Here is a 72089-nt window from a genome sequence, read left to right on the forward strand (position 1 = left end):
AAATCTTAGATCCCGATTTGATTCTTGTGAGTTTCGAAGAGTTGTTCCAATCAAAAGAAAGATCTTTTCCCTCTCCTTCTTGTGACTGAAGCAAATCGTGAGTTGAGCAAGTTTTGAGCTTTTCCCTTTGGATCTTGTTACTCTTGGAGGTTGGAGACTCCTAGGCGGTAGGAGTCTTTCAGAGAGGAATCGACTGTTGTGATTACCCCCGGATAAGTTTGTGAGGGTTTGGAGACCACCCCAAGGTCTACCACTAGTGGTTGAGAAACACCTCTGTGGTGTTGTCTCAAAGGGAGAATAGGGTGAGCCTTCGTGGCATTGGTGTGCCTTAATGGTGACATCCACCTCTCTAATGGTGACGTAGCTTCCCTCCAAGGAAGTGAACATCGGCATACATCCTCATCTCCCAGAGTTGTGGTTATTCCTAACCCTAACTCTCTACTTGTGGTTACTTGTCTCTTAGCACTTACTTATATCATATTGTGATTGCTTACTTACATACTTGTGTTACTTGCATAGCACTTAGTACTACTCTTACAATTGTTAGGCTCACTTTCATATTCCGCATTATTGCCTAAAATTGCTAAGTCATAATTAAAATTTTATAATTGTACCTATTCACCCCCCTCTAGGTCCATCTCGATCCTTTCAATTGGTATCAGAGCCTTGTGCTCTATTCTTGTGGCTTAACCGCCCTAGAGCGAGATGAACCCCGATGGGACTCCCCTTGTTGTAGATTCGAAGGATAAAGGCGGGGCTTCTTCTGAAGTCAAGACCTTTACTTCTGAGGATCTGGAACGGGCCCTTGCTAAGAAAAAGGAGGAGCATGATGCTTCTCTTGAGGCCTTGGTCCAAATGAGGATAGCCACGTTGTCCACGGTGCTTGCACCACTTTCGGGTGGTGTGGCTTCGAGGCCAACTGTGCCTACTCCGTCACTTAGTCAACAACCTCAAGGCAATGAACACTCCAGTGTTCCTTGGCTTTATGCAAGACCCCAAGTTGAGAAACCGAAATATAACCCTCAAGGGAAACCTCCTTTACTTGATGCCACTTCCGATTTTGCCTTGTGGAGAGTTGCTATGCAGGATCATCTTCGATATGGAAATGATGAGATGCTTGAGATCTTGGAGTATGGTTACCATGTGGTTGATCCAAAGAATCCTACACCAAGAGAAATTTATGACAAGAATCTCAATGACACTGCAACCATGTGTATAAGGAGAGGTATGGTTGAAAAGCAAAGGAGACCTTTCATACACATCACAAGTGCCAAGGAACTATGGGAAAGTATTATAAGATCCCAGACCGGTACCTCCACCCTCCGGAGTTCTCAATATGAAATTGCCAAGGGGCAATTGCAAAACTTTTGTATGGAGAAAGGTGAAACTCCCAATCAACTCCTTGAGCATCTCATGACTCTCACCGCGGATATTGAGTCGTGTGAGTGTGACAAGACACAAGATGGATTCAACATGACTAAGCTCCATGCTCTTGCTCCATATCACCATCAAATGTTATGGGACATAAGACAACACCATGCCTTCAAGGAAATGACTACATATGGCATCATATCCACTTTCCAACCATTTGAAGAGTCAAAGGCAAATGCTACAAAACATCTTGCCATGCATGGTACTCCATTGTCAAAGATCAATCTTGCATTGAAGGCTAAGCATGTATGTGAAGATGAACAAAGTGAAGAAGAAGAAGATGATGATGATGATGATGAAGATGGTGATGAGGTTGAATCCAATGAGGGCCCTTCATATGAAGACATGGCTCTCTTTGTCAAGAAGTTTAGCGCGGGAAAATTCAAGGGACGATTTCAAAAGAAGAAAGTAAGAAAATGCTACAACTATGAAGAAACCAACCACTTCTCCAACGAGTGCCCTTATGAGAAGAGAGAAGACAAACCAAGGTTTACCAAGACCTTTCCCAAGAAGAAGTTGCCAAATCCTTTGAACTCCAAGATCAAGAAGACAGATGGGAAAGCAATGGTTGCTCAAGAAGAATCTGATCCGGATGATGTTAGTGGTGTTGCCGGAGTTGCTCAAGATTCTCAAAACACATTGAGGCTAGTCAACAAAAGTGGTGATGTTGTCACCTACAACTACATGAAGGACTAGAAGGGCAACGCTCACAAGTGCCTCATGGCGAAGGCCGTTGTAGAAGATGGAGAGGACCAACACTCTCCTGACAAGGTCAAGGTAACCCCACGATCAAACCCTCCTCTTTTCACTCCTCCTACTCCTAGTGATGAGTATCTTGATGTGGAGGATAGTTATGAGGATGATGATATAAATGATCTTATGCTTGCTAAACTAAATAAGTTCATGTGCTCCCTTAAAGGAAAGAAGCTCACTATGTTTCATATGCTTATGGAGATGGTGAGTAAGCACACCATCTCCATTAAGGAACTCGAGACCCTCGTCACCAGGAAAATGAAAAATATGAAATCCTTGAGCGGAAAGTCCAATATGAGGAAGCACAAAATGATGAAGTATGCTTAAAAATTGGTGCAAACATGGATGTTCACACTAAAGATCTTGCCTCCTTGAAAAAGGCTATTGACTCTTGCGAAGAGTTGATGAATGATAAAAAGAAAGCTTGAGAAGTCAAATGCTTCTCTCTCTAAGGATTGTGAGCTCCTATCCGTGTCCCTCAAGACCAAGGAAGAAGAGCTCACCCTTCTTACAAAGAGTTTTGAGACACTCAAGCTTACTTATCTTGAAACTCTAGCCAAGGCTTACTCTTCTCCTATTATCAATGTTGATGCTTGTACTACTAACTCTAGTAGTGATCTAGCATCTATTCTTGAGGAAAATCGTTTTCTCAAAGCTCAAATCGAGAAAGGGCTCATGACATGTGCTCAAGGGAAAAATAACCTTAATGAGGTATTGAGCCAACACAATGAGGTGTTTGCCAAAGAGGGACTCGGGTTTGACCCGAGCACAAGCAAGAAGAAGACATCCTCTCGAAAGTGCACCACCCCTCTAAAAGAAACTTTTGTACGAGAAGGGCACAAGGAGAAAGGTAAGGTTGTTAGTGGGAAGGCCACAAGGGGCATGCCCACTCCCAACAAGCCAAAAGAGTTCATGCCTCCGTCCTATGTTCTTCGTAAGACTAAGGATGGAGAAGTTTATGCAAAGTTTGTTGGTCCTCGAAATGCATTTCGCTTTTATGCTATTTTGGTCCCTAAGACCCTTGTGACTAACTTGAGAGGTCCCATTGCAAAATGGGTGCCTCTAACCAAGTAATAATTGTGTGTAGGTTGCCTTCTCCGGTGGAGTAAAATGGGTGATTGATAGTGGTGAAGGAAATATGCCCTAGAGGCAATAATAAAGTTATTATTTATTTCCTTATATCATGATAAATGTTTATTATTCATGCTAGAATTGTATTAACCGGAAACATAATACATGTGTGAATACATAGACAAACAGAGTGTCACTAGTATGCCTCTACTTGACTAGCTCGTTAATCGAAGATGGTTATGTTTCGTAACCATGAACAAAAGAGTTGTTATTTGATTAACGGGATCACATCATTAGAAGAATGATGTGATTGACATGACCCATTCCATTAGCTTAGCACCCGATCGTTTAGTATGTTGCTATTGCTTTCTTCATGACTTATACATGTTCCTATGACTATGAGATTATGCAACTCCCGTTTGCCGGAGGAACACTTTGTGTGCTACCAAACGTCACAACGTAACTGGGTGATTATAAAGGAGCTCTACAGGTGTCTCCAAAGGTACATGTTGGGTTGGCGTATTTCGAGATTAGGATTTGTCACTCCGATTGTCGGAGAGGTATCTCTAGGCCCTCTCGGTAATGCACATCACATAAGCCTTGCAAGCATTACAACTAATGAGTTAGTTGCAAGATGATGTATTACGAAACGAGTAAAGAGACTTGCCGGTAATGAGATTGAACTAGGTATTGAGATACCGACGATCGAATCTCGGGCAAGTAACATACCGAAGACAAAGGGAACAACGTATGTTGTTATGCGGTCTGACCGATAAAGATCTTCGTAGAATATGTAGGAGCCAATATGAGCATCCAGGTTCCGCTATTGGTTATTGACCGGAGACGTGTCTCGGTCATGTCTAGATTGTTCTCGAACCCGTAGGGTCCGCACGCTTAAGGTTTCGATGACAGTTATATTATGAGTTTATGAGTTTTAATGTACCGAAGTTAGTTTGGAGTCCCGGATGTGATCACGGACATGACGAGGAGTCTCGAAATGGTCGAGACATAAAGATTGATATATTGGACGGCTATATTTCGGACAGCGGAAGTGTTCCGGGTGATTTCGGAGAAAACCGGAGAGCCGGAGGGTTACCGGAACCCCCCCGGGAGAAGTAATGGGCCATATGGGCCTTAGTGGAGAGAGAGAGGGGCAGCCAAAGGTGGGCCGCGCGCCTCCTCCCCCCTGGTCCGAATTGGACTAGGAGAGGGGGGGGGGCGGCGCCCCCCTTTCCTTCTCCCTCCCCACTTCTTTCCCCCCTCCTAGTAGGAGTCCTAATCCTACTAGGAGGAGGACTCCTCCTTGGCGCGCCATAGGGGCCGGCCGTCCTCCTCCCCTTGATCCTTTATATACAGGGGCAGGGGGCACCTCTTGAACACACAAGTTGATCCACGTGATCATATTCTTAGCCGTGTGCGGTGCCCCCTTCCACCATAATCCTCGATAATATTGTAGCGGTGCTTAGGCGAAGCCCTGCAACGGTAATACATCAAGATCGTCACCACGCCGTCGTGCTGACGGAACTCTTCCCTGACACTTTGCTGGATCGGAGTCCGGGGATCGTCATCGAGCTGAACGTGTGCTAGAACTTGGAGGTGCCGTAGTTTCGGTGCTTGATCGGTCGGGCCGTGAAGACGTACGACTACATCAACCGCGTTGTGCTAACGCTTCCGCTGTCAGTCTACAAGGGTATGTAGATCACACTCTCCCCTCTCGTTGCTATGCATCACCATGATCTTGCGTGTGCGTAGGATTTTTTTTGAAATTACTACGTTCTCCAACAGTGGCATCCGAGCCTAGGTTTTATGTGTTGATGTTATATGCACGAGTAGAACACAAGTGAGTTGTGGGCGATATAAGTCATACTGCTTACCAGCATGTCATACTTTGGTTCGGTGGTATTGTTGGATGAAGCGGCCCGGACCGACATTACGCGTACGCTTACGTGAGACCGGTTCTCCCGACGTGCTTTGCACATAGCTGGCTTGCAGGTGACAGTTTCTCCAACTTTAGTTGAACCGAGTGTGGCTACGCCCGGTCCTTGCGAAGGTTAAAACAGCACCAACTTGACAAACTATCGTTGTGGTTTTGATGCGTAGGTAAGATTGGTTCTTGCTTAAGCCCGTAGCAGCCACGTAAAACTTGCAACAACAAAGTAGAGGACGTCTAACTTGTTTTTGCACGGCATGTTGTGATGTGATATGGTCAAGACATGATGCTAAATTTTATTGTATGAGATGATCATGTTTTGTAACCGAGTTATCGGCAACTGGCAGGAGCCATATGGTTGTCGCTTTATTGTATGCAATGCAATCGCACTGTAATGCTTTACTTTATCACTAAGCGGTAGCGATAGTCGTGGAAGCATAAGATTGGCGAGACGACAACGATGCTACGATGGAGATCAAGGTGTCGCGCCGGTGAAGATGGTGATCATGACAGTGCTTCGAAGATGGAGATCACAAGCACAAGATAATGATGGCCATATCATATCACTTATATTGATTGCATGTGATGTTTATCTTTTATGCATCTTATCTTGCTTTGATTGACGGTAGCATTATAAGATGATCTCTCACTAATTATCAAGAAGTGTTCTCCCTGAGTATGCACCGTTGCGAAAGTTCTTCGTGCTGAGACACCAAGTGATGATCGGGTGTGATAGGCTCTACGTTCAAATACAACGGGTGCAAAACAGTTGCACACGTGGAATACTCAGGTTATACTTGACGAGCCAAGCATATACAGATATGGCCTCGGAACACGGAGACCGAAAGGTCGAGCGTGAATCATATAGTAGATATGATCAACATAGTGATGTTCACCAATGAAACTACTCCATCTCACGTGATGATCGGACATGGTTTAGTTGATTTGGATCACGTGATCACTTAGAGGATTAGAGGGATGTCTATCTAAGGGGAGTTCTTAAGTAATATGATTAATTGAACTTAAATTTATCATGAACTTAGTCATGTTAGTATTTTGCAAATTATGTTGTAAATCAATAGCTCGCGTTGTTGCTTCCCTGAGTTTATTTTGATATGTTCCTAGAGAAAATTGTGTTGAAAGATATTAGTAGCAATGATGCGGATTGGATCCGTGATCTGAGGTTTATCCTCATTGCTGCATAGAAGAATTATGTCCTTGATGCACCGCTAGGTGATAGACCTATTGCAGGAGCAGATGTAGACGTTATGAACATTTGGCTAGCTCAATAGGATGACTACTTGATAGTTTAGTGCACCATGCTTAACGACTTAGAATCGGGACTTCAAAGACGTTTTGAACGTCATGGACCATATGAGATGTTCCAGGAGTTGAAGTTAATATTTCAAGCAAATACCCGAGTTGTGAGATATGAAGTCTCCAACAAGTTCTATAGCTAAAAAGATGGAGGAGAATCGCTCAACTAGTGAGCATGTGCTCAGATTGTCTGGGTACTACAATCGCTTGAATCAAGTGGGAGTTAATCTTCCAGATAAGATATTGATTGATAGAATTCTCTAGTCACCATCACCAAGTTAGTAGAACTTTATGATGAACTATAATATGCAAGGGATAACGGAAACGATTCCCAAGCTCTTCGTGATGCTAAAATCGACGAAGGTAGAAATCAAGAAAAACATCAAGTGTTGATGGTAGACAAGACCACTATTTTTAAGAAAAGGGCAAAAGGAAGAAGGGGAACTTCAAGAAGAACGGCAAGCAAGTTACTGCTCAAGTGAAGAAGCCCAAGTCTGGTCCTAAGCCTGAGACTAAGTGCTTCTACTGTAAAGGGACTGGTCACTGGAAGCGGAACTACCCCAAGTGATTGGCGGATAAGAAGGATGGCAAAGTGAACATAAGTATATTTGATATACATGTTATTGATGTGTGCTTTACTAGTGTTTATAGCAACCCCTCAGTATTTGATACTAGTTCAGTTGCTAAGATTAGTAACTCGAAACGGGAGTTGCATAATAAACAGAGACTAGTTTAGGATGAAGTGACGATGTGTGTTGGAAGTGGTTCCAAGATTGATATGATCATCATCGCACACTCCCTATACTTTCGGGATTAGTGTTGAACCTAAATAAGTGTTATTTGGTGTTTGCGTTGAGCATGAATATGATTTGATCATGTTTATTGCAATATGGTCATTCATTAAAGTCAGAGAATAATTGTTGTTCTGAATAAAACCTTCGATGGTCATACACCCAATGAAAATAGTTCGTTGGATCTCGATCGTAGTGTTACACATATTCATAATATTGAAGCAAAAAAAATGCAAAGTTAAGAATGATAGTGAAACTTATTTGTGGCACTGCCGTTTAGGTCATATTGGTGTAAAACGCATGAAGAAACTCCATACTGATGGGCTTTTGGAATCACTTGATTATGAATCAGTTGATGCTTGCAAACCATGCCTCATGGGCAAGATGACTAAGACTCCGTTCTCCGGAACAATGGAGCGAGCAACTGACTTATTGGAAATAATACATACTGATGTATGCGATCCGATGAGTGTTAAGGCCCGCGCCGGGTATCATTATTTCTGACCTTCACAGATGATTTGAGCAGATATGGGTATATCTACTTGATGAAACATAAGTCTGAAACATTTGAAAAGTTCAAAGGATTTCAGAGTGAAGTGGAAAATCATCGTGACAAGAAAATAAAGTTTCTATATCTAATCGCAGAGACGAATATTTGAGTTACGAGTTTGGTCTTCAATTAAAACAATGTGGAATAATTTCACAAACTCATGCCACCTGGAACACCACAACATAATGGTGTGTCCGAACGCCATAACCGTACTTTATTGGATATAGTGCAATCTATGATGTCTCTTACCGATCTACCACTATCGTTTTGGGGTTATGCATTAGAGATAGCTGCATTCACGTTAAAAAGGGCACCATCTAAATCCGTTGAGACGACTCTATATGAACTGTGGTTTAACAAGAAACCAAAGTTGTCATTTCTTAAAATTTGGGGTTGTAATGCTTATGTGAAAAAGTTTCAACCTGACAAGCTCAAACCCAAATCGGAGAAGTGCGTCTTCATAGGATACCCAAAGGAAAATGTTGGGTACACCTTCTATCACAGATCCGAAGCCAAGATATTCGTTGCTAAGAATGGATCCTTTCAAGAGAAGGAGTTTCTCTCGAAAGAAGTGAGTGGGAGGAAAGTAGAACTTGATGAGGTAACTGTACCTGCTCCCCTATTGGAAAGTAGTTCATCACAGAAATATGTTCCTGTGACTACTACACCAATTAGTGAGGAAGCTAATGATGATGATCATGTAACTTCAGATCAAGTTACTACCGAATCTCGTAGGTAAACCAGAGTGAGATCCACACCAGAGTGGTACGGTAATCCTGTTATGGAAGTCATGTTACTTGACCATGATGAGCCTACGAACTATGAGGAAGCGATGATGAGCCCAGATTCCGCAAAATGGCTTGAGGCCATGAAATCTAAGATATGATCCATGTATGAGAACAAAGTATGGACTTTGATGGATTTGCACGATGATCGGCAAGCCATAGAAAATAAATGGATCTTCAAGAGGAAGACGGATGCTGATAGTAGTGTTACTATATACAAAGCTAGAATTGTCGTAAAAGGTTTTTGACAAGTTCAAGGTGTTGACTACGATGAGAGTTTCTCACTCGTATCTATGCTTAAGTCTGTCCGAATCATGTTAGCAGTTGCCGCATTTTATGAAATCTGGCAAATGGATAAACAAAACTGAATTCCTTAATGGATTTCTTAAAGAAGAGTTGTATATGATGCAACCAGAAGGTTTTGCCAATCCTAAAAGTGTTAACAAAATATGCAAGCTCCAGCGATCCATCTATGGACTGGTGCAAGCATCTCGGAGTTGGAATATATGCTTTGATAAGTTGATCAAAGCATATTGTTTTATACAGACTTGCGGTGAAGCCTGTATTTACAAGAAAGTGAGTGGGAGCACTACAACATTTCTGATAAGTATATGTGAATGACATATTGTTGGTCGGAAATAATGTAGAATTATTCTGCAAAGCATAAAGGAGTGTTTGAAAGGAGTTTTTTTTTCAAAGAAAAACCTCGGTGAAGCTGCTTACATATTGAGCATCAAGATCTATAGAGGTAGATCAAAACGCTTGATAAGTTTTTTTCAACGAATACATACCTTGAAATTTTTTTGAAGTAGTTCAAAATGGAACAGTCAAAGAAAGAATTCTTGCCTGTGTTACAAGGTGTGAAATTGAGTGAGACTCAAAGCCCGACCACGGCAGAAAATAGAAAGAGAATGAAAATCATTCCCTATGCCTTGGCCATAGGTTCTATAAAGTATGCCATGCTGTGTACCAGACCTATTGTATACCCTACACTAATTTTGGCAAGGAAGTACAATAGTGATCTAGGAGTAGATCACTGGACAGCGGTCAAAATTATCCTTAGGGGAATAAGGATATGTTTCTCGATTATGGAGGTGACAAAAGGTTCGTCGTAAAAGGTTACATCGATGCAAGTTTTGACATAGATCTGGATGACTCTAAGTCTCGATCTAGATACATATTGAAAGTGGGAGCAATTAGCTAGAGTAGCTCCGTGCAGAGCATTGTAGACATAGAATTCGCAAAATACTTACGGATCTGTATGTGACAGACCCGTTGACTAAAATTATCTCACAAGCAAAACATGATCACACCTTAGTACTCTTTGGGTGTTAATCACATAAACGATGTGAACTAGATTACTGACTCTAGTAAGCCCTATGGGTATAGGTCACATGACGATGTGAACTATGGGTGTTAATCACATGGTGATGTGAACTATTAGTGTTGAATCACATGGCGATGTGAACTAGATTATTGACTCTAGTGCAAGTGGGAGACTGAAGGAAATATGCCCTAGAGGCAATAATAAAGTTATTATTTATTTCCTTATATCATGATAAATGTTTATTATTCATGCTAGAATTGTATTAACCGGAAACATAATACATGTGTGAATACATAGACAAACAGAGTGTCACTAGTATGCCTCTACTTGACTAGCTCGTTAATCGAAGATGGTTATGTTTCCTAACCATGAACAAAAGAGTTGTTATTTGATTAACGGGATCACATCATTAGAAGAATGATGTGATTGACATGACCCATTCCATTAGCTTAGCACCCGATCGTTTAGTATGTTGCTATTGCTTTCTTCATGACTTATACATGTTCCTATGACTATGAGATTATGCAACTCCCGTTTGCCGGAGGAACACTTTGTGTGCTACCAAACGTCACAACGTAACTGGGTGATTATAAAGGAGCTCTACAGGTGTCTCCAAAGGTACATGTTGGGTTGGCGTATTTCGAGATTAGGATTTGTCACTCCGATTGTCGGAGAGGTATCTCTGGGCCCTCTCGGTAATGCACATCACATAAGCCTTGCAAGCATTACAACTAATGAGTTAGTTGCAAGATGATGTATTACGAAACGAGTAAAGAGACTTGCCGGTAACGAGATTGAACTAGGTATTGAGATACCGACGATCGAATCTCGGGCAAGTAACATACCGATGACAAAGGGAACAACGTATGTTGTTATGCGGTCTGACCGATAAAGATCTTCGTAGAATATGTAGGAGCCAATATGAGCATCCAGGTTCCGCTATTGGTTATTGACCGGAGACGTGTCTCGGTCATGTCTAGATTGTTCTCGAACCCGTAGGGTCCGCACGCTTAAGGTTTCGATGACAGTTATATTATGAGTTTATGAGTTGATGTACCGAAGTTAGTTCGGAGTCCCGGATGTGATCACGGACATGACGAGGAGTCTCGAAATGGTCGAGACATAAAGATTGATATATTGGACGGCTATATTCGGACACCGGAAGTGTTCCGGGTGATTTCGGAGAAAACCGGAGAGCCGGAGGGTTACCGGAACCCCCCCGGGAGAAGTAATGGGCCATATGGGCCTTAGTGGAGAGAGAGGGGCAGCCAAAGGTGGGCCGCGCGCCTCCTCCCCCCTGGTCCGAATTGGACTAGGAGAGGGGGGCGGCGCCCCCCTTTCCTTCTCCCTCCCCACTTCTTTCCCCCCTCCTAGTAGGAGTCCTACTCCTACTAGGAGGAGGACTCCTCCTTGGCGCACCATAGGGGCCGGCCGGCCTCCTCCCCTTGATCCTTTATATACGGGGGCAGGGGGCACCTCTTGAACACACAAGTTGATCCACGTGATCATATTCTTAGCCGTGTGCGGTGCCCCCTTCCACCATAATCCTCGATAATATTGTAGCGGTGCTTAGGCGAAGCCCTGCAATGGTAATACATCAAGATGGTCACCACACCGTCGTGCTGACGGAACTCTTCCCTGACACTTTGCTGGATCGGAGTCCGGGGATCGTCATCGAGCTGAACGTGTGCTAGAACTCGGAGGTGCCGTAGTTTCGGTGCTTGATCGGTCGGGCCGTGAAGACGTACGACTACATCAACCGCGTTGTGCTAACGCTTCCGCTGTCGGTCTACAAGGGTATGTAGATCACACTCTCCCCTCTCGTTGCTATGCATCACCATGATCTTGCGTGTGCGTAGGATTTTTTTTTGAAATTACTACGTTCTCCAACAAGTGGATGTACCAATCATATGACCGGAGATAGCAAATTGTTCTATGATTTCATGGAAGCTATTCCACCTTCTATGAGCATTATGTTTGGTGGAGGATCAAAAGGACAGGTACTCGGTTTGGGTAAGGTGGCTATCAGAAATGACATGTCTCTTGCAAATGTCATGCTTGTCCAATCTCTTAAATATCATTTGCTTTCTGTTCGCCAATTGGCTTCTGTTGGTTATGATACACTATTTGGACTAACGGATGTGAAAGTCTTTAAGAGAGATACTCTCAAAGTGGCCTTTGTTGGAGAGTTGGATGGCAACCTTTACACGGTTGATTTCTCGAAAGAGAGCACATTCCATGCAACCTGTCTAATGGCCAAGGCCGACAAGGGGTGGCTATGGGATCGCCGGCTAGCCCATGTCGGCATGAGAAATATTCAAAATCTCTTAAAGGGAAATCACATCCTTGGACTATCAAATGTCTCTTTTGAGAAAGATCGTGTGTGTAGTGCATGCATAGCCGGGAAGCAACATCAATCAAAGCACCCACCCAAGAATATTGTGTCTACTTCAAGGCCTTTGGAGCTCCTTCATGTGGATCTTTTTGGGCCTCCTTCATGGGATAGTCTTGGTGGGAAAAGGTATGGACTTGTCATTTTGGATGATTACTCAAGATACACATGGGTGTTTTTCCTCAAGTCCAAAGACGAGACGAAGATCACCTTCATTGATTTTGCCAAGCAAGCACAACGCAAGTTTGACAAAGAAATCATGGCAATAAGAAGTGATAATGGTTCCGAGTTCAAGAATTACACCTTGGAAGGATTTCTTAGTGATGAAGGGATTGAACATCAATATTCTGCACCATACACCCCTCAACAAAATGGTGTTGCAGAAAGGAAGAATCGTACACTTGTGGAGATGGCAAGGTCCATGTTGGATGAATACAAGTCTCCACACAGTTTTTGGGCCGAGGCTGTCAACACCGCATGTCATGCATCGAATCGACTCTTCCTCCGCAAAATATTGGAAAAGACTCCATATGAGCTCCTGACCGGGAACAAGCCAAATGTCAAGTACTTTTGTGTATTTGGGTGTAAATGTTTCATCCTCAACAAAAAGGAACGGTTAGGAAAATTTCAATCCAAAACAACTGAGGGTATATTTGTTGGCTATGGATCAAACTCTCACGCCTATAGAGTCTACAACAAATCCAATGGATGTGTTGTAGAAACTTGTGACGTGATGTTTGATGAGTTTAATGGCTCCCATGGGGAGCAAGTTGATCTAAGTGATGTAGGTGAAGAAGATTCGTCTCAAGATATCTTGACCATGGGTGTTGGTGCACTTCTCCTAATGGAACAAGAACCTCATGATGATGAAGAAGAAGATGGCAGCCTCACACATCATCAAACAACTTCAACACCCATACCACCACAAGCCCCTATTACTCAACCAATTCCCATAGTCCAAGTACAAGATGATGATCAAGTTCCTCTTCATGATAATCATCAAGAACAAGATCATCCTCAAGGGCAAGTACAAGAAGGTGCAATCATTGACAATGAACCTCAACAAATGCAAGAAGAAGAAGAAGATTTTCCACCACACATTCATGATCCATATGTTGAGTACGTGGATGATGGACATGAAGGTGAACCTCGCGAAACCTTAACCTCCATCATGCCTTGAGTGGCCGGTCGTGTTGTTGTTGATAAGATCCTCACCGGCATATCGGAAGGTAGAGTTACTTGTAAACAATTGACAAACTTTTGTGCTCACTTCTCTTTTGTGTCTAGTGTTGAGCCTCTCAAGGTACAAGATGCGTTGATAGACAACGATTGGCTCATTGCTTTACAAGAAGAGTTGAATAGTTTTGAGCGCAATCAAGTGTGTTCATTAGTCAAGAGGCCAACTACGGAACACAACGTCATTGGAACAAAGTGGATTTTCAAGAACAAGCAAGATGAGAATGGTGTAATCATCCACAACAAGGCAAGGTTAGTTGCACAAGGGTACTCACAAGTTGAAGGTTTGGACTTTGGTGAGACCTTTGCCCCCATCGCCCGTCTTGAATCCATTCGCATCTTACTTGCTTATGCTGCTTTCAATGGCTTTACATTACATCAAATGGATGTGAAGAGTGCTTTCCTTAACGGCCCTCTACAAGAAGAAGTATATGTATCACAACCACCTGGATTCGTTGACCCCGATCACAAAGACTATGTGTATAAACTTCATAAGGCTTTGTATGGCCTCAAACAAGCACCTCGTGCTTGGTATGATCATCTTAAGAAGTTTTTACCCGATGATGGCTTTGTGAGAGGGGTGATCGATCCCACTCTTTTTACTAAGAGGGACAAAGGTGATTTGATCTTATGCCAAATCTATGTAGATGATATCATTTTTGGTTCTCCTCACATTCATTTATGCAAGAAGTTTGCAGCATCAATGACCAAGAATTTTGAAATGTCACTCAATGCGGATTTGAAGTTCTTCCTCGGATTTCAAATTCAACAATTTCAAGAAGGAATTTTCTTGTCTCAAGCAAAATACCTCAAGGATATCCTAGCAAAATTTGGCATGACTGAGGCTAGCCCATGTAAGACACCCATGCCATCCAAAATTGTACTCACTGAAGACTCAAACGGTATCCCCTTTGACCCATCTAAATACCGCTCTATGATTGGTTCATTGCTTTATCTTTGTGCATCTAGACCATACATCATGTTTAGTGTATGCATGTGTGCTAGATTTCAAGCTTCCCCTAGGGAAAGCCATCATAAGGCGGTTAAGCATATTCTTAGATACCTTGTTCACACCCCAAAGTTGGGTCTATGGTACCCCAAGGATGCTAAGTTTGATCTCATTGGGTACACAGATGCGGATTGGGCTGGAGACAAAGTGGATCGTAAGTTCACCTTCGGTGCATGTCAATTTCTTGGACGCTCCTTGGTAAGTTGGTCCTCGAAGAAGCAAAATTGTGTTGCCCTCTCCACCGCCGAAGCCGAATATATTGCAACCGCCAGTTGTGCAACTCAGTTACTATGGATGAGGCAAACTTTGAAGGATTATGGTATCACCTATAGACATGTGCCTCTTCTATGTGATAATGAAAGTGCCATTAATATTGCTGAGCACTCCAAAGATCATACCCGCACCAAGCACATTGACATTAGGTACCACTTCTTGAGAGATCATGTGGAGAAGGGTGATATTGACATTGCTCATGTTGGCACAGATATGCAACTTGCAGATATTTTCACCAAGCCATTGGATGAAGCAAGGTTTTGTAAACTTAGGCGTGAACTTGGTATCTTGGAGCTTGACAACATTATGTGAAATATAGTACTCATTCATGCATGAACATCCTATCTTGTCTTCATGTAGGCATATATTTAGGGGGAGAACTTCAATCCATGAATCTTCTCTTCCCTATGTAATGCGTAAATAAAACCAACACTCTCAAAGTCACTATGACATGTTTTTGTGTCCATAGTACTTTAACATGATGGAGTAGTAATCTTGAGTCCAACGTTCAAATCTTTGGTATCCCAAGTTATGTATACTCAAACATGGTGGCTTAGGTTTGTGTTCTGTGTTGAATATTGTGTTCATTAGGCTACAACTGATTCTTACACTTCTATATCTATACTCATATACACACATATATATATACATCATCACATCATCACCATTTCAAGATATCAGCACTCTGGCTGGCCGGATCATCCGGATATCCATCCGGACGTCCCGGTAATCCCCCTCGCTATAACTGTATGCCCGGACATCCGGGCTCCTTTCTGGTCATCTGGATCTATCCGGATCATCCGGGGCTACGCCCGGACATCCGGGTGGGTCTTCGCCCTAAGAAGTTAATCTTCGGGTCGTGGGGGAGCAGAGGGTTATTCCTCTGTTCTCCCCCCTCCCATCGACCCCCATCAACTCGCCCCCGCCGCCGACAAATTATGGGCTGCCCCGCCGGACCGACCGGCCATTTGGCCGGATCTCGCCGCCTCGCCTTGCCATCGCCTTGATCCACCCCCTCCTCGCGCCATTTTCCCCCGGGGCCGATTGGTTCTTCAGTATAGTGCCCCTCTGTCCCCAAAAATCTCCATGGTGGTAGAACGTGGACGCGGCGGCCTGCGCTTCAAGTCAACAACCACGGGTCCCTCTCATGCCGGGCGTCGTCATGCATCGACGGACTTCAAGGAAGACGCTCGTCCCCTCAAGAAGGCGTCGGGTCGTGCACGTCTGTCCTATGCCGGGCTGGACGACCCTGACTACGAGGCCGAACTCCACGACGAGGAGCTCGTGCCTGTTCGTTCCACGACTAAGTCCAAGAAGAAACAAGCAGCCGATGCCTCAAGCTCCAAGTCTGCGGCACCATCTGGCCCCGTCTTGTCCATGGCCAATCCCACCAACCGTGGCCGTCGTGTTGTCAACTATCAGTCCATGGACCCCTCTGAGTATACTACTTTACGGAGTGATGCCAATCAATTTGTCGCCCCGGCCAATGCAACCGATCCTCGTTTTCGCACCTTGGTTCAACAAGACATCTATCAATCAGTCATTGCTCATCTAGGTTTTTCTCCTCAGCATTATGTGAACTTGGATTACATTGAGAAGAATCCAACCAAGTTTGAAGGTGTGTTGGAGAAGATTGATGGCATGGGGCTGCTTCATGCTATGTCTCTTCACTGTGATTGGAATGAGGTTGCCATTCGGCAATTCTATGCCATGTGTTTCTTCCATCCGGATCGCTCTATCACTTGGATGACTCACCACTCTCAGTTCACCGTCTCCTTCGAGGCTATTGCTACTGCCTTAGGCATGCCCGGATCTGAGGCCTCTCTTTTCCGGATCCATGAGGTGAACCCCAAGTTTGAGGCCATGCCCATCAGTGCATGTTCTTGCCTCGCCATGCCTACCTCTCAGCTCTCCACGGTGCAGCAAAGCAAGGAGCTTAATGATATCTCCATCTTCCGTCTCAAATACCGATGGCTGTTTCAGTGTATCCTCAACTCCATTGCTCCCAAGAAAGGGGATCGTGGGATGGTTCGGGCCTATAGCATTGACTTGATGTACTACTCGAGGAAGGCTCCCAACCATCCCATTGACATGGCAGATTTCCTATGGCATGAATTCGCATGGCTAGTGGTCTGAAGGTTCGTACACTTCCTCATGCCCCCTTCATTCAGAGACTCATCGACTCGGTTTATCCGTGTTCCATTGTCAAGACTTCCACGCACTCCTTATGGACTCCGCGTGATGAGTCTTCCAGGGGAAGGCCCCTACTCCTCCGCTTACCAAGAGCTCTTCTCGCCACACTAAACCTTTCGTGAAGCCTTTTGACCGCCTGGCTCGCTTTATTGGGAAGTCCCATAAAGCTATATTTGATACCTACAGCTACACTGCTACTCACATTGCTACTGGGGAGGTTCGCCGTATCTCGGAGGAAAATGCACTTAGGGCTCGTCTCCGTGCACGCCCGGGCAGTCCTGTTGAGCCTGATGAGCCCATTCCTGATCGGCTTCCTCTTCCGGAGGTTGACTTTCCTTCTGCCACTGACTTTCTGGGGTTCTTCCTTGCACCTGCTGATCTGAGTGATGATGATGATGATGATGATGAGGATGCTGAGTGATCCTCCTACTTTCTCGGACGTTTTTCCCTTTTTGGTACTTGCTGCCAAGGGGGAGATGTAATTCTTAGGAGTATAAGTGTGAGTCTGCTATGTCTAGTGAGCTCTAGTTATTGGACTCTGTATTATTATTGTAATGATCCTTAGTCATGTGTTATGCTACCTTATATGAGCTTAAGTATGCTATCTCCTGTGGTTATCTTCAGTCGTTGCTATCATTGCCTATGTTAATTGTAATGGTGTATGAATACACTACTATTGCAACATCTTATTCGAATGAGGGTATCCTCACCATATGTGAATGATTTTGTATGTTATCATTTCATTCCTATGCATAATTTAAGGGGAAGATCTCTCTAAAAACACATCCCTGCATATATTAAGGGGGAGCTCTTCCTAAAAGCACATACCAGACGATTCTCCTAAAAATATTTGCATCACATTTCACTTGTTAAGTGCTATATGTAGTTTGTCATCAACTACCAAAAAGGGGGAGATTGAAAGTGCAATCTTGCTCTTAAAGATTATTTTTGATATTGATGATAAATTTACATAAGGGGACTAACCGTGTTTGCTAAGTATATACACAAGTTGTTCGTTCTCTGGTTTTTCTAATGTGCATCATGATCACATCATATGAGATATTACTCAAGCAAATTATCAATGAGGAAAGGAGCAAAAAAAGATGAAGCATTGTGCTCTTTTTATATTTCTTGAGTAATAGGAATCCCGCACTATTAAGAGGGGATCCGAGGTATAGGTTCAAGGCTTGCTCATACTTTGTCTCACAAGAATTTTTCACAAAGGACCAAATAAATCCATAGCAAAACCCCTTAGCCAAAATCTACTACTGTTTCTCTACACAAACTCTTTCCCGGATCATCCGGACGGAGCCCCAGATCATCCGGGCTAAGCCCGTATCGTCCGGACATTACTCCGGATCGTCCAGGTAATGTACGCCCTCCATCAAAGAACCATGATGATTGATGCCGGATCGTCCGGGCTTTGCCCGAATAATCCGGGCTTTGCCCGAATCGTCCGGATCCTGTCCCGGATCATCCGAGTAATCTTGCCCCTATTTTCACAGAACCGTGGTGGATGTAGCCGGATCATCCGGCTAGTTATCCGGATCATCCGGGCTCCTCGCAGCCCTTCTACTTCCACTTACATCCGGGCCCTCAGCCAGATCATCCGGGCCTTTGAGCCAGATCATCCTGATGGTCTTCCAGATCATCCGGGCAGGTCAATCTCTGTCTAAAACGGCTCTAATTTTCTTGTTGTATAAATAGTCCCATACCTCTTCGAGATAAGGTGGACACTTTGAAAGGATCGATATGGTTGACTAGAGGGGGGGTGAATAGGCAACTAACAATTTTTAACTTTTCTTTACTAAATTAAACTTTGCATCAAAGTAGGTTGTCTAGATGTGCAACTAGGTGAGTAACCTATATGATGCAATAACAACAAACAAACAAACAAGTAAGAGAAGTAACACTAAAGAGCTTGCATAAGTAAAGGTAAGAAATAACCAAGAGTGGATCCGGTAAAGACGAGGATGTGTTACCGAAATTCCTTCCTTTTGAGGGGAAGTACGTCTCCGTTAGAGTGGTGTGGAGGCACAATGCTCCCCAAGAAGCCACTAGGGCCACCGTATTCTCCTCACACCCTCACACAATGCGAGATGTTGTGATTCCACTATTGGTGCCCTTGAAGGCGGCGACCGGACCTTTACAAACAAAGTTGGGGCAATCTCCACAACTTAATCGGAGGCTCCCAACAATACCATGAAGCTTCACCACAAAGGACTATGGCTCCGTGGTGACCTCAACCGTCTAGGGTGCTCAAACACTCAAGAGTAACAAGATCCGCTAGGGATAGGTGGGGGAATCGAAAATCTCTTGGTGGAAGTGTAGACCAGGGCCTTCTCAACCACTCCTGAGCAAATCAACAAGTTTGATTGGCTAGAGAGATAGATCGGGCGAAAATGGAGCTTGGAGCATTAATGGAGCTTGAGAGGGAAGAGGTAGGTCAACGGGGAAGAAGGGGACCCCATTTTATAGTGGGGGCAACAATCCAACCGTTGCCCCACTAAACAGCCCCGCAGAGGGCGGTAGTACCGCTTGGGTGGGCGGTAGTACCGCTGAGCCAGCAGTACTGCCGTTCCACCTAGCGGTACTGCCGCGGAAAGGAGAGAAGTAGGGACCTGGACCCAGAGCGGTACTACCGCGGTGGTAAGGGCGGTACTACCGCTGAGAAGCGGTACTACCGCCTCTACTGCCGCAACTAGTGCCGCAAAACCCGACACGAGAAAAAGAGCCCTCGAGTCGAGGCGGTAGGAACCTGGCAAGCCAGTGGTAGTACTGCTGCGGAGTCACCGGTGGTACTACCGCTGTGGAGCGGTACTGCCGCTTGTGACCCCTCAGCGGTACTACCGCTGGGTACCACGGTACTACCGTTGGGACCCAGACAAGACACACAAGTATAGAAAAGATCTCTCCGTCGAAGCGGAAGGGCTCGGAGGGTGAGAAGCGGATGTGTACGTGTTGATTCCACCCAAGCAATACCATAGTGGACCCCCTCTTGATAGTACGGTGCCCTCTATGCAACAAGTCCACCGAAAGAGAAATGAAAGAGCTACACCGTCTTGAATGACACTCCGAGGGGAAGAAATCATCTCGTGCCAAGGATGAATCTCTGAAATGCTCAAAGCATACGATTAGTCCGCAAACATGTTGTCATCAATCACCAAAACCATATCGAGAGAGATATGCCTCAACAATCTCCCCCTTTTTGGTGGATTGATGACAACTAGGGATTTGCACAAAGAAAAGATATAAAAGTAAGGATACTTAGAACTACAAAATATAGACGGGCTCCCCCTGAATGTGTGCACCTAGTTAGTGGAGCCTTTGGAATGCAAGACACACACATTCGGATCAACACTCCCCCTATATTTTATAGTCCAACAATTCTAAGTACAGGATATATGAGAGAAGGGTATAAAACAGGATAAGCATGCAACTCATAAGATACTACAGTACTAAATAGACATAAATAATAAGGTAGCGATAGGGAGCATATGTCTCACACCATATGTCTAGAACTTAGGTCTCACAGGCACCAAACCAAACCAAACAAAGACAACGAGAAAACACAATACGCAAAGACACACTCGCAACACGTCAACAACACAAATCCCGAAACTCTCTCCCCCTTTGGCACCGAAACACCAAAAGGGCAAAGAGCGACGCTACGACTCCAGGTGATGGCAAGCTGAGAATCTCGATCATCACATCTCAGCGTGATCGTCTGCATCTCCGTCGTTGGTCTGAAACTGCTCGGTGTCTGAATCGGTCCAAGGGCAATGCTGGTGAATCCATTCCTCCTCTTCAGTGATCTGTCCCTCAGAACCGCTAACAACGGTTGCACCCAACTGACGCATGAGCTCCTTGTGACGCCCCTGGCCTTCTTCTCCGCCACATGAGTCATGTACTGGCCGTGTGACTCCATGCAGAAGAGCTTCCTCATCTTGTGCTTGAGTTTCTTTACCCAAGAGGGATCTGTCCTAGACGGCTCATAGTCCTCATCGTCAGCATCAGCCTCAGCCTCAGTCTCAGTCTCCATGGCAGCGGCAGCAGTAGATGGCCCCCCGGGTTTAGGCACTGGGGTGCCCCAATTGTCCTTCTTCCGTAGACGCTTTATCTCATGAGAAACCAAGTCTCTAGTTTCCAACATCACTCTGGGATAGACACGTGCCCAGGCCTTCTCAATGAGCCTCATGATGAATGGACCATATATCGGGCACTTGTGCTCAGAAACGGCAGAGAAGTTCAAACCACATCACATGAGAAATGTCCAGGCTCTCTCCAGTGTTTGCTTCCTTCTCATGCTGGCAGAAAAGAAGCATGTCCACGAGATAGGAGTGGACCATATCCAGATTCCCGATGCGAGGGAAGAGAGTCTCACGGAAGACACGATGAAGAATGTCCAGATAGGCAGACAGCTCATAGGTTTCCTTCTTAGTCACTGTGTTAAGCTTCACCGTACAGTAGGGCCAAAGGGCTTGCTTGTGAGTGGATGTAGCATTGCGTGAGGGCGTAAGCCTACTGGAGTCTCAAGCCCGTGATCTTCCACATCAAGTAACTCCATGAAGGCCTTCCACTTGATGGAAAACAACTTGCCATTGGTCATCCAAGTCAGAGTCCTGTCGGCATCAGTTCCAAGATGAACGGTAGCAAAGAATTGAGCCACCAAGTCTGCATCGAAATCCTTGTTGAACTGCATGATCCTGAGAATGTTCAGCTGAGAACACATCTGAAGGGCTTCGCCAAAGTACTCAGGGTCCTTCTCCATGGCATCAGTGTCGATGGAGTGAACATCAACATAGAGATTCTTCTTGGCCTTGATCACATGAAAATAGATGGCAAACTGAAAGCGGTTCCAGAATGGGCGGTTGACCAAAGTGGGATCTTGGTCCGCCTCATAGGGGTTGTGGCGACGCTTTTCCCAAAACTCCATGGCAGTCATCTCAGTCACAGTCTTTCCCTTTGGCTTGTTGGCGGATCTCCTCTACTGCTGAGGTGGTGGAGGAGCACTTGCGGATGCGCCTGCTGGTGGCAGTTGAGTGCTAGAGGAACCACCTGCTGGCTCAGAGGTGCGTTAGCGCTTTGACGTTGCACGCCCGGGGTTGACACGGTGAGCTTGAGGCTCAGGATGTTCATCACCTGGAACCACACACAAGAACACGCAAAACAACCAGAAAGAATGAGCATAAGCCAACAAACACAACAAAAGGATCAAGGTATGGCAGGAACATGATGGAACTTGGCAGACAGCGATAGTACCGTGACATGCACGCGGTAGTACCGCTCCAAAGAGAGCGGTAGTACCGCTCGAGGCGGGGAAACAACAGTTCCCTACTACCGTGGTCCGATCCGGCACTACCGGCCTGCCAAATTCAAAAATATTCCTACCAAACTCTAATCTAGATAGTCTAGTTGCCTTCTCCAACCTACTCAAGCCTAGATTTAGCCAAAAATCTAGAGATGCACCCACCATTGCCCCTAAGACGCAAGATCTGAAAACGAGACAAAAGGAGAGAAGGAACGGGGGCAATATCGGCATCCATGGCAAGAGAATGAGGTGGGGATCGACTCCACCGAAGGAAATGGAGAGGGACGCCCCGGAGACGAAGATCCGCCGGAGCCCTCCCGTGGTGATGCATGGCTGGAGAGAGGAAGAGGAACGAGGGGGCGAAGCAAATGGGTATGGGGGAGAAGAAACCTCCTCCTGCCCCGATATAACCCCCTGGTCCCGTCCCGCAGCGGTAGTACCGCGCTGGGGGGCGGTAGTACCGCTTATGAGTGGTAGTACCGCGCACCACCAACGGTAGTACCGCCTAGCACACCACGGCAACTAAACAACACGACTTAGCTCAAAAAAGAGAGAACAAAAGGCAAGAGGCCAAGACACAACTCTTCAAGAGAGGGCGGTGGCCGAGGCCACCTATATTTGAGTCAAGAGGTATGGTACCGCGAAGATTTTAACCTTGGGCCCATGACCAAAACTCGTCTTTGAAGCACAAGTACCATCAACAATGGCTAATGTGAAAGACTTGATCAATTTAAGCATAATGGGGGGAGGGAGAGTTCATTGAGGGAACAACACTCCCCCTATGTCCATGCCTACATCTAAACTAGACAACAAATTGAGTGTGGTGGGGTGTGCAAGGGTTCAAGTCACATTGCTCGAGTCAATGATATTTAGCTCATGCCTTAACTCGCGAAATCTTGCTTCATCCAAGGGCTTCGTGAAAATATCTGTAAGGTTATCAGGAGTGTTGACATAGTTGAGCTCGATCTCTCCTCGCCTAATGTGATCCCGGATGAAGGGATACCGAATCTCAATATGCTTCGTCTTGAAGTGTTGCACCGGGTTGAGAGAGATCTTGATGGCACTTTCATTGTCACACCAAAGAGGCACTTTGTCACAAATGACAATGTAATTGACGGTGTCCTGGACTAGGGGGTACTCACGACGTCGTCTCCCGATCTATTAGATTGGGCCGAGGCCCCCCATGGCCGTATACTCATGGGCCAGTTCGGACAGCTGCCGCATACAAGGAAGATTCCACAAAGACTTGGCGATCAAGACAAGGACTTCTCTCCGCTGGCGTATTCGGCTAGGACTCTTGTTAACCTAGGCCTCTGGTGCATTATATAAACCAGGGCCAGGCTAGTCGATAGAATATACAACATACAAAACAACAATCATACCATAGGCTAGCTTCTAGGGTTTAGCCTCCCTGATCTCGTGGTAGATCTACTCTTGTACTACCCATATCATCAATATCAATCAAGCAGGACGTAGGGTTTTACCTCCATCAAGAGGGCCCGAACCTGGGTAAAACATCGTGTCCCCTGCCTCCTGTTACCATCCGTCTTAGACGCATAGTTCGGGACCCCCTACCCGAGATCCCCCGGTTTTGACACTGACATTGGTGCTTTCATTGAGAGTTCCGCTGTGTGATCGACAAAAGGATCGATGGCTCGCCTGCAGATCAACTGCGACTTCGGCGTCTTCGTCACCAGTTCGACTGGTCACCTTGGTTCGACCAAGAATTGCGCCCCGTGTTCGGATCACCATGTTTGGACGAGGGCCTTCATCAAACATCAACTCCTATCTCTATCAAGATCACAGAGGAATTATCTATGGAGCTCGGGGGCTCAACGTCAACATTGCCCTCAAGCGACCGTGCTGTTTTTTTGGACAGCGAATTCGTATCTGCCGCCACCACCTCCTCGAGTATCGCTTTGACGATCGCTTTGGTGGAATTGTGCGGAATTGGGTCTATAACAACCGTGAAAAATTTCGTCGAGTTCCGATGGAGGAATCTCTGGCAATCCATGATATACCGGAGCCCTGTCAAATCTGGATGGGAATTTGGATGAGTTTAGGGCGTGGTTTCCAGCTTCTAGCTCGGACGTCCTTTGAAATATCCAACCGTTGATCGGCTGCGGAATTCCTATATCTACCACCTCTCAAAATTTCAGCTCGATCCGACCGTCCAAACTCCGGGAACCTTCCGATTAGTGCATCAGTTTTCGGATCTATTTTCTGCACGAAAACAAATCCGACCCGAATTCATCTTTTTTATGAACGGGATTTCGGACATTCCTTTTGAAGAAAGTTTTGTATGGGGTATTGTGTTTTGTTCCCGAACACACCCCACTAACTTTAAGATCTTTTGAACATGATCTTCAACATCATGCTGGTGTCAAACCAGTCCGGCAATATTACTCCACGGCTGCCGACCTGCGTAGACACGTCGTCACTTTAGCCGAGCTCAACTTCTTCGGATCATCATCTCGGCAAGCCGAATAAGAGTCCGGCATCGCGAAGGATAAATCATCATCAACATCGCCGCCCCACGGATTACACAGAGCGGGCATACCGGCATCGCCGCACGGTCACTTCATCAAGCCGGCATCGACCACGTCACGACCTGCATCGACAGGGCCGCACTATTGCTTCTTCAAGCTGGTGTCCATCACGCCGACCTACTTCAACTCACCGACTGACGTCGAGGTTTCGACATCTCAGCTGGACCGGGGGCTTCGCCATCTCTTCATCAACCTACTCCGGATGCTTCGGCGTCACTAGCCGACCAGCTCCGTCATGTTAGCTGGGCCGAGGGCTTTGCCTCGGCGAGTCAACCTTTACCAGCATTGCCATGCCGTCGTTTTATCGCCCATCAGGCAATGGGTGTGCGGAGCGAGTCCCAATTTTGGGAATCACCTTTCTTCGGATTGCTACAACAAATAAACCAGGTGCTATTAATCCCAGTATTTTTTGCTTGTTTGGGTTCGTTTTTCCCAAGGAATTATTACTCTGGTTTGTCCATGATATGTACACAGGTCTATCAAAAGGTGACCGCATTAACGACGGTCGCGTGGTGGTTCGATCAGTTTCCGTATATAGTCCGGCGAACGCCGCATCCGGAGCTCGGACCGACCTGTGAATTCAGGCTTTGCCACGCCTTTACTACATCACGCCGACGCCCTGCATCGACATTGACTTCGGCGCCAGGCCATATTTCTTCTATTCCTCACTTTGCATAAATTATTTATTGTGCAACATTTATTTTAATTATCATTATTACTATTATCTCCGGTTTGCACTATTTTTTGTGCACAGGAAAATGATCCGGGGACTTCGGCGTCACTCTGCCGGTCTGCATTGACCGTGCTATGTCACCACTTCGGCGTGTCGAGCTCTCCGCTCCGCCACCTCGGGACCGGCTTGGGGGATGGAACCTTGCCCCGCATCAAGCTCGGACCGCGTCATCAATACCGAACACATTAACCAGCTAAGTCGCTTTCATACTCAAAGCTTTTATTTCTAACTTGTGTTCGGTTCGACCAAGAATTATACTTTTTTGGAAAAAAGTTGCTTCTAAAAAATTTCCTTGTCCAAACTTTGTTTGTGACGCATAAATTCAAATACCCCGTTTACTTGGGGGCTTCCTTTATGAAGCTTTTCCTCTTGCATATGATTATACTTGTACGGCTTCGTTCCTTGTTCGTGTATTACGCCACAATATGCACCATATTGACTTAAGCGATTTGCAAGCTAGGTTGCCTCGCTCCTGTGTTTACCCCTACGTTCCCGATTGTTCGGCTAGGGAGTAAGGGAGCACCTCTGCGATTGTCACAATCGGGTCACCCGAGCCGGACCTCAGACTGGGTGAAGCCGAAAGCTAGCGCTCTTATTGTTTTCAATGATGGTCGGCACACAACGGAACTCATGAGTACAAAAAATCTATTGCACAAGTCTCATAATAACAATGAGCACGAAGAAAGGTATCGGTGGGGGTACTATTTTCTTCGAAGATGCTTCTTACACTTTGCAGTAATATAGCATAAGTTCCCTGAGCGCGCTTTGTCTGTTACAGCCTTATGGCCTGATTGCCTGGTTATTGGAAACACCGTCGATATTCTCGACGGATGGAGTACATAACACTTTTCGGTCCTTGACCGAAGAGGGAGAAGCCGACGGTCGGTTAAGACGCGTTTAAAGTTTGGTTGAACATAGATATGATATAAGTACTTCGGTACATGGAATCATTCTTTTACTCAAGTCACTTGGGGGCTCTTAAGTTTATTTGAGCCGTTTTATAATAATTGTTCTTCTTCTTAGTCGTTGCAAAGTTTTATTATTATTTATCACTCCTTTTTTCGACGCGAGTGTGCGGTCACTAGCCGGGGAGCCTAATTTCTCTCTCAAAGCCGCTAGAGTTTAGTTTGCTAAACTGGCCTAATGAGAAGTACTCCGCCCTCGGGATAGGAGGTTGAAGCCGTAGGCTGACCCGCTGAAAGTCTTGAGATAGGATGTATCATGTTAAAGCACGACAGAAGCACTTCTTTTTTCTAAGACCAATTTTCAGATTGGCACCGAACACTTGATCTTATTCGGACGTCATGTTTTTACTGACGTTTCTTGGTTTTCCAAGATTTTTGGCACTTTTAAACTATTTGTGCTTTTCCAGCATTAGTCTCGCAGTGCAACGCCGGACACCTCCTTAGATATTGCTATATATGCATCGGTTTCGAATTGTGTCTTCGGTCAATAGTTGGGTTGCCTGGCTCCTGCACTTGCTTCCTACGTTCCGTTTTGTTTGGCTAGGCGTGCAAAGGGAGAACCACTGCGATTGTGCTTCCAGCTCACATGGTTAAGCACCTCAGTGGAGAAAGCCGAAAATTGACTGTCACAATAAGCGTAAACTGGTCAGCGATCCGATGACTATGTTAAATGACGGGCCGTTCATAACATTGGCCGAAGTGTTTACGGCTTGACCCCGACTGTCGCCAAACACTACCGGGGGCTATTAACTGGCCACCCAAACTAAATCCTCGATATTTTTCTCTTACATTAGAGCTGAGGTTTAATGATCATGCTTAGCATGACAACCCAAAGAAAGGAACCGATAGCGGGACTATTTTCTTTGGAAGACATTTCTTCTGTTAAACAGTAATATAACTCTCTGCGTACCTTTGTTTATAAAACCGTATGGCCAGATTGCCTTGTTTGTTGTAAATCTTTGCCCTCATAAAGGTTTTATAAAGTAGGACAACACTCCTCGGCTACTGGCCGAGGAGGTGGAAACCGATGGTCGGTTAACAAAGTTTTGTACAATGCGGATCTGAGCATTAGTGACGTAAAGTACTTGGATACATAGAGTCATTACACATAATTTGTGATTTTACTATGGATATTGGTCCTTAATTCGGCCACCCGTACCCGCATTAAGGCTCGGGGGCTACTGGGCTCCGGGCTTATTATTTACAAATATTAAAGGGGCACATCGACCCCCTGATCTGGTGTTGCCACCCGACCAGTGTCTCGGGGGCTACTGCATTGCTTGTCCAATGCAGAAAATTTTATGTGCAATATAGTTTCCGAGGAGATTTTGATCCTCAGGTTGGTCAGCCGCACCCAACCTGAGTCTCGAGGACTGATCACGCCGCTTTTAGTGTCCCGAAGTATTCTGCCGAGCTTGGACTTGATCCTCAGGCCGATTTTGCAAATCAACCTGAGTCTCAGCGGCTACTAGGATCAGCGGTCTTATGTCATCCTTCGGGTGCATCTCGGTCTTTAGACCGATACACACCTTGAGGGCTACTGGCTATATATCTCGGCAGAGAATAAATTGCACCAACAAAAAATATTCACAAAAATCGGCCCACATTCGGGGTGGTGCACCACCTCGGAAGCAGTCCGGCATAAAGCTCGAGCGCTAGTGGCTGGCTCCGTAGAGGGCATTTCCGGCGTTAAGCTCGGCTAAACTCCTTCAAACTTTTTTGAACCAAGGTGATATGACACCTCAGATATAGTCCGGCGTTGGAGCTCGGATACATAGTCCGGCGTTGGAGCTCGGATACATTCCGGCGTTAGAGCTGGGAAGCGGTCCGACATTGGTGCTCGGCTGCAAAAGATACCTCGAATACAGTCCGGCGTTAGAGCTCAGACGCAAGAGGACACTGCCTCCCAGGAACAACTTCAAACCCGAGGTGTGGCATAAAAATAATAAGGCATTGATAAAGGACGGAAACTTAAAGGGGCTCCTCGGATACCCGGCGTATAAACTCGTCGAATGCATTTCGGCGATCCTCAAGATTGAAGATGAGAAGATTTGTTGAACCAGTTTTCAAGACCGACGACCGAAGATGAAGAACAGTTCGGAAGAATCGAGGAGCGTCCCTAACTTGAAGACCGGTTCAGGGGGCTACTGACGGTGTCCTGGACTTGGGGTACTCACCACGTCGTCTCCCAATCTATTAGATTGGGCCGAGGCCCCCCATGGCCGTATACTCATGGGCCAGTTCGGACAGCTGCCGCATACAAGGAAGATTCCACAAAGACTTTGCGATCAAGAGAAGGACTTCTCCCCACCGGCGTATTCGGCTAGGACTCTTGTTAACCTAGGCCTCTGGTGCATTATATAAACCAGGGCCAGGCTAGTCGATAGAATATACAACATACAGAACAACAATCATACCATAGGCTAGCTTCTAGGGTTTAGCCTCTCTGATCTCGTGGTAGATCTACTCCTGTACTACCCATATCATCAATATCAATCAAGCAGGACGTAGGGTTTCACCTCCATCAAGAGGGCCCGAACCTTGGTAAAACATCGTGTTCCCTGCCTCCTATTACCATCCGCCTTAGACGCACAGTTCGGGACCCCCTACCCGAGATCCGCCAGTTTTGACACCGACAGTAATCCTTTAAAGTTTGCCTCATCCATAAGAGTTGTGCACAACAACTACTGGCCGCTACATACTCAGCTTCGGTGGACGAGAGAGACACACAACTTTGCTTTTTGGAAGACCAACTTACCAAAGAGCAACCAAGGAATTGGCACCCTCCGGAAGTGGACTTCCTATCCACTTTGTCTCCCGCCCAATCAGAATCTGAATACCCTACAAGCTTGAAGTTTGCTCCTCTTGGGTACCATAAGCCAAAGTTTAGGGTATGAGCCAAATATCGAAAGATTCGTTTGACCGCCACATAGTGACTTTCCTTAGGTGCGGCTTGAAACCATGCACAAATTCCCACACTCAACATGATATCCGGTCTAGATGCACAAAGGTAAAGCAAGGATCCAATCATGGAGCGATATACCTTTTGATCCACCGCTTTACCATTGGGATCAATGTCAAGTTGGCACTTGGTGGGCATTGGAGTGGAAGCCGGCTTGACATCACTTAGCTTGAATCTCTTGAGCATGTCTCAAGTGTATTTGTCTTGGTTGATGAAGGTTCCTTCTCTTCTTTGCTTCACTTCGAACCCTAGAAAGAACTTCAACTCTCCCATGGAAGACATCTCGAACTTTGAGGTCGTGAGAGCGGCAAATTCCTCATTGAAAGCTTTGTTAGGGGAACCAAAGATAATATCATCAACATATAATTGGCACACAAACAACTCCCCTTTGACCTTCTTAGTAAAAAAGAATGGGGTCGATTAGCCCAACTTCAAAACCACGGTCTTGTAACAACTCGGTAAGGTGGTCATAGCACGCACGTGGGGCTTGTTTAAGGCCATAGAGTGCCGTATCGAGTTGGTACACATGATCGGGAAAGTAGGGATCCTCGAACCCGGGGGGTTACTTGACATAAACCAATTCATTAATAGGACCATTAAGAAAAGCACTCTTCACATCCATTTGTTGTAACTTAAAGTTATGATGAGAAGCATATGCAATCAACATGCTAATGGATTCAAGACGTGCAACGGGAGCAAAGGTTTCACCATAGTCGATACCCTCGACTTGGGAGTAGCCTTGTGCTACCAAACGAGCCTTGTTGCGAATGATAATCCCATGGGCATCTTGCTTGTTCTTAAATATCCACTTGGTTCCAATGACATTGTGGTTCCCGGTCGGTCTTGGCACCAATCTCCACACTTTGTTGCACTGGAAATTGTTGAGTTCTTCATGCATGGCATTGAGCCAATCCGGATCTTCGAGCGCCTCATAGACCTTGTGGGGTTCGACACAGGAGACAAACGCGTGATGTTCACAATAGTTTGCTAATTGTCTACGAGTGCTTACCCCCTTTCTTAAGCTTCCAAGCACATTCGTCATGAGATGTTCCTTGGTGGAGAGCTTGGAAGCAACCTTGGCGGCACGACGCTCCAATTCCTCCTCGGGGGTGAGACGAGGAGTGGTCACTTGATCATCTTGAGCGTCGTCTTGAGCTTGTTCTTGTTCTTGAACTTGCTCGGAGGAGAGAACTTGACCTTGGGCATCACTTGGTGTGTCAACACCGTCTTGAGCATGATCTTTCCCTTGGTCTTGTTCTTGAGGATGAGGGCCTTCACGTTGTTCTTCGGAAGCGTGTGGGCCTTGGGTTGGTGATGGCTCCACTTGAGTGGAACATTGTCCTTCTCCTTCGGCCACAAGGGTTTCCTCAATGGGTAGGATAAAACCAACACCCATTCTTCTTATGGCTTGAGGTGGAATTTCATCACCGACATCACAAGTGCCACTTTGCTCCACTTGGGAGCTGTTATTCTCATCAAACTCCACGTTACACGTCTCCTCAATAAGTCCCGTGGATTTATTGAGGACACACTAAGCATGAGAGTTTGTAGCATAACCAACAAATATGCCCTCATAAGCTCTAGCTTCAAATTTAGACAACCGAACACCTTTCTTGAGAATGAAACACTTACACCCGAACACCCGAAAGTACTTGAGGTTGGGCTTGTTACCGGTGAGTATCTCATATGGACTCTTGTTCAAGCCCTTGCGGAGGTAGAGCCGATTGGATGCATGACACACGGTGTTGATGGCTTCGGCCCAAAAGTTGTATGGAGACTTGAACTCCGCCATCATGGTCCTTGCCGCATCCATCAACGTCCGGTTCTTCCTCTCCGCAACACCGTTTTGTTGAGGGGTGTAAGGTGCGTAATATTGATGATTGATCCCCTCATCACTAAGAAACTCATCCAAGGTGTAGTTCTTGAACTCGGTGCCGTTGTCACTTCTTATTGTCAAGATCTTTGCATTGTGTTGACGTTGTGCTTCATTTGCAAAGTCAATGACGGTTTGTTGGGTCTCGCTCTTCCTCTTGAAGAAATACACCCAAGTGTATCTTGAGTAGTCATCCACAATCACCAAGCAATACTTCCTACCCCCAAGACTATCGAAGGATGGAGGCCCAAAGAGATCCAAGTGAAGGAGCTCCAAAGGCCTCTTTGAGTAAATGATAGTCGTGGGAGGGTGCGCCTTCTCATGTAGCTTTCCTTCGATACAAGCACTGCAAGCACGATCTTTAGCAAAACTAACATTCGTTAGTCCATGGACATGGTCCCCCTTGAGAAGACTTTGCAAAGATCTCATATTGACATGGGATAAACGGCGATGCCAAAGCCATCCCACATCAACTTTAGCCATTAGGCATGTCGCGGTCTTAGTGGGTCGCTCCGAGAAGTTAATCACATATAGACCGTTCTCGACATGCCCAACAAAGGCTACTTTAAGAGTCTTTCTCCACAAGAGGGCCACCGTATCAATATCAAAGGAAGTGGCAAAGCCCATGATTGCAAGTCGACGAACGGAAAGTAAATTGTATGCAAGGGACTCAACAAGCATGACCTTCTCGATTGTGAGATCATGAGAGATGACTACCTTGCCAAGTCCCAATACCTTAGAAGATGAGGCGTCACCCCACTCGACATTGGTGGGCATAGATGGAATCTTGTGCACGTCCACCACCAAGTTCTTGCTTCCGGTCATATGATTTGTAGCTCCGCTATCGAGCAACCATGATCCCCCACCGGAAGCAAACACGTACAAGAGATCAATGCTTGGTTTTTGGTACCCATTTTGTAATGGGTCCTCTAATGTTAGTAACAAGGGTCTTTGGAACCCAAATAGACCATTCAATGTACTCATGAGGAGAACCAACAAATTTGGCATAAACATGCCCATCACTAGCACGACATAACACATAAGAAGGATTGAAGTAGTCAGCTTTGATGGAAGGGGTGGCATTTCCCTTTTTGACACCGCCACCCTTCGCATTGTTCTTCTTGTCCTTGGAAGCACTCTCTCCCTCCTTCACAAAGGTTTGCATGAGAGGAGGGCGTTTGGCCTTGTCATTCTTCTTCTTGTTCTTGGACTTGGGCACATACCCAATCCCTTCCTTGGCCACAACTCCCTTTAGGTTGGTCAAGAGGTCGTTGAGGTTCTTCTTGCCTTGTATGCAAGACGCAAGACCTTTCTCAAGTTGCACCTTTAGCTTAGCACTCTCCTCAACAAGATGCACATGCTCACAACACGGGTTAGTAGCATTTGCATTCTCAATTAACATCATACGAGGAAAAGTGGCTCTTTCCTTGGTTAGCTTTACTTGAAGTTGATCATGAGACTCTTTGAGGCTAGCATGAGCACCCTTCAAGACTTTGTGAGCCTTGTCAAGTAGATCAAACTCCTCTTTGAGTCTAGCAAGATCAACCTCAAGTTCGTCCTTCTTGGAGTTTAGCACACGAGAAACAATGAGAACATGATCAAAATCTTTCTTTAACTTAGCATGATCAACGTTGTGTGACTCCTCAAGAGCCAAACGAAGACCATGCTCTTCCTCAAGAGCATTGGAAAGATCCGAGATCTCATCGGCATAGTCACGATTATGCCCTTCTATCATAGAGATGGTATCTTCGTGAGCCTCGATCATGTCATTGGCTTCATCAAGTTGTTCCAAGAGAGCAACAAAGTGCTTCTTGGATTTACCCTTAAGTTTTCCCATAAAGGCCTCAAACTCATTCACCTCCACATTAGCTCCCTCATGTTCATCAATGCTATCCATCAAAGACGAATGATTAATGATGGTAGTTTTCATGTTGGAGGTTACCTTGTTGGTGGCTTTAGCCATGAGGCACTTGGCGGTGATGCTCTCATTGGGTGAGTCGAAGAGAGACACCCGTGGAGTCCTCGCAATGGCAACTGAGGCCATGGCAACCGACTCACCATCTTCATCATCGTCATCATCCTCATTGTTCTCTTCTTGTACCACCAATGCCTTGGGAGGAGTCTTCTTGGTGATGTTGCTCTTGTTGGGGAACGACTTGGGCTTGTCCTTTTGGATGAGCTTGCCACCATTGTCTTCCCTCTTCTCATACGGGCACTCCACAACAAAATGACTCACATTGCCACAATTGTAGCAAGTCCTTACACGTTGCTTGCTCTTCGTTCCACTTGAGTTGTTTTTGTTAAAGTTTGGCCTTGAGTTTTTCTTGCTCCAAAATTGCCTTGAAGCAAGTGCCATGCGTTCATGATACGCATACTTTGTATCTTCGGGGTTGCTCTCCTCTTCTTCCTCTTCTTCTTCTTCAACGCAGACCTTGGCCTTCAATGCAAGGTTGGGCTTTCTTGCCCTTTGAGAATGAAGCACCGCATTGTCGGCGGTCTTGTCCAAATGTTCATGGCCACAAACTCATCCAACACTTCGCTTGAGGTCAAAGTGTGGAAGTCCGGCCTTTGATGAATTACGGAGGACATGGCCTTGTGGTAGGGCATCATTGCCTTGAGGAATTTGCGCTTGATCCAATTGTCATCCGTGTCCTTGCTCCCGTGATCTCGGAGTGAGACCGCGAGTTTGGTTACTCTCCGATAAAGCTCACGAGGTTCTTCATCTTCTTTCATTGCAAACTCATCGGCCTCATCTTGCTCCACTTCATAGTTGGATTGTTGAATGCTTGCGCTTCCCTGGTAGAGTGAGACAACACAAAGCCATGCGTCTTTGGCCAAGGCGAAGGGCCGAAGAAGAGGTAGATCTTCGGGTGGAATTGCATCTTGAATGATGAAGAGAGCATTCTCATTGAATTGATTATCCGCGGCTTCTCGAGGAGTGAAGTTGCTTGGATCATGCGGATGGAAACCTTCTTCAATGATTCTTAGTGTTCACATGATTTAAATGACGTTTAAAGCGGTAAACCCAAGAATCAAAGTCCTTATTTTTCACAATCTTAGGGGGAGGACCGGCATGATTCAAATGAGTGGAAGGAACCGGTCCACCATAAAGAAGTGGTGGTTCCACATGAGCAAAGATGCCGGTGCCATTCTTACCACTAGAAGAAGGAGCCTATTCACTACTAGCTTCCCCCTTATCAGAGGTAGCATCCGTCACCTTGTCGGTGGGATTACCCACTTTCAACAGTGCGGTGGATAGTTTAAGCCCTTCAAGGAATTTAGTAAACATGCTTTCAACCTCGGTCGTCATGGAGGTTTTCAATGTCTCCACGGCCACATTGAACTCCTCACGAGAGATCGAGGTTTCCCCATCGCCCGTAGACGAGATCGGATTCACACCGGAGTGTTCCTCCACACCGTCTACGGTATCAACCATACTCTTCGGACGGTAAAGTCCTTAATAAAGAGACGAGGCTCTGATACCAACTGAAAGGATCAATATGGTTGACTAGAGGGGGGGGGGTGAATAGGCAACTAACAATTTTTAACTTTTCTTTACCAAATTAAACTTTGCATCAAAGTATGTTGTCTAGATGTGCAACTAGGTGAGCAACCTATATGATGCAATAACAACAAACAAACAAGCAAGTAAGAGACGTAACACTAAAGAGCTTGCATAAGTAAAGGTAAGAAATAACCAAGAGTGGATCCGGTGAAGACGAGGATGTGTTACCGAAGTTCCTTCCTTTTGAGGGGAAGTACGTCTCCGTTAGAGTGGTGTGGAGGCACAATGCTCCCCAAGAAGCCACTAGGGCCACCGTATTCTCCTCAGGCCCTCACACAATGCGATATGCCGTGATCCCACTATTGGTGCCCTTGAAGGCGGCGACCGGACCTTTACAAACAAGGTTGGGGAAATCTCCACAACTTAATCAGAGGCTCCCAACAATACCGCGAAGCTTCACCACAATGGACTATGGCTCCGTGGTGACCTCAACCGTCTAGGGTGCTCAAACACCCAAGAGTAACAAGATCCGCTAGGGATAGGTGGGGGAATCAAAAATCTCTTGGTGGAAGTGTAGATCGGGGCCTTCTCAACCAGTCCCGAGCAAATCAACAAGTTTGATTGGCTAGAGAGATAGATCGGGCGAAAATGGAGCTTGGAGCATTAATGGAGCTTGAGAGGGAAGAGGTAGGTCAACGGGGAAGAAGGGGACCCCCTTTTATAGTGGGGGCAACAATCCAACCGTTTCCCCACTAAACAGCCCCGCAGAGGGCGGTACTTCCGCTGAGCCTCCCGGAGTTGCAGTAATTCCTAACCCTAACTCTCTACTTGTGGTTACTTGTCTCTTAGCAATTACTTATATCATATTGCGGTTGCTTACTTACATACTTGTGTTACTTGCATAGCACTTAGTACTAATCTTACAATTGTTAGGCTCACTTTCATATTCCGCATTATTGCCTAAAATTGCTAAGTCATAATTAAAATTTTATAATTGTACCTATTCACCCCCCCTCTAGGTCCATCTCGATCCTTTCAACCTGCCTTTTGAAATTATGTGTGATGCTATTGATTGTGCTAGTACAACTCTAGACAGTGCTCAACGAAATTATGCTACTACTGAAAAAGAATTCTTAGCAGTGGTGTTTGCTTGTGATAAATTCAAATCTTACATTGTTGATTCTAAAGTTATTGTCCACAATGTTCATGCTACTATAAAATATCTTATGGAAAACAAAGATGCTAAACCTAGACTCATTAGGTGGGTTCTCTTGCTACAAGAATTTGATTTGCATATCACTGATAGAAAAGGAGCGGAGAACCCCGTAGTTGAAAACTTGTCTAGGCTTGAAAATATTCTTGATGACCCACAACCTATTGATGATAGTTTTCCTAATGAGCAATTAGCTGCAATAAATGTTTCTAATAGTACACCTTGATATGCTAACTATGCTAATTATATTGTTGTTAAATACATACCCCTAGCTTTACATACCAACAAAAGAAAAAAAATCTTCTATGATTTAAGACACTACTTTTGGGATGACCCACATCTTTATAAAGAAGGAGTAGATGGTATTATTAGACGTTGTGTACCTGAACATGAACAGGGACAAATCCTACGGAAATGTCACTCTGAAGCTTATGGAGGACATCATGCGGAAGACAGCACTGCTCACAAGGTATTGCAATCCGGGTTTTATTGGCCTACTCTCTTCAAGGATGCTCGTAAGTTCGTCTTATCTTGTGATGGATGTCAAAGAATAGGTAATATCGGTAAACGTCAAGAAATGCCTATGAATTATTCACTTCACTACAAAAAAAAGATACATCCGTGACTGATAAGTCTCCAACATATCTATAATTTTTGATTGTTCCATGCTATATTATATTCTGTTTTGGACATTATTGGGCTTTATTATACACTTTTATATTATTTTTGGGACTAACATTTTAACCGGAGGCCCAGCCCAGAATTGCTGTTTTTTTGCCAATTTTAGGGTTTCGCAGAAAAAGAATATCAAACGGAGTCCAAATGGAATGAAACCTTTGGGAACGTGATTTTCGGAATGAACATGATCCAAAGGACTTGGACCCTACGTCAAGACATCAACCAGGAGGCCACAAGGTAGGGGGCGCACTGATGATCCACAAGTATAAGGGATCTATCGTAGTACTTTCGATAAGTAAGAGTGTCGAACCCAACGAGGAGCAGAAGGAAATAATAAGCGGTTTCCAGCAAAGTATTCTCTGCAAGTACTGAAATAAGTGGTAACAGATAGTTTTGTGATAGGATAATTTGTAACGAGCAACAAGTAACAAAAGTAAATAAAGTGCAGCAAGGTGGCCCAATCCTTTTTGTAGCAAAGGACAAGCCTGGACTAACTCTTATATGGTGTAAAGCGCTCCCGAGGACACATGGGAATATCGTCAAGCTAGTTTTCATCACGTTCATATGATTCGCATTCGGTACTCTGATAATTTGGTATGTGGGTGCACCGGTGCTTGGGTACTGTCCTTACTTGGACAAGCATCCCACTTCTGATTAACCTCTATTGCAAGCATCCGCAACTACAACAAAAGTATTAAGGTAAACCTAACCATAGCATGAAACATATGGATCCAAATCAGCCCCTTACGAAGCAACGCATAAACTAGGGTTTAAGCTTCTGTCACTCTAGCAACCCATCATCTACTTATTACTTCCCAATGCCTTCCTCTAGGCCCAAATAATGGTGAAGTGTTATGTAGTCGACGTTCACATAACACCACTAGAGGAGAGACAACATACACCTCATCAAAATATCAAACGAATACCAAATTCACATGACTACTAATAGCAAGACTTCTCCCATGTCCTTAGGAACAAACGTAACTACTCACAAAGCATAATCATGTTCATAATCAGAGGGGTATTAATATGCATATAGGATCTGAACATATGATCTTCTACCAAATAAACCAACTAGCATCAACTACAAGGAGTAATTAACACTACTAGCAACCTACTAGCACCAATCCCGGACTTGAAGACAAGAATTGGATACAAGAGATGAACTAGGGTTTTGAGAGGAGATGGTGCTGATGAAGATGTTGATGGAGATTGCCCTCTCCCAATGAGAGGAGAGTTGGTGATGACGATGGCGATGATTTCCCCCTCCCGGAGGGAAGTTTCCCCGGCATAGCAGCTCTGCCGAAGCCCTAGATTGGTTCCGCCAAGGTTCCGCCTCGTGGCGGCGGAGTTTCGTCCGAGGAGATGGCTTATGATTTTTTTCTCATCGAAAGACTTCATATAGTAGAAGATGGACATCGGAGGGCCACCAGGGGGCCCACGAGGTAGGGGGCGCGCCCGAACCCTCATGGGCAGGGTGTGGCCCCCCTGGTGAACTTCTTGCGCTTAGTATTTTTTATATATTCTGAAAACGTCTTCCATGAAATTTCAGGACTTTTGGAGCTGTGCAGAATAGGTTTCTAATATTTGCTCCTTTTCTAGCCCAGAATCCCAGCTGCCGACATTCCCCCTCTTTATGTAAACCTTGTAAAATAAGAGAGAATAAGCATAAGTATTGTGACATAATGTGTAATAACAGCCCATAATGCAATAAATATCGATATAAAAGCATGATGCAAAATTGACGTATCAACTCCCCCAAGCTTAGACCTCGCTTGTCCTCAAGTGAAGGTCGAAATCGAAAAATATGTCCACATGTTTAGAGATAGAGGTGTCGATAAAAATAAAAGACGGGCATGAGGGCATCATGATCATTCTTAGGATAGCAACCTACATAATTCTTGTCATATGATTTCTTATGCTAGAGTAATAATTCAATCACAATTTCAAGTATGAATCGTAAACTTCATTGAAAACTAACAAACTATAATCTCAGTCACTGGAGCAATTGCAATTTATCAAAACATAGGAAAGAGTCAATGTATAAGAGCTTTTTAGCAAGTCCACATACTCAGCTATCATATAGTATTTCACAATTGCTGACACTCACGCAATACTTATGGTTATGGAGTTTTAATCGGACACAAAGAAAGATAGGGGCTTATAGTTTGCCTCCCAACGTTTTACCTCAAGGGTAATGTCAACAATAATAGTTCATGAAAACTCACATCGAATTAGCCATATATGCGAGGATCTTTCCAACATACTGTGCTTGCCAAAGGATAAAATGTAAAAAGGAAGGGTGAAGATCACCATGACTCTTATGCAAGGTAGGAGATAAAAGTAAAAGATAGGCCTTCGTAGAGGGAAGCAGAGGTTGTCATGCGCTTTTATGGTTGGATGCACAAAATCTTAATGCAAAAGAACGTCACTTTATATTTCCACTTGTGATATGGACCTTTATTATGCAGTATGTCGCTTTTATTTCTTCCATATCACATGATCGTATAAAGCTTATTTTCTCCCACACCAATAAGTCATACATATTTAGAGAGCAATTTTTATTGCTTGCACCGATGACAACTTACTTGGAGGATCTTACTCAATCCATAGGTAGGTATGGTGGACTCTCATGGCAAAACTAGTTTAAGGGTATTTGGAAGCACAAGTAGTATCTCTACTTGGTGCGATGAATTTTGCTAGCATGAGGGGGAAAGGCAAGCTCAACCATGTTGGATGATCCATGATAATATAATTTATCTCAGATGTAAGAAAACATAACCCATTACGTTGTCTTCCTTGTCCAACGTCAACTCTTTAGCATGTCATATTTTAATGAGTGCTCACAATCATAAAAGATGTCCAAGATAGTATATTTATATGTGAAGACCTCTCTTTCTTTATTACTTCCTATTAATTGCAATGATGACCAAAACTATGCTTGTCAACTCCCCACAACTTTTATTCACCATACTTTTTCTATGTGAGCTCATTACTCTCCATAAGATCCATAAGATCTCTTTGTTTCCTTTTTTATTCTTTTTCTTTTCTTTTATTCACTTAGGATCATGGCAAAATAATCAAGCCCTTGACTCAACACTAATCTTTATTATATATAGCCCACGGACTCGATTACATATATAGAGGAATTATAAAGCAAAACTCACAACTAGATCATACTAAGAACTTTTATTTACTAGATCAAGATATTACCAAACGGATCGAACTAAGAAACACGGTAAAGATAAAAGTGATGGTGATACGATACCGGGGCACTCCCCCAAGCTTGGTGGTTGCCAAGGGGAGTGCCCATACCAGATACTCAATTCTTCTTTGGTGAAGAAGGTGATGGTTTTGTTGATGGCGTAGGTGTCGGAGTAATGGGCCACGGGTAGGCTAACCCGAGCCCCAGAACCTTTCAAGACATCGGGGCGGGCTGCGCCTCTCAAGACCCCAGGACGAAGAGCCGCCCTCAAGAAGCCAACGGCAAGGTGGCCGGCTGACCACTGACAGCCAGTCCCAGGGACGACTTCAGGGAGAGCCGACTCCTTCCAGGCGACTTCCAGAGAAGCCGGCTTCGGGGAGTCGGCCTGCGAGTCCAACACCCCCCACGACCTCATCAAGTGGGACAGGGCGGGGGAGTGACAATAATGAAGCCCGCTCCTGCCCCCTACCAAGGGCAGGCATGGCTACAACATGCCGTACCCCGGAAGATCTCCGTGCGGCGTGGCACTGTTGCCATGCCAGCCCTGACATCAGCACCGCAGGACCGAATCCTGCACCCATGACGGCTTGTCTATACGGCCCAGAGGCAGCGGGTCCCACTAGTCAGTGAGACCCCAGGAGACAGCAAGAGGACCGCCAGTCGGGCCCGTCGGGAGTCGGCCCCTAGGAATCGGCTGAGCCCTCCCCCGGGGCCCACGCGCCATTAATCAAGATGTGATGGAGAGTGGCAATAGTGATCGCCCGCTAGGCGGCGGGGCTGTTGCCACGACCTCGTGATCAAGCCCGCGTCATCAGAAGCACGGCTACAGTAATCAGCAGCCGGCAAGACCCGCCCACGGCGGACACGGCCTGTCGGCTCCGTACCAGGCCAGTCAGCAAGGCCCGCCAGTCGGCGGGCCCCAGTGGTCGGCAGAGAAGACGGAGGCCATAGGCGCTGACGGCTGGGCCCGTGTCCTGCCGGATTACCATTGTACCCCTGGGGGGTAGGCCTATATAAACCCCCCAGGGCACCCATGCAAAGGGTTGGAATCCATTAGCCCTAGACCAGACCATATAGAAGGGAGAGAGCTAGCCTTGCCCTCTCCTACCTCTAGGAAACAGCTCAAGGAGAAACCGTGTAGACACTTCGCCATAGTGATCATGCGGAGACACCGCAGAGCAGCAGTAGGGGTATTATCTCCTCGGAGAGCCCTGAAGCTGGGTAAGATTCGCCGGCGTGCATGTCTTCGCCTCATCCCGTTTCCAGGCACCGGCGATGTTCTACTCGCCCCCACCATGATAAGCCATCCTTTGGCATATGTCGCACCCAACCCCCGACAGTAGGCTTCTTCCTTAATTTGCGCTTGAGGACAGAATTTTGGTCCCTTAGGTCCTCGATCTCCTGTTCCAGGCTTAGTATCTTTTTGCATAGTTCCTGCTTTTTTTCCTGCAAGAGGCGAAAAGGGATAAACTCGATCTTAGGTTTCTTTACTCTATCCCAGAGTCTTGACTTTTTGAACTCCACATGCATGTCCGCAGGTTGAGGTAGTGGGACTTCATCTTCATCTGAGCTCGTCTCCTCCTTTCCCTTGGATTCATAGTCCTCTTCTTCTTCCGTAGTACAACCACAATGCTCCACATCCCCATAGACCTTAGGATCTGCAAGGTAATCGGCCACATAGCTTTCTCCTTCCGAATCCTGGGACGACATGTTACTCTATCTGTAGGAGGACAGCTCAAAACAAAGACAAGAGATATTTGTGTGATACGGTGGTCAAAACCTTCGGGAGGTTATATAATGAATTTTTACCGACCAAAATACGTGTCGTGTACGAAAACGGAGTCCGGAGAGCGCACGAGGTGCCCATGAGGTAGGGGCGCGCCCTCCACCCTCGTGTCCTTCCCAGACTACTTCTTATTTTTCTATCTTTCTAAATATTCCAAAATGGAGAAATATTGCCTTAAAAACTGTTTTGGAGTCGGTTTACTTACTTTACCACCTACCTATTCCTTTTCGGAGTCTGAAACGTTCCGGAAAGTGTCCCTTATGTATTCCTCCGGGGTTATGGTTTCAATAACATTGGTTTCTACATTTATGGTATTACATGAGATATAATGTTTGATTATTTGACCGTTCACCACCTTTGGATTTGTGCCTTCGAAGTTGTTGATTTTTATGGCACCGGAACGATAGACCTCCTCGATAACGTAAGGACCTTCCCATTTAGAGAGAAGTTTTCCTGCAAACAATCTTAAACGAGAGTTGTATAGCAATACATAATCACCTACATTAAACTCACGCTTTTGTATCCTTTTATCATGCCATAATCACCTACATTAATCAAGATGTGATGGAGAGTGGCAATAGTGATCGCCCGCCAGGCGGCGGGGCTGTTGCCACGACCTCGTGATCAAGCCCGCGTCATCAGAAGCACGGCTACAGTAATCAGCAGCCGGCAAGACCCGCCCGCGGCGGACGCGGCCTGTCGGCTCCGTACCAGGCCAGTCAGCAAGGCCCGCCAGTCGGCGGGCCCCAGTGGTCGGCAGAGAAGACGGAGGCCAGAGGCGCTGACGGCTAGGCCCGTGTCCTGCCGGATTACCATTGTACCCCTCGGGGGTAGGCCTATATAAACCCCCAGGACACCCATGCAAACGGTTGGAACCCATTAGCCCTAGACCAGACCATATAGAAGGGAGAGAGCTAGCCTTGCCCTCTCCTACCTCCAGGAAACAGCTCAAGGAGCAATCGTGTAGACACTTTGCCATAGTGATCATGCGGAGACCCCGCAGAGCAGCAGTAGGGGTATTATCTCCCAAGAGAGCCCTGAAGCTGGTTAAGATTCGCCGGCGTGCATGTCTTCGCCTCGTCCCGTTTCCAGGCACCGGCGACGTTCTACTCGCCCCCACCATGATAAGCCATCCTTTGGCATATGTCGCACAAAACCCCCGACATTTGGCTCCCACCGTGGGGCATGGTGCACCGCCGTTCGGAGACCTGTTCTGGACGGGAACCCTTTTTCTCCCTGGCGAGCGCAGCCAGCCAGGCACGCCAGACGGAGTTTGCGTCGACGCGCTGCATGGCGTTGAAATCGCCTGCGCAGCCAGCTGCGTGGCCGAACTTGTCGGCGAGGTTGGCCTCTCTGACGAGCCTGCATCTGACGCAGGCACGGGCGGCTCCGAGAACCTCCTCGCAGGCCTCCTCGATCAACTCCACGTTTCCAGCGAGCCTGCCGTAGACTTGGAGTCTGTGGGCTCCACCGACCCGATGCTGGTCGACTCTGACACCGCGTCGCTCGACGTGTTCCCCACTAATGTGGTGGTCTACGACGAACCTCTCCCTCACGCGGAGAGCGACGGAAGCACCGTCACCGAGGTGCTCGTCATCAGTCATGACGAGCTCCCCGGCGGAGGAGCGCACGACTCACTCGGCGCGGCGCTACAAGACCTAACTGCGCCCATTCCGGAAGACGCTGACGCGGAGACGTTGGAGGCGCGCCGCCATCAGCTCATTGAAGGCGCGAAGAAGCTGGCCAGCATGAGACACTTATCAGAAGCCTACCAGCGGGAGATGGATCGCGCCATCGGCGGCTCGCCGGCCCCGGCGGGGCCCAGCCACCTGGGCGCGGTCCAGTAGCGCGGCGTAGCCATCGCCAACCTGTTTGAGGCAAGCCGCCCTGTGTATGCTACACCAGCGGAGAACATCTGAGCCGCTCAGGCAGCGGCGGACAAGCTGGACAATTTTGAGGGCGAAGAACGCCGCCTGATGACAGAGCGGGTCCAGCGGCTCCTCGACGCGGCTGCCGCGCAGAACGAGGCCGGCTGCAGCACAGAGGCGCCGCGACGGCAAAATGACGACCTTTGCCGAGATCCAGGCGCGACGTCTCGGACACCGACTGGCGGCGCCCGAGGAAGAAGAGACAAGGATTCGGCTGCCAGCCGCAGTCAGACTCGCATTACCATAGAGCGCGACCGAGACGGCCGCCCGAGAGCAGTGGAACAACGGGACGACTGTCCGCCTCCCCCTCCTTGCAAGGAGAGGTGAGTCTCCCCGCCACCTATTGACCACCCGACTCTCGGCGACCGCCTTGGCCGCTGAGAGGGAGTCGGAGAGAATGACGCCCGCCACCGGATCGACTGGCTTCACCGATCCCTGGCGCTGGAAGAAGAAGACGAGCTGGGTTCGCCTTGTTTCGGGCCCCGCATTCGAGACGAGCCCTTTCCCAGAGGATTCACGCTCCCAAGAGACACGCCCAAGTATACCGGCTCCGTGAAGCCGGAAGACTGGCTAGTCGACTACTCCACGGCTGTCAGCATAGCAAACGGCAACAAGCGTGTCGCCGTAAAGTACGTTCCGCTCATGCTCCAGGGTACGGCCCAGACATGGCTGAACAACCTGAAGCCCCGCAGCATTAACAGCTGGGTCGACTTCACCGAAGCGTTTGTCCGCAACTTCACCAGCACGTACAAGCGTCCTCCCAAGCCTTGTCAGCTCTCCTTGTGCGTGCAAGGCCCCGACGAGTCGACTCGCGATTACCTCACGTGTTGGGCTGAACTTCGGAACTCCTGTGAGGGCGTGCACGAGGTGCAGGCCATTGAGTACTTCACAGCCGGGTGTAGAGAAGGCACCCTCCTCAAGCACAGGCTCCTCTGCGACGAGCCAGAAACCCTCGACGAAATGGTGATCATAGTGGACAAGTACGCCACGGTCGACTCCTCCATGAAGGCAGAGATTCAAATCAGCACAACTGGCAAAGTGGCCCCTCAAGCTCCAAGAACTCCGGCGGCAGATGCCAACTGGCGACAACAGCAGGGCGACCACAAGCGCAAGGCCCCGCAGCTGGCTTCCAGCAGCCGGCAGGTCGCAGCCGTTGAAGCCCAGCAGCCAGATGAGCAGCCTCCGCCCAAGTGACAGAAAGGCGGCAAGCCAAACTGGTTGCCGGCCTTCTCCTACGAACAGACCCTGGATGGACCTTGCAAGTTCCATAGCGGTGCAAAGCCGTCGAACCACACCACCCGGAAGTGCCACTGGCTCACCAGGATCGCCAAGGGAGACGGCCTTCTGCCACCCCCGCCTGCTGGGCAGCCGCCTCCGCCCCCGCCCCAGCAGCCGGCTGTCAGGCCAGTCGGCGCAGTACAAGACGAACACCCTGAAGAACACGGAGCCTACGTGGTGTTTACCAGCATGGCTGATGATCGACGTAGCAGGCGGCTGCAGCGACAAGAGGTGAATGCGGTGGCGTCAGAGACGCCTGAGTTCATGCACTGGTCCGAAAAACCCATCAGCTGGAGCAGGGCTGACCACCCAGAGGTGATGCCAAGTCCAGGCTCCTATGCCTTGGTCTTGGACGACACCTTTGCTACGGATAGACGAGCTGCGCGTTTCTCGCGAGTTCTGATAGATGGAGGCAGCAGCGTCAATATCCTGTATAAGTACACCATGGAGAAGTTAGGAATCAAGCAAAGACAGCTTCAGAACAGCTGGATTGTGTTCTACGGCATTGTTCCTGGGCTTTCCTGCTCACCGATCAGCAATATCCTGACGGACGTTCTCTTTGGAGACAAAGATCACTTCCGTCGAGAGTCTGTTTGGTTTTTGGTGGTGGACCTCGAGAGCCCATACCATGCGCTACTCAGCCGACCCGCCTAGGCCAAGTTCATGGCGGTCCCCCACTACGCCTACCTCAAGATGCAGTTCCAGGGGAATTCTGACTGTGGTTGGCGACTACCGGAAGTCGTCTGCCTGCGCGGCTGAGAGCAGTCGGTTGACCGAGTCCCTGGTGATCGCGGCCGAGAAGCGACTCCTTGAACGAGTTGTGGCGATGGCCGGCAAGCAGCCAGAGGTATCGCCCAACCCGAAGGAGTCGGAAGCTAAAGGTTCGTTCAAGCCGGCCAAAGAGACAAAGAAGATACCCTTGGATCCGGAGCACCCAGAGAGGTACGCTGTCGTAGGTGCGAACCTCGACAGCAAATAGGAAGGCGAGCTCGTCGGTTTCCTCCGTGAGAATCGGGACATCTTCGCATGGTCCCCCAAAGACATGCCTGGTGTACCGACGGAATTCGCCGAGCACAAGTTACACGTCCGATCTGACGCAAAGCCGGTCAGGCAGCCCCTGCGCCGCCTGTCAGAAGAGAAGAGAAGAGTTGTCAGAGAATAGATAGCCCGACTCCTAGCAGCCGGCTTCATTATGGAAGTGTTCTTTCCAGAATGGCTAGCAAATCCGGTCCTGGTACTGAAGAAGAACAAGCAGTGGAGAATGTGTATTGACTACACGAGCCTCAACAAAGCCTGCCCCAAGGATCCGTTTGCTCTACCAAGAATCGATCAAGTGATAGACTCCACAGCCGGATGCGAGCTGTTGAGTTTTTTGGATGCATATTCAGGATATCACCAGATCAAGCTGAACCCGGCTAACAGACTGAAGACCGCCTTCATCACGCCATTTGGAGCCTTCTGCTACCTCACCATGACGTTCGGCTTAAGGAATGCTGGCGCCACCTTTCAGCGTTGCATGCAGAAGTGCCTCCTCAAGCAGCTCGGCAGGAACGCCCACGTCTACGTGGACGACGTGGTGGTGAAGACGGAAAAGCGTGGAACACTGCTGGAAGACCTCAAGGAGACCTTTGAAAACCTGCGCCGATTCCAGATCAGGCTCAACCCTGAGAAGTGTGTCTTCGGAGTGCCAGCTGGCCAGCTCCTTGGCTTCCTGGTCTCTGAACGCGGCATAGAATGCAACCCAGTAAAAATCAAGGCCATTGAGAGAATGGAGGTACCCAGCCGACTGCTGGATGTGCAAAAGTTCACCACCTGCCTGGCATCCATCAGCCGATTCATCAGTCGGCTGGGCGAGAAAGCTCTCCCCCTATATCAACTCATGAAGAAGACCACTTTTTTCGAGTGGAACCATAAGGCGGACGAAGCTTTTCTCCAGTTGAAGAAGATGCTGACTACTCCACCCGTCCTGGCGGCTCCGACTCCCAAGGAACCTATGCTCCTGTACATCGCTGCCACCAGCCGAGTAGTCAGCATGGTCATTGTAGTGGAACGCAAGGAGGAAGGCAAGGCACTACCTATCCAGAGACCGGTATATTACCTTAGCGAGGTACTGTCGACCTCCAAGCAGAACTACCCCCACTACCAGAAGATGTGCTATGGCGTACACTTTACTGCCAAGAAATTGAAGCCTTACTTTCAAGAGCATCCAATCACGGTGGTCTGCACAGCCCCGCTTGCCGAGATCATTGGTAGCCGAGATGCTTCTGGCCGAGTGGCCAAGTGGGCCATAGAGCTGGCTCCCTACACCATCTACTACCAGCCCCGCATCGCTATCAAGTCACAAGCACTGGCCGACTTCCTCGTCGACTGGGCCGAGACCCAGTACCTGCCTCCAGCGCCTGACTCCACCCATTGGCGGATGCATTTCGGCGGCTCCAAGATGCGCACCGGCTTGGGAGCCGGCGTCGTCCTCACCTCTCCTAAAGGCGACAAGCTCAAATATGCACTGCAAATCCATTTCGCCACCTCCAACAACGTTGCCGAGTACGAGGCGCTCATTCATGGGCTCCGGCTTGCCAAAGAACTTGGCATCCGCCGGATCTTGTGTTATGGCGACTCGGACTTAGTGGTCCAGCAGTCATCTGGCGACTGGGACGCGAAAGACGCAAACATGGCGAGTTACCGTTTCCTCGTACAGCAACTCAGCGGGTATTTCGAAGGGTGCGAGTTCCTTCATGTGCCAAGAAATGACAACGACCAAGCCGACACCTTGGCACGAATCGGCTCTACCCGCCAAGCAATACCATCCGGCGTCTCCCTGCAACGCCTCCTCAAGCCATCCGTCAAGCCTTCACCAGAATCAGACTCCATTTTTGTGCCGGCTCCCCCCGAAGACGTCGGGTCCGACTCCAGAGCCCCGGCAGGCGGTACGGGGATTTCGGCGGATGACTCCAAAGCCGCCACAGTCGAGCCCGGCCCGGGGACTGCGGCAGCGGACTCGAAGACTCCAGAACTCGGCCCAAGGGCCGCGCCAGTCGGCCTGGGGACTTGATTAACCCAGCAAGCGGTTGTTGACTCCAACCCGCCGCCTCCCAGCCCAACCGCCCTCGTCCAAGTCGCAGTTCTGGCAGTCAAAGAAATAGCAGCACCCTCATGGGCCCAGCCCATCCTCAAATTCCTGGTGAACAAAGAGCTACCAACTGATGAGACCTCAGCTCGGCAAATACAACGCCGGGCGGCAGCCTACACCATAGTCAACAGAGAGCTGGTCAGGCGCAGCATCACTGGTGTCTACCAGCGCTGCGTAGAGCCAGAGCAAGGCCAAGCGATTCTCAAAGACATCCATCAAGGCGAGTGCGGCCACCATGCGGCTTCAAGAACACTCATCGCCAAAGCCTTTTGACACGGTTTCTTCTGGCCAACTGCCTTGGAAGAGGCCAAGGAGTTGGTCCAAAAGTGCAAAGGGTGCCAGAAGTTCAGCTCCAAGCCGCACCAGCCGGCTTCCGCACTCAAGACCATCCCCATTGCCCGGCCTTTCGCAGTTTGGGGTCTAGACATGGTGGGACAATTCAAGACAGCACGAGGTGGCTTAACTCACTTACTTGTCGCAGTGGACAAGTTCACCAAGTGGATAGAAGCGAAGCCAACCAAGAAACTGAATGGTTCGACTGCCGTGACTTTCATCTCCGACATCATAATTCGGTACGGCATACCACACAACATCATCACCGACAACGACACAAATTTTGCCAAAGGCGCCTTGGCCCATTTCTGCGCAACACAGGGCATCAGACTGGACCTAGCGTCCGTCGCCCATCCACAGTCAAACGGCCAGGTGGAGCGAGCAAACGGCCTCATCCTGTCCGGCATCAAGCCTCGGCTGATCGAGCCTCTGGAGCGCTCGGCTGGCTGCTGGCTCGATGAGCGACCAGCCGTCCTCTGGAGCCTGCGCACGACTCCAAACAAGTCAACCGGCTTCACGCCTTTCTTCCTCGTCTACGGTGCTGAAGCCGTCATCCCAACGGACATAGTTCGAATCCCCACGAGTCACCATGTACACCAAGGAGGAAGCGGAAGAAGCATGGCAAGACGGCGTCGATCTGCTGGAAGAGGGCCGGCTGTTGGCACTCAGCCGGTCCAGCATCTACCAGCAGAGCCTGCGCCGATACCACAACAGGAAGGTTAAGCCAAGATCTTTCCAAGAAGGCGACCTTGTGCTTCGGCTGATCCATCGAACAGCTGGCCAACACAAGCTGTCAGCGCCTTGGGAAGGCCCTTTCATCATCAGCAAAGTACTGGGCAACGACTCCTACTACCTGATTGATGCTCAGAAGCCCCGAGCACGCAAGAGGGACGACTCCGGCAAGGAGACAGAGCGGCCATGGAATGCAAATCTCCTCCGAAGATTTTACAGTTGATGCAGTATGTACCACACTACCGTTTGTATTAAAGTACCAAGACTTCGGGCCCCCCGAGACGAGCTCGGGGACTGCCCTCTTTTGTCTGTATGATAAAAATTATGCCTACAAGTATGTTACTCTTTGTCATGCCGCTTGGCACCGGGCTCGACAAGTCGGCCCGGGGACTTGCCGCGTTGCACTATGAAATGCTTCCTGCAGCCGGACAAGTAGTGTGTAACACCTAAACCGTCTTTTCTCAGAAGCCGCAGCTCGCAGAGCGACTGTATGGTGGGCAGAGGTAAGGTAGAATGAGCGTTCGCATGAAAAATGGTTAAGGACTCAAAGCATAAAACATAGCTCAAGACGGCTTCCAGCCTTTTTCGCGAACTGACTCTCGAATAGTCGGATTGCCGCCTTCTATTCAACTTGCTCAAAAACTCTTAAAAACGGCTAAGTACTTGCCTTCTCAAAGTAGCCAAGCATTTGATCTAGCGACAGTCCACAGAGCGGCTGTCCGATTGGCAAGGCAGGCAACTAAGAGAAAGCGGCAAAGGAAAAAAGCCAAAAGAGCAATGAGCAAGAAAAGATAGAACTCGGATAAACATATTTACATAACATAGGCCCTTGGCCGAATCTTCAAGCAGAAGTTCAAAATACACCCCACGAGTGGAATTGTGCGAATTAACAAGTTCTTCAAAGACTACTGAAGAAGATAAAACAAAGATAAAGCGGCAGCTTAGGAAGCAGCAGACGGATTCGGAGGGTCGGAGGAGGCGCCAGCATCAGGCGTCGGGGCGGCTGGCTGGGTAGTCTCGGCCTGATCGCCTCCGGCGGCAGTCGACTCAGTCGTACGCGGCTCATTGCTGGAGGCGCGGTCGAGCCGAGGCTGGCCTTCTGCTCCGTCTTCTGGTGCCTCCGCCTCGCCTCCGTCTTCTGCCTCGCCCTCCTCCTCGACGCTGGAGCCAATCACCTCCGCCGAGTCCTCGCCGTAGTATGGGTTCATCCCAAACCACTCCGGCGGTACCTCCTCGCCGTCTTCAGACCGCTCGAGGACGAAGATGCTGGTGTCGGTGTACTCGGCGATCGCCGCAGCATGCTTGACAAGGGCGTCTTTCGCAGCTGCCAGCTCTGGCTGGGCCTCCGACCGAAGCGTGGCCAGCCGGTCTAGATCCAACCCCGGATACCATGCCTTGACGAACTCCAAGGCCCGGCGCGCTCTAGCTCGGGCCGAAGAGCCCTTCCAGGCTTCAAAATGACCAGCCGCGACCTCTAGCCAGTCGGCCGTCAGGCTGGGGGTGTGCAGAGCCTGCATATCCGGCCACAGGGTGGCAATCGCCTGGGCACCGACACGTTGAAGCCGGCGCAGCATCCAGTGAGCCGGCCGAAGGCGAGCCTCGATGCTCAGGATGTGCTCGTCAAGAGTTCGGGGGGCGTCGGCGGCAATCTCTGCGCCCTCCGCCCTCCGACCTTCACGGTCAGCCTCGATGGCTTGGATGGCGGCCTGCGACTGCCCAGGAAAGAAGTCTGCAAAGACAGGAAGAAACGAAGAAGCAAGTCAAAAACCAGGAGTCGGCACGACTTAAATCGGCAGCTCGAAGAAAGAAAGTAAAGAAACTCACCATCAACGATGTCTTCAATCTCGTGGAAGCCGGAGGCCAGCATCGCCTCCTTGTCAGACCAGGAGGAGCGCTCGCTCGCGAACTCGGCCAGGAGGGCGGTTTCCGTCTCCTCCACTTCCCTCTGCGTCTTCACAAGCAGCTCCTTCTACTCTGCCAATTGAGTGGCCAGCAGATCGCGCTTGTGGCGAGCTTGCTGCACTCCTCCTGTTTGGCGCACAAAGCAGAGTTGGCATCGCTCAGCTGCTGTTGAAGAGCAGCGTTGGCCCCTGAAAAGAAGGAAGAAAGAAGGCGTTAAGTCATCAGGAAAAGAAGGTCGCCAGGGAGATCCGGCCCGACTGCTCAGCAGTCGGCCCGAATCTCGGGGACTATAGCCCGCGGGTGCGCCAGCGCGCCCCCGCGAAGAAGGAAAAGGACTTACTCCGGCTCTCCGACAGATCAGCGGCCCGCTTGCCCAGCTCTTCAACGTTACGGTTGAAGGCAGTGACGCGGAGGTTGTGGTAATCCTGCGACGAACATTTCAGACAAAAAGTTAATACCCAGAGTTCATCAATTGGAGTTCCGGGCTGCCTGCTCAGCAGCCAGCCCGAAACTCGGGGACTACACCCAGTGGGTGCGCTGGCGCGCCTCCACAGAGAGGAACAAGAAAACAAAAACCAAAGGAAAAAACATACCCGAACGGCTGCCCGCGACGCCAGGAACGCCTTGGTGCAACTCTGGAGTGCGTCGCCCTCAGCATGAAGCTTCGCCTGGACGTCCAAGAGCGCCTGGTTCAGCGGCCCTGTGCCGCCTCCTCGCACCCACCCAATGGGCGCGGCGCTCGTCGCTTCGGCGTCTGGGATCGCCGAGCTGGTGGTGTCGGCTTCCAGGGGGCGGGGTGCCGAAGTCGCCTTCTCTAGACGGCGGCGCGTTGGCGAGCCGACTTGGAGGAGTAGCCTCGCCACGGCCTCATCTTCGGTCGGCGGCATCGGAGGGTCCGCTGGCTGCCTGCCTTGCGCACCTTCAGACGGCGGCGGAGGCGGCGGCGGAACGTTCACGTCCGGCGTAGAGGGGTCGCCGCCTTCCCTCTCCACGACGGGGTTCTCCCCGCCGGCTTCTCCAGTCTGCCCCGTGAACTCCGGAGGCGGCGGTGCAGAGTTCAACGGGGTGACGAACACCGCCGATTGGCAGCGTGCGACTTCCTCAGCCTGCCGCTTCGTCGTGGCGGCGGCTTCGGCCTCCGCCAGTTTTTTCTTGGCGGAGGCCTCCGCCCTGTCGGCCTCCGCCTTCTCCAGGCGAACGGCCTCTTCTTCATTGCGCTTCTCATGCGCATTCCGCTCCGTCGCCTCCCGAAGGTCAGCAGCGGGGTCAATCCGCCGAGTGGTGGCAGACGTCTCCGCTGACCCCATGACGGAGGCGGCGGTGACCCTCTCAAGAGTGAGGGGAGCCCTGAAGCAAGGGGGACAAGCAAAACTCAGACAAAGTCACAAAGAAAGAATAAAGCATTGAGACAGGATACCCACGCGGAGACCAATGGCGGCTTCTTCACTTCCTTACGGAAGCGGATGGCCTTCGCGGCCGCCTCATCCCACCGGGTCGCCGCAGCCGAACCCTTAGGTTTCTTCGGCCGACTACCGAACAAGGTCGGCACGGACCTGCGCTTCTTCCCGCCGCCTGGAGCACCCGGCGCGGCAGAAGGGCCCATGCCAGGCTGGCTGGCTCCTGGCCGATGGTAGGGGGCGACTTCCCCCTCGGCGTCGTCGTCAGGCCAGTCGGCGAAAGTGGCCGAAGGCCTAAAGTCGCCTGCTGTTCCTCCTCCTCCCTCGACGTCGTCCTCTAGAGCCGCCGCCCCCAGATCGGGGTCGTCGACGTCGCTCTCCGCCCGGTCGGCGAGGAACTCGCGGGCCAGCCCCGAGGTGCCGGCTGGTGAATGGAGGAGGGGATTCTGTCCAAAGCCGACTGGTCAAAACAAACTCGGCGAGAGAAAAGACAATCCAAAGAAAGAAAGGAAAGGCGACTCACCACGGGCGGGGGGTTGGCGCGGGAGTACGGCTCCTTGCCGAACCGCCAATCCTCCAGGAGCTTGCTGTCCGAGAGGTAGTTCACCATGAAGGCCACCTCTTCGTGAGGCATGTCTTTGGTGCACATCCGACTTGGGTCGCGGTGCCCGCTCATCTGGCATATCATGTGGGGGCGGCCTTGGAGTGGGAGAACTCGGCGCGCCACGAAGGCGGCCAGCAGGTCCGGACCAGTCAAACCCTCCGACCGCGTCAGCACTCGGAGTCGCGCGATGGCGCCGGCTCCCGCAGGCGTCAGCGACTTGGCCCGGTACGACCAGTTGGGCAGTCGCCCAGCCGGCAAGCCGGCTTCGAAAGCCGGCAAGTTGACCCATTCCCCCCTCGCGGAGACGCTCCTAACGTAGAAGTAGGATCTCTGCCACATCTTCATCGACTTTATCAGTGAGATGGAGGGGAAGGGATTGTCGGCCCCCGACCTTCGCACGGCGATGAAAGCGCCGCACTGAGCCAGCACGCCCGCAGCCTGGGTGCCGAGCTTGGAGAAGAATAACTCCCCCCAGAGCTCGAGGGTGGGGAGGACTCCGAGGAAGCCTTCGCACAAGGCCACGAAGGCGGACAGTAGCACCACTGTGTTGGGGGTGAGGTGGTGCGGCTGGAGGCCGTAGAACTCCAGGAAGGCTCGGAAGAAACTGCTCGCCGGCAGCCCCAACCCACGCAAGCAGTGCGAGCGGAAGATGACTCGCTCGCCCTCCTGCAACACGGGGGAGATCTCCCCCTTCGGTGCAAGGCGCACCCGTACGTGATCCTCGCCGGGGAGCCGACGAGTCCTGCGGAGGAACTCGATGTGGTCGTTGTGGACTTCAGAACCGTCCCAAGTGCCGGAACGCATCGGGGGAGGCGCGGCAGCGGAGGAAGAACTCATCGCGAGCTGATCACCGTGGCGTTCGCCGGAGCTTCGGCGTGCGGCGGAGCGAAGAAGAAGAAGAGGGAGGAGAGCGAGGATCAGTGAGAAGGAAGAGAGCGAGGAGTAGTGGGAAGGAGGGGCGCGCGTGCCCCCCTCTTCCCCCTACTTATAGCCTCGTGGGCTGCGAAGCCGAGGGGGCGGTCGTGGGGATTTACTGCGCCCACGGCCCCACGACCCCCACGTTCCATGATAAAGTTACTGCGTGCAGTAACTCCACGGGAATCCCAACCGTCCGCCGGGGCCGCAGCGGATCCGCTCGGGCGCCGAGGCGCGGTAGTGGCGGGCCCCGCCTATGGATCTGTCCCGTCGCGCACGTAGGCTGGCAGGACAGCCCAGCCACGTGTCATCATATGACAGGCCTATAACGGGCGGCGGCCTGGAGGCTTAGCTAGCATGCTACTTGGATCCCGCCACGACGTTCGAAATTTTGTGCGAGTCAGAATTGAGCGAGTCCGACTCCTTCTAGTCGGCCCGGCCGAAGTCAATCAAAGACCATGCGTCGAGTACCCGGAAAGAGAAACTGCTGAGGCTTCTCGGCCGATCGTTCGTGGCGCCTCACCAGCTTCGGGGACTACTGTCGGACTAATGGGCCACGAGTAGGCTAACCCGAGCCCCAGAACCTTTCAAGACATCGGGACGGGTTGCGCTCCTCAAGACCCCAGGATGAAGAGCCTCCCTCAAGAAGCCAACGGCAAGGTGGCCGACTGACCACTCACAGCCGAGTCCCAGGGACGACTTCAGGGGGAGCCGACTCCTGGCTAGCGACTTCCAGAGAAGCCGGCTTCGGGGAGTCGGCCTGCGAGTCCAACACCCCCCACGACCTCATCAAGTGGGACAGGGCTGGGGAGTGGCAATAATGAAGCCCGCTCCTGCCCCTTACCAAGGGCAGGCATGGCTACAGCACGCCGTACCCTGGAAGATCTCCGTGCGGCGTGGCACTGTTGCCATGCCAGCCCTGACATCAGCACCCCAGGACCGAATCCTACACCCACGACGGCTTGTCTGTACGGCCCAGAGGCAGCGGGTCCCACCAGTCAGTGAGACCCCAGGAGACGGCAAGAGGACCGCCAGTCGGGCCCGTCGGGAGTCGGCCCCTGGGAATCGGCCGAGCCCTCCCCCGGGGCCCACGCGCCATTAATCAAGATGTGATGGAGAGTGGCAATAGTGATCGCCCGCCAGGCGGCGGGGCTGTTGCCACGACCTCGTGATCAAGCCCGCGTCATCAGAAGCACGGCTACAGTAATCAGCAGCTGGCAAGACTCGCCCGCGGCGGACGCGGCTTGTCGGCTCTGTACCAGGCCAGTCAGCAAGGCCCGCTAGTCAGCGGGCCCCAGTGGTCGGCAGAGAAGACGGAGGCCAGAGGCGCTGACGGCTGGGCCCGTGTCCTGCCGGATTACCATTGTACCCATGGGGGGTAGGCCTATATAAACCCCCCAGGGCACCCATGCAAAGGGTTGGAACGCATTAGCCCTAGACCAGACCATATAGAAGGGAGAAAGCTAGCCTTGCCCTCTCCTACCTCCAGGAAACAGCTCAAGGAGCAACCGTGTAGACACTTTTCCATAGTGATCACACGGAGACACCGCAGAGCAGCAGTAGGGGTATTATCTCCCCAGAGAGCCCTGAAGCTGGGTAAGATTCGCCGGCGTGCATGTCTTCGCCTCATCCCGTTTCCAGGCGCCGGAGATGTTCTACTCGCCCCCACCATTGTAAGCCATCCTTTGGCATATGTCGCACCCAACCCCCGACAGTAGGCTTCTTCCTTAATTTGCGCTTGAGGACAGAATTTTGGTCCCTTAGGTCCTCGATCTCCTGTTCCAGGCTCAGTATCTTTTTGCATAGTTCCTGCTTGTTTTCCTGCAAGAGGCGAAAAGGGATAAACTCGATCTTAGGTTTCTTTACTCTATCCCAGAGTCTTGACTTTTTGAACTCCACATGCATGTCCGCAGGTTGAGGTAGTGGGACTTCATCTTCATCTGAGCTCGTCTCCTCCTTTCCCTTGGGTTCATAGTCCTCTTCTTCTTCCGTAGTACAACCACAATGCTCCACATCCCCATAGACCTTAGGATCTGCAAGGTAATCGGCCACATAGCTTTCTCCTTCCGAATCCTGGGACGACATGTTGCTCTATCTGCAGGAGGACAGCTCAAAACAAAGACAAGAGATATTTGTGTGATACGGTGTTCAAAACCTTCGGGAGGTTATATAATGAATTTTTACCGACCAAAATACGTGTCGTGTACGAAAACGGAGTCCGGAGAGCGCACGAGGTGCCCACGAGGTAGGGGGCGCGCCCAGGGGGGTAGGGCGCGCCCTCCACCCTCGTGTCCTTCCCGGACTACTTCTTATTTTTCTATCTTTCTAAATATTCCAAAACGGAGAAATATTGCCTTAAAAACTGTTTTGGAGTCGGTTTACTTACCGTACCACCTACCTATTCCTTTTCGGAGTCTGAAACGTTCCGGAAAGTGTCCCTTATGTATTCCTCCGAGGTTATGGTTTCAATAACATTGGTTTCTACATTTATGGTATTACATGAGATATAATGTTTGATTATTTGACCGTTCACCACCTTCGGATTTGTGCCTTCGAAGTTGTTCATTTTTATGGCACCGGAACGATAGACCTCCTCGATAACGTAAGGACCTTCCCATTTAGAGAGAAGTTTTCCAGCCAAAAATCTTAAACGAGAGTTGTATAGCAATACATAATCACCTACATTAAACTCACCCTTTTGTATCCTGTTATCATGCCATCTTTTAACTTTTTCTTTAAACAACTTGGCATTTTCGTAGGCTTGGGTTCTCCATTCATCAAGTGAGCTAATATCAAATAACCTCTTCTCACCGGCAAGTTTAAAATCATAATTGAGCTCTTTAATATCCCAATATGCCTTGTGTTCTAGCTCGAGAGGTAAGTGACATGCTTTTCCATAAACCATTTTATACGGAGACATACCCATAGGATTTTTATATGCAGTTCTATAGGCCCATAATGCATCATCAAGTTTCTTGGACCAATTCTTTCTAGATCTATTAACAGTATTTTGCAAAATTAATTTGAGCTCTCTATTACTCAATTCTACTTGACCACTAGACTGAGGGAGATAAGGGGATGCAATTCTATGATTAACATCATACTTAGCAATCATTTTACGGAAAGCACCATGAATAAAATGTGAACCACCATCAGTCATTAAATATCTAGGGACTCCAAATCTTGGAAAAATAACTTCTTCAAGCATTTTAATAGAAGTGTTATGATGAGCACTACTAGTTGGAATAGCTTCTACCCACTTAGTAACGTAATCAACAACAACTAAAATATGTGTATATCCATTAGAGGAAAGAAAAGGTCCCATATAGTCAAAGCCCCAAACATCAAATGGTTCAATAACGAGTGAATAGTTCATAGGCATTTCTTGACGTCTACTAATGTTGCCAATTCTTTGACATTCATCACAACATAAGACAAACTTACGGGCATCCTTGAAGAGAGTAGGCCAATAAAACCAGATTGCAATACCTTATGTGCAGTTCTATCTCCAGCATGGTGTCCTCCATAAGCTTCAGAGTGACACTTGCGTAGGATCTGTACCTGTTCATGCTCAGGTACACAACGTCTAATAACACCATCTAATCCTTCTTTATAAAGATGTGGGTCATCCCAAAAGTAATGCTTCAAATCATAGAAGAACTTTTTCTTTTGCTGATATGTGAAACTAGGTGGTATAAACTTAGCAACAATGTAATTAGCATAATCAACATACCATGGAGCAGTATGAGAAGCATTTATGACACTTAATTGCTCATCAGGAAAGCTATCATCAATAGGTAGTGGGTCATCAAGCACATTTTCTAACCTAGACAAGTTGTCTGCAATGGGGTTCTCAGCTCCCTTTCTATCAACAATATGTAAGTCAAATTCTTGTAGCAAGAGAACCCATCTAATAAGTCTAGGTTTAGCATCTTTCTTTTCCATAAGATATTTAATAGCAGCATGATTAGTGTGAATAGTTACTTTAGAATCAACAATATAAGGTCTAAACTTATCACAAGCAAATACAACTGCTAAGAATTCTTTTTCAGTAGTAGCATAATTTCTTTGAGCATTGTCTAGGGTTTTACTAGCATATTGAATAACGTTTAATTTCTTATCAACTCTTTGTCCTAGAACAGCACCTACAACATAATCACTAGCATCACACATAATTTCGAAGGGTAAATTCCAATCAGGTGGCTAAACAATAGGTGCAGAGATCAATGCTTTCTTAAGTATTTCAAATGCTTCTACACAATCATCATCAAAGACAAATGGTATATCTTTTTGTAACAAATTAGTCAGAGGCCGAGAAATTTTTGAGAATTCCTTAATGAACCTCCTATAAAATCCGGCGTGACCAAGGAAACTTCTTATACCTTTGCTGTCCTTGGGGCATGGCATCTTTTCAATAGCATCAACCTTGGCTTTATCAACTTCAATACCTCTTTCAGAAATTTATGCCCCAAGACAATACCTTCATTAACCATAAAGTGGCACTTTTCCCAATTCAAGACAAGATTAGTTTCTTCACATCTCTGCAAAACTCGATCAAGGTTGCTCAAGCAATCATCAAAAGAAGATCCATAGACGGAGAAATCATCCATGAAAACCTCACAAATCTTTTCACAAAAGTCAGAGAATATAGCCATCATGCATCTTTGGAAGGTAGCAGGTGCATTACATAAACCAAAAGGCATACGTCTATAAGCAAAAGTACCAAAAGGGCAAGTAAAAGTAGTCTTTGATTGATCCTTGGCTGACACAGGTATTTGAGAAAAACCAGAATAACCATCTAGAAAGCAAAAATGTGTGTGTTTGGATAATCTTTCTAGCATCTGATCAATAAAAGGTAAGGGGTAATGATCCTTTTTAGTGGCCTTATTTAATTTGCGGAAATCAATTACCATCCTATAACCTGTAATAATTCTTTGAGGAATCAATTCATCTTTATCATTAGGAACGACAGTAATACCTCCCTTCTTAGGGACACAATGGACATGACTTACCCACTGACTATCAGCAACGGGATAAATTATACCTGTCTCAAGGAGCTTTAGTATTTCCTTTCTTACCACTTCCTTCATTTTAGGATTCAGCCGTCATTGATGATCACGAACTGGTTTAGCATCTTCTTCCAAATTTATTTTATGTTGACATAGAGTGGGACTAATGCCCTTAAGATCATCAAGAGTATACCCAATAGCAGCACTGTGCTTCTTTAGAGTTTTCAATAATCTCTCTTCCTCATGCTCTGAAAGGTTAGCACTAATAATAACAGGATATGTCTTTTTCTCATCAAGATAAGCATATTTAAGAGTATCAGGCAACGGTTTAAGCTCAAACACGGGATAACCCTTGGGTGGAGGAGGATCCCCTAGGATTTCAACAGGCAAATTGTGTTTCAGAATAGGTTCCTGTTTAAAGAATACTTCATCTATTTCCCTTCTTTCATTCATAAACATATCATTTTCATGGTCTAGCAAATATTTTTCTAAAGGATCACTAGGAGGTACGGCAATAGAAGCAAGACCAATAATTTCATCCTTACTAGGTAATTATTCTTCACGGTGTTGTCTACTAAATTTAGAGAAATTAAATTCGTGAGACATATCATCTAAACCGATAGTAACAAAATCCTTTTTGCAATATATCTTAGCATTAACAGTGTTTAAGAAGGGTCTACCAAATATAATGGGACAAAAGCTATCTTGTGGGGAACCAAGAACAAGAAAATCAGCAGGATATTTAGTTTTCCCACACAAGACTTCAACATCCCTAACAATTCCCATTTTTGAAATAGTATGTCTATTGGAAAGTTTAATTGTGACATCAATATCTTCTAACTCAACGGGTGCAATGTCATGCATAATTTCTCTATATAGGCCAATAGGTATTGCACTAGCACTGGCACCCATATCACATAAACCATGATAACAATGATCTCCTATTTTAACAGAAATAACAGGCATGCCTACCACATGTCTAGGTTTATCTTCAGCACAAGGTTTAGCAATTCTAGCAGTTTCATCACGGAAATAAATAACATGCCCATCAATATTATCAGCCAAGAGATCTTTAACAATAGCAATATCAGGTTCAACTTTAATTTGCTCAGAAGGTGTATAATTTTTAATATTGCTTTTACGAACCATAGTTGAAGCTTTAGCATGATCCTTTATCCCGACAGGGAAAGGTGGTTTCTCAACATAAGAAGTAGGAACAATAGGATCATTATAAGTGATAGTCTTTTCTTCAACTTTAATAGGTGCAGCTACTTTTACTTCTATGGGAGGATGATATTTAAACCACTTCTCCTTGGGGAGATCAACATAAGTAGCAAAATATTCACAGAAAGAAGCTACTATCTCCGAGTCAAGTCCATATTTAGTGCTAATTTACGGAAAACATCGGTATCCATAATAGATTTAACACAATCAAACCTAGCTGTCATACCTGACTCCTTACCTTTGTCGAGGTCCCAATCTTCAGAGTTGCGTTTAATTCTTTCCAATAAATCCCATTTGAATTCAATAGTCTTCATCATAAAAGAGCCAACACAAGAAGTATCAAGCATGGTGTGATTGCTATCAGAAAGCCGAGCATAAAATTTTTGAATAATCATTTCTCTTGAGAGCTCATGATTGGGGCAGGAATATAACATTGATTTAAGCCTCCCCCAAGCTTGAGCGATGCTTTCTCCTTCATGAGGCCAAAAATTATATATATAATTGCGATCACGATGAACAAGATGCATAGGATAAAACTTCTGATGAAATTCCAATTTCAATTGTTTGTAGTTCCATGACCCCGTATCATCACATAGCCTATACCATGTCGATGGGTCTCCCTTCAAAGATAAAGGGAAGACCTTCTTCTTAACAACATCTTCGGGTACACCTGCAAGCTTAAATAATCCACAAACTTCATCCACATATATTAGATGCTCATCAGGATGCTTTGTTCCATCTCCTACAAAAGGATTAGCTAGCAGTTTTCTATCATACCTGAAGGAATTTCGAAGCAGACATTTCCATTTTCAGTAGGTTCAGTAGGTTAAGGAGCAACTCTTTGCTCTACTGGTCGGGGTGAAGATACCCCGAACAAGCCCCTCAGAGGATTACTATACATAGTAACAAGTGACAGTAAATGTCAGCACACTATATAAAATTTTCCTTACCAAATTCCACCTACCAAAGGCGCTTCACTCCCCGGCAACGGCGCCAGAAAAGAGTCTTGATGACCCACAAGTATAAGGGATCTATCGTAGTCCTTTCGATAAGTAAGAGTGTCGAACCCAACAAGGAGCAGAAGGAAATAATAAGCGGTTTCCAGCAAGGTATTCTCTGCAAGTACTGAAATAAGTGGTAACAGATAGTTTTGTGATAGGATAATTTGTAACGAGCAACAAGTAACAAAAGTAAATAAAGTGCAACAAGGTGGACCAATCCTTTTTGTATCAAAGGACAAGCCTGGACAAACCCTTATATGATGTAAAGCGCCCCCGAGGACACATGGGAATATCGTCAAGCTAGTTTTCATCACGTTCATATGATTCACATTCGGTAGTTTGATAATTTGGTATGTGGGTGGACCGGTGCTTGGGTACTGTCCTTACTTGGACAAGCATCCCACTTATGATTAACCTCTATTGCAAGCATCCACAACTACAACAAAAGTATTAAGGTAAACCTAACCATAGCATGAAACATATGGATCCAAATCAGCCCCTTACGAAGAAACGCATAAACTAGGGTTTAAGCTTCTGTCACTCTAGCAACCCATCATCTACTTATTACTTACCAATGCCTTCCTCTAGGCCCAAATAATGGTGAAGTGTTATGTAGTCGATGTTCACATAACACCACTAGAGGAGAGACACCGTACACCTCATCAAAATATCGAACGAATACCAAATTCACATGACTACTAATAGCAAGACTTCTCCCATGTCCTCAGGAACAAACGTAACTACTCACAAAGCATAATCATGTTCATAATCAGAGGGGTATTAATATGCATATAGGATCTGAACATATGATCTTCCACCAAATAAACCAACTAGCATCAACTACAAGGAGTAATTAACACTACTAGCAACCTACTAGCACCAATCCCGGACTTGAAGACAAGAATTGGATACAAGAGATGAACTAGGGTTTTGAGAGGAGATGGTGCTAATGAAGATGTTGATGGAGATTGCCCTCTCCCGATGAGAGGAGCGTTGGTGATGACGATGGCGATGATTTCCCCCTCCAGGAGGGAAGTTTCCCCGGCAGAGCAGCTCTGCCGGAGCCCTAGATTGGTTCCGCCAAGGTTCCGCCTCGTGGCGGCGGAGTTTCATCCAAGGAGATGGCTTATGATTTTTTTTCTCATCGAAAGACTTCATATAGCAGAAGATGGACATCGGAGGGCCACCAGGGGGCCCATGAGGTAGGAGGCGCCCCCCACCCTCGTGGGCAGGGTGTGGCCCCCTGGTGAACTTCTTGCGCTTAGTATTTTTTATATATTCTGAAAACAAGATGGGGTTTTCATCATATTGCATGAGTTTATCCCTCTACATCATGTCATCTTGCTTAAAGCATTACTCTGTTCTTATGAACTTAATACTCTAGATGCATGCTGGATAGCGGTCGATGTGTGGAGTAATAGTAGTAGATGCAGGCAGGAGTCGGTCTACTTGTCTCGGACGTGATGCCTATATACATGATCATACCTAGATATTCTCATAACTGTGCTCAATTCTGTCAATTGCTCAATAGTAATTTGTTTACCCACCGTGAATACTTATGCTCTCGAGAGAAGCCACTAGTGAAACCAATGGCCCCGGGTCTATCCTCCATCATATTAATCTTCCAACACTTAGTTATTTTTATTGCATTTTATTTTACTTTGCATCTTTATCATAAAAATACCAAAAATATTATCTTATCATATCTATCAGATCTCACTCTCGTAAGTGACCGTGTAGGGATTGACAACCCCTTATCGCGTTGGTTGCGAGGATTTATTTGTTTGTGTAGGTGTGAGGGACTCGTGTGTGGCCTCCTACTGGATTGATACCTTGGTTCTCAAAAACTGAGGGAAATACTTACGCTACTTTGCTGCATCACCCTTTCCTCTTTAAGGGAAAACTTACGCTACAGCGACATTTTGGGACGAACAATTTTTTTCCTGTCATGCTTATGACACTTCTATGACGATAATTGTGAAAAACCCGGTGTCATCATAGATGTGGTGGGCTCCTACTTCTATGACAAAAAATCATGACAGAAAATGGGCTTTCCGTCCTGGGAGGGCCGGAGACGCAGATGCATGGCATTCTTTGGGCCGTCCATGACAGAAAACCCATGGTAGAAGCGAGCGTGAGGTAAATATCAGGGAGTTCCCGGTGACGGTGGGTGGTCGGGGGCCGAGTGATGTGTGTTTCTGTCATACACGTACGCACGTGTGTGAGGCGCTGCGCTCTAACTCAATCCGAGCGAGGCGTTCTCTTACTGAACCCGAGCGATTGCACTGCAGGCTATGCGTTACTGAACCTGAGCGATCGATCCCTTGTTGTTAACTGAACCCAATCGAGTGATTCCTTCGCTACTACTGCTAACTGAAGTCGATCGATGCTGCCTCTCGATGAACAGTAGCGTTGTTGGGGGGGTTTGGATGAATAGTTCCTGGTGGGGGGTTGGATGAACAGGACCCGGTGGTAGTAGAGGTCGTTGCCGCTGGATGAACAAGACCTCGATCGATCGAGCCAGTTGGGGGTGGATGAACAGGACCGCGTGGAGGGCTGGATGAACAAGACGACCCCGTGGAGGGCTGTTTGAATAGTATCCGGTGGAGGGCTAGGTGAACAGTAGCCCGTGAAGGGGTGGTTGAACAGGACCCGATGGAGAGGTCTGGTTGAACAGTAGCCAGTGGAGGAGCGGTGGAGGCTGGATGGATAGGAGCCCGTGGATGAACAGTTGCAGGTGGAGTCTGGAGGAGGTCGACTATGGATGAACAGTAGCCTGTGGAGGCTGGAGGAGGTCGACGGTGGAGATGAACAGTATCCCATGGAGTCCCATTTTGCGGTACACCACACCCCTCCCAATGAACAGGACCCCGTTTCGACCGTAGCGCTCCCACACAAGTCCGTTTGCTCCGTTTTGCGGTACGCCACACCCCTCCCGATCAACAGGACCCCGTTTCGACCGTAGGAGGACAAAGAGAAGTCCGTTTCCTCCGTTTTACGGTACGCCAGACCCCTCCCGATGAACATGATCCGTTTCAACCGTGGCCGGTCGAACACAAGGCCGTTTACTCCGTTCTGTAGTATGCGAGGCCTCGTTTTGACCGGCTGTTCCGTCCAAGCCAGTTGGCTCCCGATGAAGATGATGTATTCTGTTGCCTCTCGATGAACATGACGCATTCCGTTGCCTCCCCATGAACACGACAATGCAGTTTCTCCTTTCTGACCCAGCCATGTACACGAGCCTTGGCCGTACGTATGCGCGAGTAGGCGTTCGAGACCCCGCCTGTATGTATGTACGTGGCCGATTTACTTTTTTGCACCCTGGCCGTTGTATGTACGTGTGCATGATATTAACGGGACTGCGTGACATGCTACGTGCGCGCCTCTACTACAACACATGTCCTTCCTTACACGGCCATGGTTCATCGCTGCAGCCTGCAGACAGACCGATCGACCAGTATGTACGTACACGTTAGCGACTAGAATGACAATGCTATGTACGCTTCGACCAGGTGTGTCCTGACTGTCAGGCACTTCCTTGCGTGCGAATATGTAGCTAGTGGGTCCCAGCAATCAGGGGGCGAATCATTTTTTTGCCCGTAATATGGAGGTACTTCCTTGCGTGTGAAGATGTAGCTGGTGGGTCCCAGCAGTCAGGGAGGAAACAATTTTTTTTGCGAAATACGGTGGCCCGTCCGGTGGGTCCCTGCTCTCAGGTGGAGGAATCATTATTTTTCGCATAATAAGGAGGCACTTCCTTGCTACAGCCGTGGACCCAGCTGTCAGCCTCTCCACGTATAGTACTCTTCCGATGGAAGTCGTTCCTTGACCACGTTGACCACGCCGCGCCGAGAGCACCATGGCGGTGGACGACGGCGAGGCCTAGGAAGGGGACGACGCAGAGCCGGGGAAGACATGGTAGTGGATGCCCACGCGGAGAGGAGTACGAGGGTTCACTGGTTCGGCTGCGGCGTGGGGCTGTCGTCACCGCAGAATAACAGGGGGTGTGGGTTAGTGGAGGGATGGCCTGGCCAGCGGTGGGAGTAGTAGGGGCGGTGAGGCCTTTGCGGCAGCACAACCGGCCACAGGAGGCAGGAGCAGGTGGCACGACCAGCGCTGCTTTGGGCGGCTGGAGCAAGAAGACCAGAGGTTGAAGAAGCACTATGGCCGTTGGATGGACATCGTACGGTCACTGCAGCTAGAATCGTTCATATTGACTAAGTTGACAAAGCTCTCCGTCTCCGTCAACTTAGTAGGCCCACAAGTCAGCTTCCCACTATGGTGGGTCCCAGCTAGCAAGGGGAGTATTCATTTTTTGTGCGTAATAAGGAGGCACTTCCTTGCGTGCGAAGATATAGCTAGCGGGTCCGAGCTGTCAGTGGGGGGAACGTTTTTTTTGGGAAATACAGAGGCCCTTCCGGTGGGTCTCAGCTGTCAGGTGGAGGAATCATTATTTTGCGCGTAATAAGGAGGCATTTCCTTGTGTGCGGTCGTGGACCCAGCTGTCAGCCTCTCCACGTACCGTCCACTTCTGATGGATGTCGTTCATTGACCATGTTGACCACGCCACGCCAGGAGCACCAGGGTGGTGGACGACGGTGAGGCCTAGGAAGGGAACGACATGGAGCTGGGTAAGACGCGACAGTGGATGCCCATGCTGAGGGGAGTACGAGCTCTAACTGGTCGGCTGCGGGTTGAGGCTGATGTCGGCGGAAAATAACATGATGTGCGGGTGGGTAGAGGGATGGGCTGACGGCAGCACAACCGGCCACGGGAGGAGGGAGCAGGCAGTCCCGCCGGCACTGGTTTGGGCGGCTGGAGCAGGAAGATCAGAGATTGAAGAAGCACGGCGGCCATTGGATGGACATCCAACAGTCACTTATGCTAGAATCGTGTGTTGACTGACAAAGCCTTGAGTAAACAAGTCAGCCTCAAAGTTTGTGGCGTGCACAGCCCATTTGCTATTATTTTTATAATTTTTACTAATTTCTAATTCATATGGAATTTATTGCAGCCCATTTTCCATTTTTAGAATTGTTGCCCATTTTTTGGTTAGTACCAGGGTTAAAAATTGAACTAAAAATGTGCAAAATTTTGAAAATTCACAAATTTTTGCCAGGGAACAAAATATTCTTAATCAAAAAATTTGTAGCCATACTAAAACAAATTTAAAAATAAATTAGTACCATGTCATGTTAAAATCCAATGAAATATAAAATATCAGTGAAGAACAAAAACAAAAAAAGAAGCTAATTTCCCATTTGCTATATTTTTTTGGAATTTTCAACCCCTTTGATATTACTTTTAACAGATACTGACCATACTCTTTGGCCAGGCCGGAATGCATCCCTCCTCATCTTGAAAGATTTACAGCCGAGTAAGTCGGAGAAAACAAATAGGCCTAGCTTTGGGTATTCTTCAAAAAGAAATGGTGGGCTACCTATTTTCCCAAAGAAAAAACTGCTGGGCTGGTCATGTTATCAGATGGGCCACAGAGACCGCACAACCCAATTTATAGCCTGCATCCTAAAAAAATGTTGTGCAATTCTGTCGTTAATTGACTATACGTTGAAAATGATGTTGGTCCCAGATATCAGCAGGGTGGATTAGAGTAAAAAATGAGGGGTGCATCTGAGTAGTAAAAGAGGCGCTTGCTTGTGTTCGAGAGTGGACTTGGTGAGTCCATACTGTCATACTCACAACTACAGTCCTCTCCCGATTCACTATCTTTATGGCACGAAAGAACTAGGCATCGGAGCAACTACGTGCTCTGGAGTCGGGTCCCTTATTTTTTTCCGCTGGATCCGCTCACCAGTGTAGGGCACCGGTGCGAGATGTAGTAACAGTTGTCTTTACCCTTGTTTTGGCATACATAGTGGACGGCCTTAGTGCTATTAGTTCTATGTTACTAAATTTGTGCATGTACACACCTATTAGTATCAATTTGTTGTCATCCAAACACTGTCGCTATGCTGTTGCAGTTATATTTACCTTCCTCATAAAATGTTCAATTTGTTATTTATTCTACATGAGTAAGAACTTGTAGCGTCGTTTTAGTTAATTATAGCTTCTGATGTTCCAGAATTTGGTTGTTGTCTTAGTAGCAATTAATTCATTTGCACATTGATCTTTTTGAGAAGATATGTCATAATTAACATGTTTCTTCAGTTTTTCAAAATAAGCATTGGTGAGTTTCTATGTTGCTATAAACCCATTTCCCCTACAATTGTTACTGATCTAGTTTTAAATATTATAGGATGAACGGAAGTGTTCTTACTTGGAGTGGGTTGATCAAGAGTGGCCACAGTCTTTGAAGATGTGCCTAGCGAAGCTCTGGAGCATATATGAGGAAGAGAACAGATGTAGGCTTAGAGAAACTGTTGTCAACGCTGAAGAATATTTGAAGATGCGGGATAAAAAGTTGAAGGTGGAGAATGAGCTCATATTTTTTAAATCAGACTTTGCTAAGATGGTGTTGGTGAAGGAGGAGGCACTTTCCCAGTTGGCCGGTGCAAAACAGGTTCTTACTGAACTGAAAGCAGAGGTGGATAAGATGAGCCTGGATGATCTCGATTAGGGAAATGAATATATTGTTCTTATGATGTTGAACTAGCTACTTGTTGTATTGTGCTATTTTCATGTAGCTACCGTACTGTGATGTTATAATATATTTATGTGCCTGAAATGAAATTGGCAAACAACTATTCGATATGAAATGTGAATTTGCATAATACTGGAATTATTAATTGTAAACTAATAAACCTGCTAAATGTGCCATGGACCTTTGCAAATGGTCCTAGCAGTAAAATCACTTGCGATGGATAGCCCAACGCCACACAGTTTTCTTCATCAAATCATGTGTGATATAGTTGATAAAAGCAAACAGTTAACCAAGGCAGACCGTGTGTGATAGTTTCACCTTTCACACACGAGCCTACACATAAAACTGTGTGGGATGTACGTACGAACGGAAACGTTTTCTCTAGATTGACTGTGTGGGATGTACATAAGAACGGAAACGTATTCCTTGGATTGATTATGTGTGATATAAATATGAACGAAATTTTTTTTTGGGATTCACCGCGTGGGATGTACATACCTACGTAAATGTTTTCTGGGTCGTGTGGGAAGGACCCCCCCTATCGCCCACACTCACTTGGCGACGGTTCCAAATGCCATCGCGGAAAAGGGTTAAAACCATTTGTATAGCATCGACACGCACCAGTGATGTCTCAATAAGTAAATATAAATATCTACTTGAGTCATCCTTGAAGATAAATAAATCCACCGCTTGCAACAACACTTATTGGATGACACACATCAATATGCATGTTCCAATTATTACGCTGCTCGTTCATTATGGCATGTGGACGGTATTTTAGTTTACTTTATTGTTTGGATGAAAGTTGCAAGTGTCAGATGATACATAATGAGATGACTTCAAAAATCCATCAGTATGGAATTTCTCCATGCTGGTTTCTCCAATGTGACTAAATGTAGTGTCACACATGTGGTATTCTTTTAGTCTTGCGGAATTTAAATGTTACTTTTATGGATGTTCAATTTTATCACCAATATTCGTAACATACATGCTATTCACAATAGGAGTGTGGCCTTTTAGTTATTCATAACAACGAACAAAAATATATTCTCTTATGAACAACCCCTTTTGCAATAATCATTATGCAATAGGATAGAGTATACAAAACTCTAAAATGAACTATGAAAATAAACATAGAGGTAATACACTGATGGGAAGTATTGTAGATTTTATAAAGTTTCCATCACATCTTTTAGCCTCATCATGTGTTGGTCATTTAGGCTAGTTGTAAGTTCTTGCAATGATTCGCAACAACATGCAATCAAGTCGATATCCTTTGTGATCAACTTTTAACCACAATATCAAAGAATTAGTGATCAACAGTCACGATTCTCAAGAATAACACTTACTTGACCAATTCTCCCTACATCTTATAACTTGTACAACATTCATACCTGAGCTGGACATTTCAGACTTCTTTTCTTTCTGCGTTTTACTTCTTATAGTGTTATTTCCAGTATTTCTTCTACTCACAAAATAAGCATCCAACTTTAAGAGTGGCGTGAGCCCCGAACTTCCCTAGGCATGTAAGTCTCATTACATCCTTCAGATTTGTTTTTCTATTTAAGTTTTTCACTATCAACACATGACTAGCATTCTTTAGGATCCGGTGTACTCCAGTCTTAAATAGTTGAATGCTTCACTATAACTGGCAAGCAAACACTTCTTTAGATATCACATATCTTTCATGCTTTGTTTGTTTCTAAAAACATTTTTCAGTTCCAAGAATATCGCATGATTATCCCAAATGTTTTTGAAGTTTGGGTTTCTTGGAGGCAAGTAGACCGTAATAGGATTCTAGCCTTTTGGATCAAAGGTCACGAGTCTCGTCATCCATAGCATCAGAAAGAGAATACTGTAAGAATGCAGTAGGACATAATCCTTCTTGGCACTTTAGAGGGCAATCCTATGATTATGTGTACCAATTGTAAAAATTCAACCAGATAAAACAACTAATTAATTTCAATAGGAAAGGTGGAGCCGCGAGCCATTATTCTACAACTATAATGCAAACTATACTTTAGGCATTGTTCATAATAAAGGTGCACTAGTGTTAATACAATTTTAATATAAAGTGCGCTCCCACTCTAATAAATATCTCTCATAATTGAAAGTGAGTGATTCAAGATCCTGATCCTATTCATAGCCATTGATGGTAGCATCACTGATGACATGAACTTCAACCGATAGGCAAACTCTTCGATCATATCTCCATATGACTCTTGTTCATATTTTGATGCTTTGTTCCCCGAGCTCAGGACGATTCTGCTAGAACTTCAAGATAACTGAGTGTTTCTGCTGTGAGGTCTTACCTTCACCTGCTTACACTTAACCCTTCGTTTGTACTCATGTTAGCATGACACACTCCGGAAAGCTACGTGTTGTAGACAGTTGCTACACTAGGAAGAGCACTAGGTACTTGATATTTTCTGTGAGAGATCACCCCAATAATTGACTACTGCGCAATCAAAGGGTGCAAGCAACAAAGGGATAAACATCTCAGGCAATTCATAAGTAGCATGATATGGTATAGCCCGGGCACCGGGATCGTCTCCATGATCCTCTGAGGTCTTCATGAAAATTCTTCAAAAACGTTGTCATGGAGACAATTTTGAAAACTACCGCCATGGCAACACCTCTGGTCTCCTGTGCCCGATGAAGCCTTCAAACGCCAGGATCCTCCATAGCAAGTCCATCACTCCATCGATAAACAAAACGAGGTTGACACGTAGGTCATTAAAGTGACAATCCTTTGGCTCCAGCCATCATGTGGTACTGTGACGCACAGGTCACTAAACATTATGATACGTCTCCAACGTATCTATAATTTTTGATTTTTCCATGCTATTATATTATCTGTTTTGGATGTTTTATATGCATTAATGTGCTATTTTATATTATTTTCAGGACTAACCTATTAACCTAGAGCCTAATGCCAGTTTCTGTTTTTTCATTGTTTTTGAGTTTCGCGGAAAAGGAATACCAAATGGAGTCCAAACAGAATGAAACCTTCGCGATGATTTTTCTTGGACGAGAAGACAACCAGAAGACTTGGAGATGAAGTCGGAGGAGCCATGAGGGGGCCACAAGGACGGTGGGCGCGTCCCCCACCCTTGTGGGCCCCCCATGACCCTCCTGACCTAATTCTTCCACCTATATATTCCCAAATATCCCCAAACTATCAGAGGCATCCATGAAAACACTTTTCCATGGCGGCAACCTTCTGTACCCGTGAGATCCCATCTAGGGACCTTTTCCGGCACCCTGCCGGAGGGGGATTCGATCACGGAGGGCTTCTACATCAACTCTATTGCCCTTTCGATGAAGCACGAGTAGTTTACCACAGACCTACGATTCCATAGCTAGAGCTAGATGGCTTCTTATCTCTCTTTGATTCTCAATACCAGGTTCTCTGATACGTCTCCAACGTATCTATAATTTTTGATTGTTTCATGCTATTATATTATCTGTTTTGGATGTTTATGGGATTTATTATACACTTTTATATTATTTTTGGGACTAACCTATTAACCGGAGGCCCATCCCAAATTGTTGTTTTCTTGCCTATTTCAATGTTTCGAAGAAAAGGAATATCAAACGGAGTCCAAACGGAATGAAACCTTTGGGAGAGTTATTTTTGGAACGTAAGCAATCCAGGAGACTTGGAGTATACGTTAGGGAAGCTTCAAGGTGGCCACGAGGCAGGGAGGCGCGCCTGCCCCCCTGGGCGCGCCCCCACCCTCGTGGGCCCCTCGTGGCTCCCCTGACTAACTTCTTTCGCCTATATATATCAATATACCCTAAAACATCGGGGAACAGAATAGATCGGGAGTTCCGCCGCCAGAAGCCTCCGTAGCCACCGAAAACCAATCTAGACCCGTTCCGCCACCCTGCCGGAGGGGGGAATCCCTCTCCGGTGGCCATCTTCATCATCCCGGCACTCTCCATGACGAGGAGGGAGTAGTTCACCCTCGGGGCTGAGGGTATGTACCAGTAGCTATGTGTTTGATCCCTCTCTCTTGTGTTCTTGAGGTGGTACGATCTTGATGTATCGCGAGCTTTGCTATTATATTTGGATCTTATGATGTTTCTCCCCCTCTACTCTCTTGTGATGAATTGATTTTTCCCTTTGAAGTTATCTTATCGGATTGAGTCTTTATGGATTTGAGAACACTTGATGTATGTCTTGCATGTGCT

The sequence above is a fragment of the Triticum urartu genome, chromosome 5A (genome assembly GCF_056163025.1).
Source record: "Triticum urartu cultivar PI428250 chromosome 5A, HENAU_Tu73, whole genome shotgun sequence".
NCBI lineage: Eukaryota > Viridiplantae > Streptophyta > Magnoliopsida > Poales > Poaceae > Triticum > Triticum urartu.